The following is a 51,142-nucleotide window of genomic DNA, read 5'->3' as shown; positions in this document are numbered from 1 at the left end:
CTTTGGACTTTTTAATCATTGTCACGATATTTATTTTGGTTGAAAATGATTACTAAATATGCGGGTCGATAAAAAAAGATAAAATGAATATAATTACTTTTTTTACCTTTGTTTTGTTATATTTTTTGCAATTTCCTCCATTTTAAATAATCATTAAAATTCAGCGTTTAAAAAATTAATGCTTTTATTTATATTTTCAAATTAGAAATCTAAATTTAACAGTTGAAATTAAATTTAAAAAAAAAGTCAGCTTAGGTTATCTAACATGTAAAAGGAAAGGGAGAGTACTACATGTACTCCGTAGAAAAAAAACCGATGACAACAAGAGTAAAAGTTATGTGTATACAAAAAACAGTGTGAAAAAATTGAAAAATTGACTGATAATTATATTTTGACCAAATTTTAAGATGACAGTTATAGTTATCATTGTTTAGTAATTGGAATAAGATGAAAAAGTGAAAATTGGGTACCAAACTCTCTTATTCCCTTTATACATTGTTATAGAAATGGTTTGAGAAAGAAAAAATTGAACAAAGTCAATATTTAATAGATTTTTATAATTTGCAAAAATTATTATACCATAATTAGTTGTAGTTGGTTTTATATTAAATAAAAAGATAAACTTAACCATAAGAAACCACTTCAACTAAATTATTGTTGCAGATATTTTTTTTATTTAGATATATTTTTAAAAAATAAAAATAAAATAGTTCATCAGAAATAATATTTTTTTTAAATTAAATTTACACATAATTCCATTTCTCTTCAAATTATTATCATACTATTTTAATCATAGTTATGAAAACCGAATCGGACCGGCCAGTTCAACTGAGTTAACCAGAAACCGATCACTAGAACGGTTCGATTCGTCTCAAAAATTGTATAACAAAAAATCGGTAAAAAAATGGTCGAATCGGTGAACCGATCAATTTTTTTAGGTCTTCCAGTTTGATAAATACCCCAAAATGGTGCCATTTTGATTTTTATAAAAAAATCCCAAACTTATTGGACTACCCGAAAGCTCCCCATCTTTCCCAGGCCCCGACTCACCTCCTCCCCTCTCTGAAAATTAAAAGGACAAACAAAAAACCCTAGCCCCCTATTCCCGTACCGCAGCCACCGTAGCCACTGCAGCCCCCACAGTCCCGCAGCACCGCGTCGTTGTCATCGCCGAGCGCTCTCTCTCTGTGTTCGTCGGCATCGTCTGGACATCGGAAGCAGGGTTGAAGATTCCTCACTGTCGCCGTTGTTGAGCTCTCTCTTCTCCTCACCATCACCGCCAAGCTCTCTCTTCTCCTCGTCGTCGCCATCGAGCTCTCTCTTCTCCTCGCCGTTGCCATCGAGCTCTCTCTTTGTCGCCGTCAAGCTCGCTCTCTGTCTCTCTGTCCCTTCCTCTGGTTAGCTTAAACACTGCTTCTTGAGTTTGTTTTTTCTTGTTTTGTTGATCTGTTGTTAATAATACTGAATTACTGATTGAGTTACTGGGGTAGTTCACTGATATTGAGTTGCTGAGATTTTGTTAATTTCTGATTATTCTGAGTTGCTGAGATTGCCAGAATAATATTGTTGATTGTTTTTCTGATGTCTTTCTGTCTCTTCCTCTGGTTATCATTCAGCATTAAGCACTGTTTGTTGAATTTAATTTTGACTTTTTTCTTGTTTTGTTCTATTGATTTGTTGTTAATAATAATGTTTGAGTTGCTGGGTTAGGTTACGGATTCTGAATGGTTGAGATTTGTTAATTTTGTTAATTTTTATATGCTATTGTGAACATGTTTTTTAGTTGTATATTTTTTTCGGTTAAAAATTTAATTTATCAAGGGGCGTTTATTATGATTTAGACTGAAATTAGAAAAAGTATAAAACGAGGTTTGAAATAGTACATACATGAGATGCAGAAAAACAATGTTACTTACCTGGTTGAAGATCCATATAACTGGCTATTGGTGTGAAAATTAAGGCCTTTAAAAAACTGAAAAACAAAAAAAAATTCATCGTGTGAAATCAAAACAATTTAATTTGAAACAGTTCAAAGTAGCAGATAAATAAGTCTTTAGAGAGAAACACAAAAAGAGGAGAACCAGATAGGTGAGTGATGCTTCAGAAATAATTTGTGCTGAACTTGTGTAAACTGATTTTATTGCTTATCAGTAAAGTTTATTTAATTGAAATGGCACGTTTATATACCTTTGAGAAGCACAGATTTTTATAACTGATTAGTTCAACAAACATTTGAAATTAAACCGATATTCTCTACTTTTTTGTTAACCTAACAGTTTAAGTCCATATAAAATATGAAAGTGGTTCAATTTAATTTTTTAAAGAAGCAATACTTAACCTGTTTAAGTTAATCCCGTAACTTCGTAACAGATTTGGGGCGACAATAAAAGAACAGGGATACATTGCATAATACAAATTTAAGGTGATTTGAAAATACAAAAAAAATATTTGAAATGATTAATGTTAAATCCACAGGTTAAATATTGTTGTGATCTCCTCCTAATTCTAAGCATTTTCTGTTTTTTCCATACGCCCCAACTTTTCTATAACTCTCAAACTCTCACATAAGCTGCACGTCATTCTCATCAGGTGAGAGACTTCTCCCTTTCAAACCCTTACATGAGTTAAACCCTTTCTCTTTGAGAGTTTTTTCCGTTGCATGTTAAATATAAGATTGTCATTATATATGTTCTCAAGCTTCATGCATTTTGGTACACAGTACAACTAAGGAGTCAGAGATCCCTTTCACTGTGCTGCACAAAACATCCACTTCTTAAAACTTGTCCACATCCATCAATAGGAAACTGAGACCAACCAAGTAAATATAGGATTTGAAATTTAATCTCCAAAGTTAAGGTACTTTTTTGTTCTTCTTTTCTTTACGTTATTTTATTTTTCTTTTACATATCATTCAGTAGTAAATAATGTATAGTATCCAAATTACTCTATGAACCTCACGTGTTACATTTCTGAATTGTTAAACTTTTTTTTAAGATAAAAAATTCTCTTTTTTTAATCCTTAACTTGTATTAATCTCATTTACTGCTTTTTGGGTTTATTATGACTTCTATTAATCTCATATTAATTCGACTTTTCATATGCTACGAATGACAAGAGAATTGATTTCTGTTCATGTGTTGATGTCTACGGGTTTTTTTTTAAATAATTTACTTTGTTTAGTTCTTTTATTTGTTTTAATTATGCAAAGGGGACCGTATTCGATAATTTAGTTTACTTGATTTTGCTCTCTCGCAGAACAACTAAGTTCTCGTGACTTTTGTGTGTTCTATTGATCTTTATCTTTGTACAATCTTTATTACAGAATGACTTCATTTTACTTTACTTAGTTACTTGTACAAGCATTTGTTTCTCACCCACTAATAATGCAAAGTCACCCCATCTTTTTTGTTTTTCTATGCATTCATCATTTTTTTTTGCTTTTATATTTTAATGTGATATCAGGAGTGTAACAATGAAAAATAGTCAAAGCACACACCCATATACATATATATAGAGGAAAGAATGTAAAGTCATGTATAGTTAGTTCCAAGAAGATTATAATGCATGAGAGTAGTTAGTGCCAACTAGCATATGCAAGGATCGAGCTGATGAAATAATCTAATTCCACAAAAACATACATGTGTATACATATTATACCCCTTACATTTTATATTCAACATCTCTTTCTCATTTACATTTGTTCTGTTATTTGTTCATAGAAAAAGTGTAAACAGAACGCTTTAAATCAGAGCAAGCAACTTTATACACATACTGAGGGCTCCAAAATATTGGCAAGAAAAAAAGACGAAGTGGTAATAAGTAATTATTTGCATTAAGATTTTGATTAATCTTCTTGAATATGTTGTTGTTGTTTACGTAATTATGTCGATATCAATGATATAGGAGAAAGAGCAAGGAAGGCCCGTTGGTAGAGGAGAGTTGTTTATCATGACTCATAAGAAAAAAAATGGCTCGTATATCCATCCCGATGCGCGTGTTGTTAGTGTAAGTCATGTTTGAAAATTTCAAGCAACTTAGCTTACTGTATATATCGTGCTACTGTTAACTCATGTCTTTCCAATGTGTTGTATATTTGTAGGAAACAATTGCGAATGTTGAGAGCCAGGATGAATCCTCTGAGCACCTTTCACAAAATGATTCGCTAGCACAAGTTCTCGAAAAGGAGCAACCAGGACGAGTTCGTGCCCTAGGTGCTGGACCATGTCCCACCCAACTCTTTGGTAACGCTGCTGGACAACCGTCGGGTTCTGCAGAGCCCAATGAAGAGTATGAGAGGAGGATTGCAGAATTGACGGCTAAGCTAGAAGAAGAGCAGGCAAAGAGGCAGTCGATACATAAGGTCTTGGGATATCTAGTCCAACAGCAAGGAGGCAATTTGCCAGCTGAGGTTGCTGCAGAGCTGACTTTTTTGGGCAGTATACCGGACTCGTTACGTGCAGGGCCATCTTCATCTGGTAATCACGACCTGCAACAAAAATTTTGAATTTCAATCAATGTTCTTAGATACTTTTGCATTTAAGTTGGTTTAGTGCTTTATGCTTATTTTCTTCAAGTTAAGCATTCCTACTTTATTTTGGATGATGTTATGACAATCTAATTATATATGTTATGTTTGCATATATTTAATTTGGTTTGCTATGTTATTTGGCTATTTTACTTGGTTGTAATTTTTTTAAATTAATTGAAAATAAAAAATTAAAGTTTAATAAACAGACGTTTTCAAAAGAAGCAAAATAATTAAAAACCTAAAATTTTAATGGGAACTTTAAATTTAGCGGCGGTTATATTGTCCATTTTTTTATATTAAGCGGCGGTTATCACCCGCCACAAAACGGCATCGTTTTCAAATCACTGGCATTTAGCGGCGGTTGCAAACTGCCACAAAATTAGAAATATCATTTTTCATCCTCATACTGCAGTGGGTAAGAACCGCCACAAAATCAGTTCACATTTCGCGGCGGTTATTCTAGCGGTTGAAAAAAATCGCCGCTAACCGTTTGCCCGCGCCCCATCTTCTGGCGTTTAATTAACCGTCACGAAATATTTTGCGGCGGTTCAAAACCGCCGTAAAACAGCTCCAGAAACCGCCGCAAAGTGCCGGAATTGTTGTAGTATTTTAATTTATTGTTAACCAAGAGAGTTCAGAGTATTTTAGTGTCTTTTGAGCAAGTTAGCACAAACTCCAGAAATGCATGCATATTTAGTTAGTATAAAATAAACACTAAAAGTTTTTTATGTGGATACTATTCATATGGGTATCATATTATTTTATGATATATTATTTAAGTGGGAGTATGTATTTAAATGCTTATATGATTTAAACAAATTTAGAATATTGATATTTCTGCAGAAATGAAATATTTAATTTTGTTTTTATTCTGACTCATAATCTCATAAAGTTTATTAAAATTGGACTAGTTACAAAATAGACATGCATGAGTTTATTTTTTCATGTAATTTTTGAATTTTCCCATCCAAATTTGATCTATGTCATTGAGTATATTAGTATGGTGATCATCGTGGTTTCGTCGTGACACTAATGTGACAAAGTTGTGGTAATTCCATAACTAATATATGAGATGGAGTAAATTGTTAAAGTAATTAGGGAAATAACACTTAGATACGCATATAATGTTTATAAGATGTGATTATCTCAAGAAAATATATATGTATAACTCAAGTGGGAGATTGTTAAGAAATTATTATTTTCTATTCTATTTATGGGCAATACATATATTAATTATAAGGGATAAGTATGATTTTGGTCCCTAACGTAGGGGCAAAAAATTTATTTCGTCCCTCGCCTTTTTTTCACAACAAAAAGGTCCCTTAGGTTCCGGTTTGTTTTAAAATCGTCCTTTGCCCCCAAAAATAAATTTTTAATACAAAAATGCTCTTGATGGTTGGTATTACTTCCCGCGAGATCAATTTTCCTTTCCCAAGCAACGCTTTGTCTGAGAACAGGACTCCTGAGTGAAACGTTTGTGTGAAACAATTGTGCGAAACCCTTGGAAGGCCTTCCTGCGACGTCCGGCGTTGGTAGCTTGAGAGAGGTTGCCGGAAAACTTCCTGGGTTGTTAACTTGGCTTCGTTCCAACAAAAATCCCTTGGCAAGGTAAGCATTATGTGAATGTAATTTATCATTTCGTAATGTGGATTGTGCGAAGGTGTGTGGAAGGGTAGGGTTTGAACTGATTGTAGTTGTTGTTGTTCATAGTTGGTTGCCTAATTCCCTGTGATGATTAATAGGGTTTTTCGGGAAGGAGATGGCGCTCTTCAACATGCGGGTGTACCATGGTGGATTATTTGGATATAAAAATGGTGTGCTCAAGTACTTGAAGGGTCAATCTACAGTTGTGGAGGACATTGACGGCGATCGGTGGAGTGTGTTTGAGGCATACGAGGAACTGAGACAGCTTGGATACCTGAAATCCAACATTTCTGCGTTATGGTACAAAGACCCAACTGAGGATGATTATGAGCGTCACTTGAAGCTGTTGGGAGGTGACACAGAGGCAATTGAAATGTGTACCATAGCAGGGAGGAGAGGCTTTGTTGATCTGTTTGTGGTGCATGAGGTTGAGGATGCCGAGGGATTTTCGGAGGTGGGTTTTCTGGACGTGGGGGAGAAACGGTAGGTGGCCAGAATGAGAAACCCTTAGGTGGTGGTATGGATTTAGTGGTATTCGAAGGCAATATAGATAACAGTGATGGAGCTAGGGTTGCTGGTCAACAAGAATGCCAGAATAAGGATGGTGGAGTGGAATTAGGCCAAGAGGGACATGAGGCGGTTAGTGATGATGTTAGCAGTGGCGAAAACAGTGATGACCCAACATACTTGCCATCTGATAAAGAGGAAAACAGTATGGAAGACATCCACTTCACTGACAGTGATGAGGTGTACGACTATGAAAGTGGATTCGGTGAAGATAATGCTGTGCCGAAGGACTGTAATGTGGAAAAGGGCAAAAAGGTTGTTACAAGTGATTTGGATGATGAGGATGCAGTTGACGGTGATGAATTAGAGCAGGACCATGTAATAGGGATAGATGCTGATGATGGGGAGGATCTTGCTGAGGAGGGGGGGCAGAGGTTTCCTGTGCATAAGACACAAAAGGAGATGGGAAAGTACCAATGGAAGGTGGGCACATTGTATGAATCTCGGCAGGAGTTCAAGGATACGGTGGTGGCCTATGCAGTCAACACAGCTAGGAACATTAAGTTCAAGAAGTGCAACTTGGTGAGGGTTCGAGCTATTTGTCAGAAAGGCTGCCCATTTTGGTTATATGCACACAGGGTCGGTGAGGAGTTCACTTGGCAACTAAGAAGCATGAATCTCCAACATACCTGCATGCAGACACACAGGATTGGGATTATGCACAGCAAATGGTTGGGTAGCCAGTTTAAGAAGAAAGTTGAATCCAATCCAAAGATCAAGGTGAAGGAGCTGGTTGCAAAGGCTCACAAAAAATGGAACCTGACCGTTACCAAGGCAATGGCAGCTAAGACAAAACAGGAGGCTTTTAGTCAGATACAGGGCGCCTTTAGGGAGCAGTACAAGCGAATAAACGACTACTGCCATGAACTCCTAAGAACAAACCCAGGTTCCACAGTGATTCTGAAGGTTATTAGATCACTAGATTTTGCTCAAGAGAGACAGAACGCAGAACTGATGAACTATTGTGTTTTTCAAAGAATGTATGTATGCTTTGATGCTTGCAAGAAAAGTTTTCAACACTGCAGAAGGTTCATTGGGCTGGACGGTTGCTTCTTGAAAACCCCCCAAGGTGGACAACTGTTGACTGCAGTCGGAAGAGACCCAAATGACCAGATTCTTCCAATTGCGTATGCGGTTGTGGAGGTGGAGACTAAGGACTCTTGGGTCTGGTTTCTGCGTCACCTGTCTGATAACTTAGGCCCATACAACCTTGCAAAGTGCACGTTTATGTCTGATCAGCAAAAGGTAACTCACCATATATCAGCAATGCAACTTGTCCTTGTATACATTTATATATGAACTAATAGTTTGAAATCTTACCTTCTGTAAACAGGGCTTATTGTCGGCGTTTGAAGAGGTCATTCCAGGGGTGGATAACAGGTTCTGTGTCAGGCATCTCTACAGCAACTTCAGGAAGAAGTTTCCTGGTTTAGAGCTAAAGAACAAGATGTGGAGGTGTGCTAAAGCAAGTCATTGGCAGAGCTGGGAGAAGGAGATGAAAAATTTGCGAGTTCTGAATGAGGGAGCATTTAGACATCTCAATGGCATTCCACCAAGGTTCTGGTCAAGATCCAGGTTTACCTTCCTATCTAAATGTGACAGTCTTGTTAATAACATGAGTGAGAGTTTCAATGCTGTGTTAGTAGAAGCAAGAGAGAAACTAATTGTGAGCATGTTAGAGGATATTAGGGTTTATATGATGACTAGATGGGCTGCAAATAGGGAAAGGGTTCTTAATTATCCAGAAAACATTATGCCAATGATTACCAAGAAATTAGAGAAACGGGCAAGCTTAGCTAGGGACTGGAGGCCTTACTGGTCATCTGCTAGCAACTACGAGGTTATGTGTGGTCTAGATAAGTATGTTGTGGATCTGGCTGCTGGTGAATGTTCTTGCAGGACTTGGCAAATGAGTGGAATTCCTTGTCCTCATGCCATCAGCTGCATCACCTTCAAGGGCCTTAATTTGGAGTCATATGTGGCTGACTGCTACAAGAAAGAGGCCTACATCAAGTGCTACCAGGAGGTGATACACCCTGTAAACGACCCGGAGCTATAGGAGAGGACTCAATATGATGATGTCATCCCACCTCCATACAGGAGGCTAAGCCACAGACCGGTGAAGAAGAGGAAAAGAGGGGCTGCAGATGAAGATAATAGAAGCCAGACTCATCTGTCACGGAGGGGAGAAGTCCAGAGATGCTTCAACTGTGGTGGAGTTGGACACAAGAAGAACGGCTGCAGCCAGCCTAAGAAGAGGGTAAGAGGGTATGTGATATGCTATTCTAGGGTTCAACTACCATTATGATTGTCAACTATATAATTTTACTGCTATATGATATGTGTGTAACTTTCTATATGATTTTCATAACTATTGTAGGCCCAAAGTTCAACCAAAAAAGCTAAGAAGAATGCACCTAAGCTGGCACCTGGTCAGACAGCTTGGGGAGGGAGAAAGAGGAATACTGCATCATCACCAACCAATCTGCCAGCATCCCATACCAGGAAAACCCCCCCCCACAAGGCCCAAGAAACATGAAGCCCGGCCCACCACAGAAGCACCTCAGCCCAAGAAAGCTTCCACCAAGCCCAAGAAAGCATCCACTCAGCCCAACATCCTGGCCCAGACCAAGAACAAGGCTGCATCTTCTGCAACCTCCACCAGCAACAAACAGCCTCCTAGCCAGCCATCTGTGAGGAAGAGGCCCTTTTCTATCATTCAATGCAGTGCACCTCATCTACCCCTGCAGAAGCTGAGGTTGATGGCCAAGTTACCCCCATCTCAGTGGGAAAATCTTTAGCATTTGAGTGTGAAATCTTTTGTGACTCTTGTGTTAATGTTTTGCAAGTAGTGTTTTTAATTTTGGTATTGGCTATTTACATTAAGAACATTACCTTAGTTACATTGGTTTGAGTACTGTATTTTGGTATTGGCTATTTACATTAAGAACATTACCTTAGTTACATTGGTTTGAGTACTGTATTTTGGTATTAAGTGCCTGAGGACACTTGAAGTGTTGCTTCTCTGTTTTTTGGTACTAGGCATGTGGAGGCAAACATAAAATATTTGTGTATGTTTTAACTAGTCATCAAATGAAATATTCCATTACTAATTACTGAATTTTCAGATCTTCTATTGAATGCTTTTCTGCTTTGCTCATAAACTACTTTTACATTACAAAATAACACAACTCCACCATTAAAGAAGGTGACAATTTGGGCAATATTAAACAACACTTTTCTTCATTAATTCAAACAGTTTCAAAGATGCTACAAACCTATACCACTGTAACATCACAGAATACCCTCAAACTCTACCCACACAACACAGGAAACCTCATAACATTCCCTACCAAATCATCTATAACCTAAATGCATTCCATTAGGGTGCTTCAAGTTGTAATGATTCTGCAGGAATAAGAACAAAAAGCCCACCCACCCAGCAAAACATAGAGCAGCCACAACCCAAAGCTTCGTCTCCAACTCCTTCAATCTTGCCTTTAATTTCGTTATCTTCCTCCTATTTCTTGCAAATTCAACCTCTTGCTGAACACCTCCAGGTTCCGGATCTGCCCATCTGAAGAAATCACACACATCCTGAACCTAATAGGAGCAACAGAAACATATGAAGAAATCCCAAATTCTCAGACCCACATTAGCAAAATAGGAAGAACACTTTACCTCATAGTATACACAACCCCAAAATCTTCGTCCAGGGTTATCCTTCGTCGATGATGTTTGCAAAATCGGCTTCTCACCATGGCCACAGAGCAACTCCTTTGCATCTGAACGAAAACGTGAGGCTCTTGAGCTCTGGGAAGCCATGGACGCCACTGTCTCCTGAACCCTAGCCGTCGACCTTCAGCAGTAGCTCCCGTCGTTATTCCTGCCTCCCCTGCACTTCACATTCATTCAATTTCTTGATTTAATCCTTCTATTATTATTTATTTATATTAATTAACGTTTCCCATATCCGTTAAAACGGTCGTAAATAAACCTAACGACCACAGGGGTAAAATTGTCCGAGGGACGATTTTAAAACAAACCGGAACCTAAGGGACCTTTTTGTTGCAAAAAAAAGGCGAGGGACGAAATAAATTTTTGGCCTCTACGTTAGGGACCAAAATCATACTTAACCCTAATTATAATTACAAATTAAGATATTTTATATTATATGATTTATATATAATGTTGATCTCATTTATTATCATAAATGCTGAATTGAATAAGTAATTATTACTTTTGATTTGAAATTAAATGAGAATAAAATTAGAGATACTATTTTATTTGGGTTTTAGAATTTAATGATTGTCACACTCAAATATAAATAGTAACGTCAGAATTTTGGTTTCTAACATATCAAATCCGCCTCTGTAGCTCTTTTTTCATTAAAGGAGTTGCGATTCAGTTAGGGCTGGCAATGGGTAGGGTAGGGTAGGGTTTGGACTCTACCCTAACCCTACCCGCGGGTTGAAAATTTTATTAAAACTCTACCTTACCCTACCCGCGGGTTAAGAATCTCTCGACCCTAACCCTACCCGCACCCTAAAATTCTAAACCCTACCCTACCCTACCCTACCCTACCCGCAGAAATATCAAATTTTTTCAAAGTAAATATAAAATTCAATTATTTCGAATTTTATACGTATTAATAACATAAAAAATAAAAAATTAATGCTCTAAATTACTAAATTAACTAACTAGTTTAGTGGTTGTTCACTTATTATAAGTTATTACATAAGAGAGGTTGTGGGTTCAATTCTCACTTCCTTCACTATATAGAGAGATTTTTATAAAATATGTGTTATATATGAGGTGCGGGTAGGGTAGGGTAGGGTACACCCTAAACCCGTACCCTACCCTACCCGCAGGCATACCCAGACCGTACCCTACCCTACCCGAACGAGTTGGACCGGGTTGGATACCCGCGGATAGGGTATGAATTGCCAGCCCTAGATTCAGTCTTATTAGAGATATAGATGCGAGCTTTATATTATACAAATGACATTGTGTTTGACTTTTGGATTGCTAAATTCTTCTTTGTTCAGTACCCATATCTATTGTATTGTATGAATTGGTTAATAAGTGTGGTTTTATACTTGTCCAAGTTAATGTTCCTTATATATGAGGATGGAATCCCACTTTATTAACATATTTGTAGTAAAATTGGTATATTTCTTTAAGGGATTCAAACAGCATCTCTATTTTTAAAATCTCCTCATCGAAAATGGTTAAATGAATAGTGACCTAGAAAAGTAATATATACATATATATGTATAGTGCCATCGTGACGATATTTACATATGTTCATACGAATATATTAAATAAGAGTAAAGTATCGTTTTTGTCCTCAATGTTTGGAGTAAGTCTCAAAGTTGTCCCTAACATTTGAATCGTCCTATTAAGTCCCTAACGTTTCAAAATTGACTTAATGTTGTCCTGCCATTAGGAATCTGTTAACGGAATTGATGGCGGGACAAAATTGAGACGATTTTGAGACGTTAGGGGCTTAAATAGGACGAAAACGTTGGGGACAAAAACGATACATAGAAATAAATTTTAACTTTATCCTTCACTAATATTAATCTTTTATGGTACATTGTTATTTAATTATTTTTTAATCACATTGAAGTAAATTATACTTAATTACATTACTTTGATTCTAAATAAATTTTTTTATAATTTTACTCTTAAAAATTTTTACTCATCATGAAATGTTTGTAAAATGACTAGAATCACATTATTTTATTGTATATGTATCATTTTTTTCCCACAAATTTATGTACTAGTCATTCTACAAATATTTTATGATGAGTAAAAATTTTTAAGAGTAAAATTATCAAAAAAATTTATTCAGAATAAAATTAATGTGATTAAGTATAATTTACTTAAATGTGATTGAAAAATAATTGAACAACTATGTACCGTAAAAAATTGATATTATTGAAGGATAAAATTAAAATTTATTTCTATGTATCGTTTTTGTTTCCAACGTGTTCGTCCTATTTAAGTTCCTAATGTTTCAAAATCGTCTTAATTTTGTCCCGCCGTCAATTTCGTTAACAGATTCCTAACGGCAGGATAACATTAAGTCAATTTTGAAACGTTAGGGACTTAAATAGGATGATTCAAATGTTAGAGATAAATTTAATACTTATTCCAAACGTTGAGGACAAAAATAATACTTTACTCTATTAAATAATAACTTATTAATTAGGATGCAAGAACTATTTTTTGTGAGTAAAGTTTAAGATAAAAAACTAATGAAAAGAAGCAGAAGAATACATAAAAAGTTATAAGAGAAAATGCCAACTATTTCAGTCGTGCACTCAGGTTATGTAATAGAGTTGCTTAATAGAGTTGCTTGAACCACTATAAATATTTACATTATATGTATCAATATGGGCAACAAATGAATCAATTTTTTCTAACGATGCATGTTCAAGTCTAACTCAAATATCATGTTGATATCTATGATAGTAAATAAAATTATGCTGAGAATAATATGAAGAAAAGAAAAATTGTAATAAGTTAAAGTTAAAAAAGATTCCAATAAATAATATATTTAAAATATGTACAAATAAATAATATATTAAAAAAATCAAACAATCAAAAAATTAAATAAATTGAAGTGAATAAATTTTCGTGTTCAAATAAGTAATGAAAAATGTCAACTAATAATTAAATGAGATATGACATTTTATTTTTGAATTTTAATTTTTATTTGTATGATTTGTGGATGTGTTCAAAAAAATTTTTGTGTTCGATTGTATTATTTTAGATGTGTTCTAAATTTACGCAATTATTTAATTTTTAAAATCATTTTAAATACCAAACAATCCAAAAATAAAAAAAAATAGAATAAATAAATACTAATGTTTAAATAAATAATGAAAAAATTCAACTAATAATAAAATAAGATATATTAGATGTATTTTTATTGAATAAGATATTCAAAAATTCAATTTTATTTTTAAATTTTAAATTTTAAATTTTATTTGTATGAGTTTGGATGTGTGAAAAAAGTACTGCGTGTAATTAAATAATTTTAGATGTGTTATAATTAAAAGAATAATCAATTCTTATGAAAATGCCATTCACCTCTTACTTGATATTTTGAATTTTTTGGTAGATTCACTCAAATAAATTGGAATATATATCTCTTTATTTGTAGCAACTTTATTATTAGAATTAACTATGACCAACCTATTATTACTATACATGTTGGATTATTATATTCTTTTTCACCCTAAATAAAGTTGCTGATTTTTATGCAAAGTTCTGAAAATTGGTCCGATCATCAAACTATTTTAGTTACTGATTCACTAATTCATTAGTCCAACTGATTTAATCACTACAAGAAAATGAAGTATTTGTAAAAAAAATTTTGTATTAATTTTTAAATTGTTACAAATGGTTGTTTTTTGTAACAAAAATTAGTTATAGTTACAAAATAAGAATGTTTTGTAACAATATGATTTCTTTTGTTACAAAATGTGTTAGTTTTTGTAACGAAATTGTATTTTGTTGCAAAAATTTATAATGTTTTATAACAAAAAATAAAGTTATTGTAAAAGTTCAAAATATTTTATAACAAAAAATTAATTTGTCACAAAATTTAATATTAAATTTTTTTTTGTAACTAAAATAAAAATTATTTCAAGATGTCAAAATTTTTAGGGTTGGAAAAAAAATATTTATATAATTTTTTGTATGGTAATTTTTTTTCAAAACTTTAGTTTTTCTAAAATATTTGTTTTGATAATTAAGTATTTTTTTATAAATATTAAAAATTAAATTATTAATTTTAAAAATTATAAAAATTATTTTTTAATCTTTTAAAAAATTAATATATCTAATATATATTAGGAATCAACTCTGAATTTTCATTAGAAATTAATTTTTCAAATAAAAAAATATTTAATAGTAAAATATTGAAAAGTTAAAAATTAAAAAATACTATAACTTGCCTTATTGCATGCTTTATAAATCTCCTGCCTTTTAAAAATTTAATTATAAAAAATTAATTTTATAAATCTAAGGATTATTATTCTCTAAAATCAATTGCAATAAAAAATTAAAATTTTATTTATGTCAAATTTGTAAATTCCGAGTAATTAGTAAATAACTAATCAATAAATTAATTATTAATCAAAGTAATTAGAAAATGGGATTTGATAGTTTAATGTAATAGAGCTAATTAAAACATGAATTTTGACACCAATTTCAAAGAGTTTGGCCAAGATTAGGCCGAACGGACCGAATCAGGCCCAAAAATAGGCCCAAACCCAACCCAACAGCCCAAGTAACTTAAGAAGAAGTATTCTTCTTCCTTCCATTTAGCAAGGAAATGCTGGAAACATGCTCAAGGTGAGGGGAAGGAGACATAACCCTAACACCACAAACAATCCACCATAACTTCTCGCTCCGAGCTCTGATCGCCGCACTGTTTGCGACTACGCGCCCAGCGCATCGAGCTTTACAAAGCCCATAACTTTATTCCAGAGGTAAGCCACCTTTTTCTTTTCAATTTTCTCTTCCCCCATTTCGAATTCAATGTGTAATCATGTTGGATTTTGCTTGAATTCGATGTTTAGGTTCGAATTAACTCGCGGGTATTGCCGAGTTTTGACCCAATTCTTCGTTGGTAAGGTGAGGATAACTCTAACCCTTGTGAGATCTGAATTCAAGTGAGAATTATGTTGATTTAGTAATGTTCATTGGAATTAGATTGAGTTGTGATGTTAATTGAGGCTTGTTGATGGAATTGGTGGTATCGGAAAGCTGGATGTTGGGCTGAGGTAGCTGAGTTTTCTGTTTGGGGTGTAATTTTGGATCCTTGGAATTTGTGGAACGGTGCTAGTTGAGGCATTCCATACATCACGAGTAATCGGTCAAGGTATGATTTAGGTTTCTCATATTTAATATATAATGTTTTGTGAAAACTTAGGCTAGATGACCATAGGATAGGATGAATGCATGTGTATATTAAATTGTTTGGTGCCTTGAGAATGATTGTGAACTAAGTTGGGAGTTAGTTGTTGTTTGACGTTGGGGATGAAAGATAGAATGCTATATAATGCTTTAATGATAGATTGAATAATTGTGATATGAATGTTAATCAATTGATAAATTTTGGGTCGGAGGCCATAAAACTGGGCCGGAGGCCATAAAATTGGGCCGGAGGCCGAAAAAAGGTAAGAAAGGTGAATAATGATCATATAAGCGATGATAATGGTGATATTGACTTTATAATAATGATGTTTGTATGAATGATGATTTATGTATGGCTTGAGTTGAAGAGGGTTAAGAGAGTTGATAATGAGAATTGATTAGGTAAGTTTTGGGATATGAATTGGATAGTGAAATGTGAATTGGTATGATTAGATATTGTCAACAAGGCTTGGAGTTTTAGTATTCAAATATGAGTTATGATTTTGGTGAAATAGAGGTTTGAGTATTTTTGTAAAAAAATTGATTTTTAGGCCGAAATTCGGAGAGCCATAACTTGGCTTCCAAACCCTCAAATGATTTCAAATTTGTTTCATATGAAAATTGGGACTGTGAAGTTTATCTCGTTTGAAGAACAGATAAAAATATATTAAAATTAAAAGGTTATGCGTGTCGAAAGTTTAGTACTAAAAAGGTGAAATTTTGCAATTTAAGCATTTTTCTGATTCTACATAACTCGCGTACGCGAGCCACCACACATGACGCGACCAATCCCTACGGGTTGGGCATCTCGCATACGCGAGGTAGAACATGCGTACGCGAGCAAGGAACTTTAGAAGGTTGCATACATGACCCCTTGCACACGACGCGACCAATCTCTACGGGTTGGGCATCTCGCGTATGCAAGCAAAGTGCTTGTGTACGTGAACCCTCTAGTTTTGGCAATTAAATTTTTGTGATTTAAAGCTACATTTCGAACCTCTAAACCTCTATTTTTGCCCTTTTAGCCTTAGAACATAGAGATAGACTTGGTAATAAGTTAGAGCTAGGAAATAGAGGTAACTTGGAGATGAAGTAAAGGTTGAAAATGATGAGATTAAACTATGAAAAGGAAGGTTACTTGGAAGTAAAAGAAGGTCTAGAGTAACTGAACTGAGATGTTAATGATGAGATTGGGGATGACTATGTGTGGCCGGATTGGTCGAGATGTGTGTGTGTGTGGCCGGAATGGTCGAGATGTGTGTGGGGCTGGAACGGTCGAGATGTGTGTGTGGTCGGAATGGTTGAGAGGGCAAGTTTTGGATGCGATCCTGCTTGCTCGTTAACTTGAAAAATATATTCGGATGGCAAGTCGATGACGGAAGTTTCCTCTCTTGTCGTGATGTGGATGTGGGGAATGTGAAAAGGCACTCTCCTTCATATTGTTTCTCCCACATTCTTCTCTGGTTGCAAGATAGAAAGGCACACTCCTTCGATGTGGAAAGGCACTCTCCTTCGTTTATGATCTTCCTGGAGATGCGCAATCTAGAGACAAATGTCTGGGTTAGCTACCAGATGTGTCGGGTTCTGGCAAAGTAACTGACACGTGAGCTCACGGCCAGTATGATAGACATTCATCATATGCATATGTGTGTTTTGTTTGCTATGCATTAATTGGGAAAGCCTAATTGATTATATTTTGCTAATTGTTGTAATTGTTACTTGAACTACTTGTTTTCTACTTGTGCTTGCCTTATCTGTTTGTTTGTTTATGCGAATTATCGGAGATGGAGGTATGGAGGAAAGGAGGAAAGAATTAGAGTTACGGTTAAGTTAAGTTAGACTTAGATATCCTAGAAGACCACCTTTTATAGCTTTCGTCTTTAAATATTTTAAGTTTTATAATCTGAGTGTCGGCATTCTAGGATTTCCTCTGACATTCTCAGGACCTTATATATTATGTGCGTGGCACCTTTACCATGTTGAGAACCTCTGGTTCTCACCCCATACTGTATTATTGTTTTTCAGATGCAGGTCATGTGGCCCCTCGTTAGGCGTCTGGACTTCTGAAGCGGAGTGATTTCTGGGTTTCATTTTGTCATATAGTTTATGTTTATATGTACTTAATTTTCTCTCCGAATAACGTGTTTATTTTGTTCCTCCCAGAGGTTAAAGGAGAGCTAGGGTTTTACCTATGTATTTGGGATTTTTGGGATATGTGTATATGTATGTAAATATTCTCCGGCCAGCCTTGGCTTCGCAGGCTGAGTTAGTAGCTAGTTATTTTGTATCCTTGACTCTCTATTCTCACTTTCTGTCTATTTATACTTATTATCTTTAGATTTCTTAGCACGCAAGTTATCTCATTTTCTGAGTGTTACGCTTTTAGTTTGCGTTTTTATTTTACCCTTTTTTTTTCAAGGCTCTTAGTTAAATATCTCTTGCACTATATAGATATATATATTAATTTTAGAGGTCGTAATACCTTACTATCTCAGTCTTATGACTTAAGCATAAGATTAAGTGTGGTAGGTGTTACAAAATTGAATTTAATTAATGATGGTTCATAAGTAATTCTTTTAATAATAATAATAAAGTATTGTGTATAATTTAAAATTTAAAATTTAAATAATTAGAGGATAGAATTAAATTTAAATTTAAGTGTCTTAATTTTTAGTAAAATTTTAAAATTATTCTTATTTATTTGATTAAAATTTTATATTTCAAAAATTATTTTACTAAGACAATTAAATCAAATTTTGATAATTTAAATTTAAATAAATTAAAAGCCTTCTATAATTTTCAAAATAATTAAACATTTTAAATATTTAAATTTTTACACTACTTTTATCTATTTTTTAATTCTAATCTTAATCCTAATTCTTAAATTTCTTAACACAAATTTTTGTGAGAGTCTTAATAACTCCTAACTCACCCACACATATTGAGAAGTGAAAAAAAGAAAAGAAAAAAAAAGAGGACAAGAGTGATAGATGATAGAGAAGCGGAAAAGTGAGGGAAAGAAGAAGGGGACCTTAGATGTAAGACTTCGAATTTTTGAAAATTAAATAGTAAGTTATTTACAATTTATAATATTTGTTTATAATTTTATTTTTTAAAAAATATATTTCTTAAAAGTAATTAAGTTAAATTTTATGATACCCTGAATTTAAAATTCATTAGGATTTATAAAATTTTGTAAATAATTGAGTATTTTCATATTAGGGGTTTAAAGTTTTAGTAATTGAAAATAATGAGAGTTTTATATAATTTAAATTGAATAATTGAAAGTTTTGATTAATTTTATGAATTAAAAGAAAATTTATTTATTTATTTTTAATTTTAAATAAAAGTACTTAATTAAAAATAATTTATAAGTTTAAAAAATAAATAATATTCTTAAAATTAATTATATTTAATTAAATTTGGTTTTTAATTAATACTCTACAAAACCTTAATTCCCAAATCAAAACCCTAATTTTACCTAACCCTAACCCTAACCCTCACATCTCTTCTCCCCACAGCCGCACACACACGGAAATATGAAAGAAAGAAAGGGAAGAGAGAAAGGGGAAGAGAGTGTGAGCTGCGATGGAAGGAAGTAGAGAAGAGGATAAGGAGTTGTCCCGCGCCGACGTTGCGCCTTACCGTCTGTGAAGCCACGCGTCTTCGTCTCACCGCCGCCGAACGCCTACTGTCGTCCCAGCGTGGCCGTCGAGGAGAAAGAGAGGGCAAGCACAAGGAGGAGGGAGCTACCGTCGCGTCCCATTTCGTGGTCGTTGTGGAGGTCCGCGTCGCCATCGTCATTGCGAGCTGCAACTGCATGTGCCGTCACCGCCGCTGAAGGTCCATCGCCGTCGTCGTTCATTCCAGCCACTATCGCTGTCGTTTATGCCTCCGTTTCGCGCCGTTGTGACTCCCGTCACCGTCAGATCTGTCACTGTCATCAGTTGGTCAGCTTCCTTCACCGTCAGTTGGTCCCTGGAGGTGAGCTTCCTTCAGCCATATTCTTTTTTTTTTCAATTTTATTACTGTAAATCATCACTATACCTTTAATTTTTGATGAAAGTGAATTTGTTGCTGAAATTATAACTGAGCTAATTTTTTTTTGTTGCTGTAAATCATATTTGGAGGTAAATTTTTGTGTTGTTGAAAAATATCACTGAGCCTCGCCTCTCCCCTGTTTGCTGGTTACTGATTTTTCTTATTCTGAGTTATTGATGGTGCTATGGTGTTTCACTGCATTGTTAAGTTTTGTTAATTTTATTGATCCTGATTTCTGAGTTGTTGGTTGCTGCTTTTTCTGATTCTGAGTTATTGATGGTGCTATGGTGCTGATTTTTTTTTATTCTAAACTTGGGCAGAAAAATTGTTTTATAATTAAATAATAAATAAATTATAAATATATACCCTAAAATATAATTATAGTATAATATAAACTTTAAAATGTCTTTCAAATTTAATGTATTACATCAACTAGAATCTAATATAATATTTGATCTCATCAATCATTAACAATTTATCATTCATTAGTCATTATATCACTATTGAACTCATTAAGATAATCACAAAAAAATTTATTGAATATTTGAATTAGCCAAACCAATAATCTAGTCATCTAGTTAATTGAGTTAATTAAATTCATCTATTCCTCCGTTGAATTAAAAACAATGAGTACAAAATGTACAATGTAGTGAAATTCATAATATTAACAGTGAGCAGAGAAAAATGAGCACAACAGTAACCAGAGCTAATCAATAATAATTTAAAGTGATTTATAAACAAAAAATTCATCTAGCAAATTTTATCTAGTATCAATAAAGTCTTTGATAAAATATAGTAGTGAACCCACATCACATGTTCAAAATGAAGTTCCCTTCTATATCAACTTAACTTCTATTAGAAAAATAGCTAAGTCTACAACTGAAAATCACAACCCCACAGTACCATAGTTTCCTTCATACTTTAGATCAGCCATAACAATCTAAGTCAATTAAATTACAAAACAAAATAGTAAAACACAACACACAAATTAAACTTAGTAAAAAACCAATATTCAGTAAAGAACCAAAGCTAATCACAAGATATTCACTAATCAATAAAATCACAATACACAAAACTAGAGCTAATCACAGAAATAGAGCATAAAAAACAAAAAAAATGAAGAACAACTGAACAAGTGGAGAACAAGCGAGCATTGAGCCACTGACCTTCGAAGATGACACTGGCAGACCGTTGATTGACGGACGACATCGACCAGATGACGGCGACACCAAGAAGATGAAGACGAGAGATGGGCCGAGCTTGTGAAAGAAGAGAGCAGGGGTTGAAGAGGATGGACGGACGGCAGCAGTGGCTTGACGGAAGGACGATGGCAATGGCTTGATGAACGGGCAGCGACCGTGGCTCAAAAAGAGGCTATGGTTGGAGAAGGGGGAGTGATTGTGATTCAGAATTTTGCACTTCTGCTCAAGACTGAGAGGAATGAGAGTGAGAGTGAGAGGCATGGTTCAATAAGCCAAATTTAGCAAGAAGGACGACATTTCTTTCAAATCGGCCAATTTTTGGTCTGGTTCAACTGGCCAGTTCACGGCCGATTTAACAATTCTCCACCAATTTTTTGAGCAGCAATTTCAAGAGGTTAATTGGATCGTAATTGCTATAGGTTCACGGTTAGACCGGTCAGACTAGCCAGTCTGATTCCATTTTCAGAACCATGTTTCTATGTTTCTTAAATAATAAAGAAAAAGAAAAAAGACAAAAACAAGTAGTCACGCACATTGCTCCAAAGAATAACAATAATAAAAGAAGTTGAGTCACGTTACTTAATAATGAAGGAATATATTGTCGCCTTTTTACTTATAATTTATGTAAAGACGGTAAGTCAAAGTGACTAATTTGAGAAAGTGAATGCACTGATGGTGACGATGACGGGTTGACGATTAGTACGATGAGTGAAAGAAAATAAAAGATAAAATAAAAATACTACTTTATTTTTTGAGAGAAAGTTAGAGAGATTTTAGTTAATAAAATTTAAATTAAATCTAATTAATAATGTGTTTATTATCTGAAAAATAGAAAAGTCACTCAATTAAATAACCAATTGAATTTGAACCAAGAGATTTTCGTATCCTATAAACATAGTTTGCATGATTTGACGGCTAATGAATTACTACATGCATAAAGTAGGATTTGAACTCGTGACACTTGTTTAAACGAACGAGTGAGTTGACTACTTGACCAACCTAAGTTGGTTACAACATACATAATTATAACAAATAATAACGATTATGATTGCAACAAAAAAAAAAAAGAAGGTAATTGCCATGATCTTTAAAAAAAAAAATGTAACTTACATTTGATGATTTCATTCAACCAAGTGTTGTTTACAAATGAACAATAATGTCAAATTACCTAACAGCAAATCACACAATAAAAATTTTAGAAGGCGAGAGCTTCTAAATTAAAGAGAGAATGATGAGTACTCTATACATATTCATTGTTCATTATTTTTCTGAGATTTTTTGCGGAGTTGTTTCGCCCATTTGAAGCTTATCATAGCCTTACCAAATTTGGCCATACTATTATTATTACTAGACCCATCTTTGCCTTTCTTCTTGTCTTTCTCTGATGATGGAGGAGGGTCTTGGTGTGTATCCCATTGATCAGCCCATGAATCTCCATTATCCATGTTGCTTTTGCAATTTGGGGCACCTTGGATTAGAGACAATTTTCAATGAGCAAACTCTCTTCAAATGTATCTTTACTTCCTATATATATAACTCTTGAAGGATGTTCATCTTTTCCTTTCTTTCAAATCAATGAATATTTCTTGTGACAAGTTTAGTTAAGCTAGGTGGCTTCATTTGTGATGACAAATGTATCTAAATTCTAAATTAAACCTAATGCCTTTACAAATAACCTTTATCTTAATTATGGATATCTCTGAAAACTGTAATTGTGGTAGAATTTATAACCTTTGTTTTTTTAACAAGGTGATTTTAATAATGTACGACATTTTTTTTTCTATCTTAAGTCTTATGACTAATAATACCCTATTGACTAAGTCTTCATGCAACGTATAGGCTAAACAAATAGATCAATGTTGTGGCTAATTTTTTTTTATATTGGATCAGTATGGGTGATTTACTGATTTACGTTAATATTATTATGTTTACTTGTTTAGTATATTATGTTAATATATATGAGAGTAATTAGTCTCAGAAGAAATCCTAAGTAACGATTTCGAATTGGACAAAAACACTAAAAAAAATGTCCAAAAATCGTATGATTTCAAATACAACAAAATACTAAAAAAGTTGTCAAGAAATCGTATGTTACTATTTGTAATAAGAAATCGTAATTATCAATTTCTTTAGAAGAGAATGATAATATTTTAAGAATTTTTTTCTAATAATAATAATAATAATAATAATTTGACGGTAACCTTATTTCCAAAAGGCAACGCTGTTAATAATAATAATAATAATAATAATAATAATAATAATAATAATAATAATTCATACAAAAGTTATCTAAAAAATTATTAAAAGTAATTAAAATAAATTAAAATGAGTGAGTGAAGAGCATTGAAAACCAAAAGAGAAAGAGAGTTGAGAATTTGAGATTATTGAGTGAAAATGAGATAAATAAGTGAGCGGAGGTGAGAGAGAACGGAAAATAATTAGGCACAATAGTTTCTGTTTTATTATCAAACAGAATATTATTAAACAGAATATAAGAACACAAAAATTAAAATCTTTTTTTTTTTTCATCTTTTTTTCTTCTCCTTCCTCTGTTCTCTCATCATCACTTGTACCTTTACTTTGTGTGTTTTTAGTTTGGTTTTTATTTTCTGAATTTTTATCTTCAATAAATTTTTGTATTATGGTGTATTTTTTTTTTGTAATGTCTTATTTTTCACTTTTATAGGTGGTTCGAGTACAGTGATATATATCTATCAAATTAGAAGAAAGATATATTGATTAGGATTGTCTTTTGTTCATATAAATATTTTAATTAAGAAAAGAGCTCAAATTTATTTGGATAAAAAAATAGATGAAAAGTTCTGCATTCATGTATTTTTTACATGGTTGTTAATCAAGTAATTTCTTCCACATGTGCGTCCCCCACCCTTCATTTGTTTGTCATACACGTGCTACATATAACATGCTGCAACCTAAAGTTTTGCTCAATATAAACCTTCTGCTGTAACGTAAACCTCCTCCTCCTTCTTCTTCTTCTTCTTCTCTGCTCGCGTTCTTTCTTATTGATCTGCATTGCCTTCGTCATTCTCCTCTAGTCGCGTTCATCTTCGCGTTTTTTATTTCGATTTGGTTACATTTATCTTCTTCCTATTTTTCTTTGTTTTCTTCTTTGATCTGCACTTCTGAATCGAAACAATAAATGACTCAACTTCAAATCAGGAGAGCGATTTGGATTACTCTTCTGAAACGAATCAAACTGACAAAATTTGGATTATTCAATTTTGAATCGAATTGAATGGAATGCAATTGCTAATTTGAATTGAATTAAATGGATGGAGGTGTATTGAATTGAATTGATAATATGTAAATTGTAGGCAGAGTTATTTGAATTTGATTTTATATAATGGATTATGTTTCGTCTACTCAGTACTATACAATTGTTTCACCATGAGTACTGTATTCAGTTCACCATGAGTATTGTGTTCGGTTCATTCTGCAGAAAGCTGCTTGAATTTGATTTTATATAATGGATTATGTTTTGTTCATTCAATACTATACAATTGTATTGTGTTCGGTTCACCATGAGTACTATGTTCGATTTGCCTTGAGTACTGTGTTCGGTTCACCATGAATACTGTGTTTGGTTCATTCTGCACTATTCAAAACTCTTCTTCTTCACCTTCTACTGCTTCTTCACCAGAGAGAGAAGGAGGAAAAGACAAAAAAATACAGCAGCAACAACAACAAAAGAATGACGATAGGGTTTCAGGGTTTAGGATTTTAGGATTTAGGGTTTATGGGTTCAGGGTTCAGTGTGTTTCAAACTTTCGGTTCGCCCCGTGTATTAATTTTGGTTCACCGTGTTCATGGTTGAGGGTTTAGGGTTTAGGGTTAAAGGTTTTAGGGGGTTTATGGTTTACGGTAGGGTTCATGGTTTAGGGTTTAGGATTTAGGGTTTAGGGTTAAGGGTTTAGCATTCAGGGTTCAGAGTTCAGTGTGCAGGGTTCATGTTCAGGGTTTAGGGTTTATGGTTTAGCGTGCAGGGTTCAGAGTTCAGAGTTCAGGGTTCGGGTTCAGGGTTTAGGGTTTAGGTTTTAGGGTGTAGGGTTTAGGGTTTAGGTTTTAAGGTTTTAGGGATTTAGGGTTTATGGGTTCAGGGTTCAGTGTTTAGGGTTCTGGTTTTAGTATTTAGGGTTTAGGATTTAGAGTTCAGTGTTTATGGGTTCATAATTTTTTGGTAAAAAGGAGAGCGATTTGGATTACTCTTCTAAAATGAATCAAACTGACAAAGTTTGGATTATTCAATTTGAATCGAATTGAATTGAATGCAATTGCTAATTTGAATTGAACTAAATGGACGGAGGTGATTGAATTGAATTGAATTGATAATATATAAATTGTAGGCAGAGTTATTTGAATTTAATTTTATATAATGGATTATGTTTCGTTCACTCAGTACTATACAATTGTTTCATCATAAGTACTGTGTTCGGTCCATTCTGCAGAAAGCTGTTTGAATTTGATTTTATATAATGGATTATATTTCGTTCACTTAATACTATACAATTGTATTGTGTTCGGTTCACCATGAGTATTGTGTTCGGTTCATTCTGCACTATTCAAAACTCTTCTTCTTCACCTTCTACTGCTTCTTCACCAGAGAGAGAAGGAGGAAAAGATAAAAGAATACAGCAGCAATAACAACAAAAGAATGACGATAAGGAGAAAACACGTGAAGAAGAAGGAACGCGAAAAAGGAGGAGAAGGAGGAACGCGAAGAAGAAGAAGACGCTCCGTACATAAACGAGCGTGAAAAGAAGAAGAAGAAGAAGAAGAAGAAGCGCGAGAGAAGAAGAAGAAGCGTGGGGGAGAAGAAGCGTTGGGTAAGAGCGATTTTGTGTGTGTTGGACGTGTGTATTTCACGTTTCATTTAATGGTATTGGATTTTTTTTTTGTTGGGCCAACTTGGTTACATAGTTACATGAATGTGTAGCATCATGAAAAATATATCTCACAATGTTATAGTAACTTTTTTATAAATCTAAAAATGATAGAGATTTAATTTATTGTTATTTTTATTTGTTATGATTTTTTAAAATAAATATTAGATTCATTCTTAATTTTTAGTTCAATATAAAAAATGTCTATTTTTTTAGATTTAAATATAATTTTTCTTTTTATTTGTAAATGGCGTAAGGCTATTTTAAGAATAAATTGATTTTTCCTGAAAAAAAATTCAAGCTGAGTTGCTAAAGTAATGGGAGAAAAAATTAATTTCCCGTCTTTCGGGTTGACAAACAACTGTATTGGTGAAGTGGGCTCAAAATCTAATTATTGCTTAGCAGCTCATCCCGTACTGCAAAATAACTCTATACTTGAATACCAAAAAGGAAAACAAAAACTATATACTTTACCTTTAAGATGAAATTACCACTTCTATCCTCGATTCAGTCAACTGGTGTTGCTAATACCCAACACATAAAGAGTAATTACACAGTCATTACAATTACAATTTCAAGCCTTCCAAGAGGCCCGAGAGACTCTTATCCTATCCTCTTTCTTTTTCTTCTTCATCTTCTAACTTCGTTTCACTCGTCACACTCTTCACCCTCAATTTTCCAATTTCAGAAACCCTTCAATTTCAATAACACAATGGCAACTACAATTTCAACTCTCACCCTTCGTTTCCCTTCATCCTCTTCCCCCTCTTATCCTACACCCTCCTCTTATCCTGCGCTCACGAAACCTTCCGTCCACTTCCGTTTCCACAACAACCACCGCTCGCTCTCCCACCGCACCACTCACCTCCGCCCCCTAGCCGCCGTCGCCGTACCTGAGAACATCGAGGAGCTTGGCACCAAGATCTCCGGCCTCACCCTGGAAGAGGCCAAGGTCCTCGTCGACTACCTCCAGGACAAGCTCGGCGTCTCCGCCGCGTCCTTCGCCCCCGCTGCTGTCGTTGCCGCACCTGGAGCAGCCGGCGCCGCCGAGGCACCCGCAGCGGTGGAGGAGAAGACGGAGTTCGACGTTGTGATCGAAGAGGTTCCGAGCAACGCGAGAATCGCTGTTATTAAGGCTGTGAGAGGATTGACAACCCTTGCGCTGAAGGAAGCGAAGGAATTGATCGAAGGTTTGCCGAAGAAGTTCAAGGAAGGGGTTTCGAAGGATGAAGCTGATGAAGCAAAGAAGCAGCTTGAAGAAGCTGGTGCCAAAGTTTCCATTGCTTAGGGTTTGTTGTTGCTGTTATATTCTGATTTATTTTTGTGGAATTTTCAGAGAAAACTGTTAATTTTTGTGTAATAGATAATGTTTCTTAGTAAAAAAAAAATGTGTAATTTGATTTTATTGCTTGTCTCTATGGGTTTGGAATCGAATTGAAATTGTAATGAGTTTAAAATGAGGAGCTTTACTTAATTCACTTTTGTTTACGTTGCATTTGAGGTGTTTGTTGAAATGTCTACTTGGGTTTGCACTTGATAGCCGTTTATGGAATTTGGATTGCACTAATTTGATTTATGTTTATTAATTATAGAGAGTAATTTTACTCATGGAACGCTATGGAGTGAATATTAACTCTTAAAGTATATAATAATTTAATAGATGATTCAAGTCGAAGGCATTTGTGTTGTGTATGAAACTATGAATTATTATGAAATGTACCCCCTTAGGATGAGTTGAATATCCTGCATAGACTTTCTCCAACAGTTTCATTTGATAGTGAGTGGAGTGATATGGTTTATCTTATCCTCTGCAGCTCTGCTATATGTGTATCCTATCGTCCAAAGTTGGTTTCTCTATTTATTAAAATGATGTTTTGAAACATCTTAAAAGATCAAGTAATTGTTGTGTAATAGATATGCTTAGTAAATGTTATATTGATTTTTTCCGATAAATTTTGACAATCCAAATAATATTTTACTCTAAATCAGTCATGTTTAATATTTTCAAACATCAATATGAGATGGCAATTTTATTTTTTATTTTTAATAAATAAGAAAGATGTTTTAATTCCAAGCCATGCTCTTGCATAATGACCATTGTTGCATGAATGATACGGCGCAAGAAAAATATGTTTTTGCATGAGTTGGAATTAAAAGATTTATTTATTCATTAAAATATCCATGAGATTATAAAACTCCGCATATAATCAGTTAAAAAGAGAATTAATACTCAGATTAGTCCATAAAATTATACTTGAGTTTCAATTTGATTCCCAAAGTTCAATTTACTCAATTTGATTCTCAAATTTAACATTTGTGACTCAAGCTGATCCTTGATCTTGTTTTTGTCATAAAACTGACGACTAAAGACTTCTTAATGGTTATTTGATGTGTCGCTTGAAACTTTTTGAAACCTTTAAAGCCGTTAGTGATACAAGTGTGATTACCGTCATTCTATCTCAGCAGGCCATTAGTAGTTTTGTGATAAAAATAGAATAAAGAACTAATGTGAGTCACGAATGTTAAATTGGGAATACCAATAAATTAAAACTTAAAAACTAAATTGAAACCCCAATGTAACTTCAGAAATATATCATACTATTAACTCATAAAAAAGATTCACACATCTAAACCATTAAAGTTACATATTTAAAGTCTTTCAAATTACAAGTTTATTTTGTTTTTTGCCTCCTAAAATTTATAATTTTTTGGGTCTTGAGCTAGATCTAGAGTTAATTCACCATCTAATAAATCTGCAGAAGAACTTTGTTATTTTGATCTTTTTGTTTCCACGCGGCATCACGGGAAAGTCTTAACCCAAAACATTGAAATATATGCCTTCGTTTAGCCGTTAGAATTAACCCAATAAGTTATTCACCATCTAATTGAGTTTTTCTTTTTCTCGTCTTTTCTCATCCAACGTCTTGCAGTGTTTTGCTTACTATTTATGAGTGCACTATTTCATAAAACTGCAATAATAATCAAACTACAAATTCTGAAATAAGTAATGCAAATTTGTCTACCCACTCCACTTTAGTGCCACTGTGCCAGTTATTTCTGCTACAACATACAGAAGGGAGTTTTAATACAGAAGTGATTATGTTGACATCCACGTTAGTACCAACATACATCTAAACAATGTGAATAGAAAATTCACAACCACACAGAATCTGAGAAAAAAAAGAAAAACAAGGCACAAAAAGGGGTTCTCTACTCATCCCATTCATCGTTCTTGTAAGATACAAGTGTATCAACCTTGTGAATCTGGATAGACAAAACCAACAAAGTTATCAATAGCCAATAAAGCAAGATCGGGTGCCATGTGTAAATGTAAAATCACCGAATTGCGAATGTCATATTCACCTTGGTGTCAAAGGAATGCAACTTCACCATTTGTGGATTCGCAATAAGTTTTGGATCACTCTCAATCCAAGTGAATGGGACTGCAAGATCCTTGTCAGTGTATGCTAACACATCAAAAACACCTGAAAGATAAAAGATAGTGCAACCATATTGGTCAGTAGAAGAGGAATGTAAAAACATTGGATATTCATAGAGAACTTCAAAATTGCAGAATGTGATTCTTACAAGGTTCATCCAGGCAAGGCAAATAGGTGATGCTTGAAGCAATCTGCCTCATAATTGCTTGTATCTCTCTCATGATTTCTTTGTCACTCTTTTCCCTTGATACACTGAAAGATTAAAAATATAAATCAATTAGGAAGAAGTTTAAGTGCAGGAAAATAGAAAAGGAAATTAAAGGTAGAATAGGATTTTGTTATGCCGGTATTACCCACCCCTTCTCCACAACCTCGCTATCGGTCTCAATGCTGAAGTTCCACCTTTCAAGGACTTCACCGGTGGCCTTGCTCATTATAACAAGGACAATCCTCTGCAACTTTCCAGCTTCAAGCCATTCTTTTCAACATTCATAATTCAGACACAAGCTCAATCATCAGCAATGGGGCAACAATTATATCACAACAGAAACTACTTCACTCTAAAATTAAGTAGGTAACTACTTGTTGAAAGCATTTTACACGATGACCATCAACTTTAAGGCTGAATCAAGTTTAATCAAACCTCATTTCAGTAAAACTTCAAATCAAAATGAATATCGACCTTAAGATTGAATTAAGTTTTATCAAACCCCAGTTCACTACATCAAATCAAAATGAGCATCGACCTTAAGATTGAATTAAGTTTAAGCAATTTCTCATCATCATATGACATCTACCTTAAGATTGAATCAAGTTTAATCAACCCCGATATCGGACGAAGCCAAACCAAAAACGAACATGTAGATCCCCATTCCTTTAAAACCTCACATAGCATGATTAATTCTTTTCCTAAATGACAAGCATAGTTGGCTTAAAAATGATTATAATGATATATGTTTGAACATAAAAAAAAAAAATTAATCCAACAACACGCATAGTTCCAACCACACAACGATTCAATTACTTTTAGGTCACAAATTACCAGAAAGCTGAGCAGTTAAATTGGCTATAAAAGATTTAACACCCTCATCTTCAGTAAGCAACATTGGGAGACCGTATTTCTTCACCTTCACAAAGCTTTCTTCTGGATACACTCCTCGGTTGTAAAGGATGCTGAACAATATTCCCACTCATTAATCTCAAATTATAAAATTCGAAATTTATTCATTTATTTCTAAAGAACACATCCCAAAAACTAGAAATAAAAATTAGTGCCGGCACAGAGGACCAAACCTGTTAGCAGCATATCCTGATACAAAAAAAAAAAAAAAAAGAACACAAAAGTTAAAAAAAAAAAAAAGAAATGGGAGAAAAAGGAACAAATGGAGGGTGCTTATGAATACCGAAGAACTCGCTAACAATTGCTGCAGAACCACGTAGGGTGATTATGTCTTTGGTAACCGTTCTTGCGGCCATGGCGGAAGTTGAGTCCAATTTGTTTTGAAATGAAGAGCGATAGTTCTGATCGACGATTTGTGTGGAATTGATTTTGGTGAGGAAGAGGAATGGGCGCTTGAAGAAACAGTGATGAGTGTGCAGTTTGAAGTGATTTTGAAAAGCGGAAGGGAAAAAGGGGCCAATAAATTAGGGATTTGAAAGGATTAGAAACTTGTATGGGAAGCGCAGCGTAACGGCTAGTTTATCTTTTTTTTTTGTTGAGTATCATCGTGGGCCTTTGGTGGGCCGTGATATTTTACAACAGCGTTTTGCTTTTTTATGTTAATAACGGTCGATAGGAGAAGTTTGGGAAATATTTTTCTTTGGGCAAACTCTTTGGTCATTATGAGTTTGGTATCAAATTTGTCACTTACTTATTAGAAAAAAAATTTTAAATGTCCTGACAATTATTTCGAAAGAGAATGAGACTCTCAACATAAAAAATATTCTTTTGGCCTATGATTTTTACTTTATGAGACTGATTAGCCCCTCTATCAATATTTTCTTCTTTCTATATTAATGGAATAAGCTTACATGACATGTTAAACTGTTGATTTATATATTAAAAATCAACTAGGATTAACAAATCAGAAATCTCGTTATCCTTTAATCAGAAAGGCAGTGCAAAAGAATGTGCCTCATATTGTAGAAGTCAGAGAGATAGAAGCATCCAAGGCATTACTGACATTTGATACTGTCAAGAATGCAGATGACGCTTTTACTTTTAATTTGAATAGCCTGCTTCAATTTTTTCAGAGCGTTGGGAGATGGGAGGAGTCTGTACGATGTGAATCTAGAAGGGTATGGTTGGAGTGTTATGGGATGCCCATACATGTTTGGTCGTCGGAAACGTTCAAAACATTAGGTGGACTATGGGGCGAGGTGATTCAGTGTGATATAAGATCAGAGGGGGCGAGGTCGTTTAGAGCTGGGCGCATTCAGGTTGATACATGCAACTTCGACGTCATTAGGGAGTGGGTTCACATTTCTGTCGGCGATAGTGGCTTCGATGTCTTCGTGAAAGAGGTGGGGGTGGAGGATCATGGTACAGAGAATTCTGTGGAGGGCCACCACGAATGCATTGAGATCGGTATCTCTGGGACTCCTGGTGGTATTATGCCGAGGGGGGAGACGTTGTGGGATCCGGCGGCGACTCTGATGCCTGCTGCCACGAAGAAGGGGGATTTTGAGGAGGATAGAATAGTAAATTTGGATGTAATTTTGAATGATTCTCGAACGGATTATTTGAATTTGAATGGTGCTAATAAGATAACCGATTATGATTATTGCGCCGAGTTTAATGGAATTGTGGGTTGTAAGGGATATGTGTTGAATGAGGAGACGGAATCGGAAAGGACAATCTCACAAGATCTTGGCACGAGTATAGGTGAGGGGTTTCATAGGGGTACAAGGATATGTGGGTTTAAGAAGAAGTGCTTGGCTTTTGGTTTAACAAAGTCTTATTCTAAGTCCGATGGGCATGAGTTGGGCTTGCAAAAAAATGGCCCAAAACTCAAACAATTAGAGAACGGGCAAAGGAGTGTTTTGGAGGTGGATTGGGCTGCACAGACCCGGATGGTCACCACGCAGATTACCGGGTTACACTATGTGGATGATGGGGTGGTGGGGAGTGCTGCTGAGGAACTTGCGGAGGGCACGCAGGGCACCAATGCGTCCGGTTTGGACGACGGTGGAAGGCAGGTGGTCCCAAGGAACTGCGCTGATGGGGAAGATGGGGTTGTGGGGGAGCGTTGCCGATGAACGGGCGGAGGACACGAGGGGCACCAACGACCCCGATTCGGTCGATGGTGGCAGACCGGTGGTCTTGGCGCGGGGTGTGCGACGGGGTCCAAGGCACTGCGATGATGGGGCTGCCACTAGTACGGGCGACCGAAGGGCTGACCAGGGACCATGTGAAGCTGAGAACCTCAGATCCTGGGAGGCTATTAATGGGTACGAACCTGTGAATAATGATGGCAGCAACAAAGCGAACCTGGTGGAGGAGCGAAATTTGACGAATGGTGACCTTGAGACGGCAAATTTGAGGCCGGCTAATTTGGCGAAGGACGGAAATGGTAACGCTCAAGTTCCTGGTGGGAAGTTGGCAGGGACCGGTGTTAATGAGGCCAGAAGGAAGGAGACAGCGCCCAGGGCAGACACAACGACGGATGGACAACTGCAAGGTGGTGTCAGCAGAAGTAGGACTGCGGTGGCTGATGCTGAGTCTGAAACTGAGGCAGAGCGCTGGAACGAGGTTGATGAGACCATATTCACCAAGCAACAACAAGAAAAGGAAAATGCGGAGGCCTGGACTTTAGCGGTGGAGTCGGGGGCTGTGTTATTAGATGAAGAAGCAGATATAATGGCGATCTTGCAAGCTCAGAACGAAAAAATAGCAGCGAAAAGAAAGCTAGCGAAACAGAAAGAAAAAGCCAGAAGGAGTCGGCCTAAGAATCACAATAAGGTGTGTAAAAATATTTTCAAATGATTTATAGCTGCTGGAATATTAGGGGTTTGAGGGGGGATGGAAAGCTGAGCATGGTTAAAACTTTGAAGAAAAACTATAAATTAAATATGTTAGGTCTGCTTGAAACTAAGAGGGAGGTGATTACTAAATTTGATGTTACTCAAATTTGGGGGTGCAGTAATGTAAGATGGGAGTATGTAGAATCTACTGGGGCCTCTGGAGGTTTGCTATTAATGTGGGATGATGAGTTGTTTAAAGCCAGTAATTGTTATAAAGGGAAAAGATGGTTGTGTATTGAAGGAGTGGTAATGAAAAGCAGGTTTAGGTGTGCTGTTTGCTTGGTGTATGGAGCGCTTATGAGAGAGGAGAAGCGTGAGGTATGGGAGGAGTTGAGTTATATTGTGGGGTTGTGTCAAGTCCCATTATGTTTCTTGGGAGATTTTAATGAGATAGTCCATGTTGAGGAACGCAAAGGGGCGACTAGTCTACCGGTGACCGCGGAAGAGTTTCGGAGCTGGATGCAGGATATGCAGCTAGTAGACTTACCTATTGTTGACAGGAAGTTCACATGGTTCAGGGGTCAATCTTGTAGTCGGATTGACAGGGCGTTGGTCAGCATAGAGTGGGTAGAAGAATATCCAGATATTCGGTTAAAAGGTGGACCAAGAGGGCTGTCTGATCACTGTCCATTGATCTTGGAGGATATAAGGGTTAGGGGAGGTCCAAGACCTTTCAGAAGCCTGGATGCTTGGTTTACACATGAGAGATTTCTGAGATTGGTTAAAAATGAATGGAGGAATTTAGGAGAGGCTCAGTTCACGTGCAAGCTGAAAGCATTAACGGTACCCTTGCGGAAATGGCACAAGGATAACTTTGGGGACATGGATAAGCGGCTGATGATGTTTGAGGAGGAGATTAAGAAGATAGACAATCTGGTTAGTGGAGGTACATATGATGGTACTATGGAGGCTAGGAGGAAGGCATTGGTCAGCGTTTGTGAAAAGTGGTATGTTAGGAAGGAGATCCACTGGAAGCAGATGTCTCGATCGAAACATGCGCGGAACATGGACAAAAATACTAGGTACTTCCACAACATTGCCTCTGCCAGAAGAAGGAATAATAGGATTGATGCTCTGATGATTCATGGATGGCTAGTGAGGAATCAGACTAGAATAAAGGTAGCGATTATAGGGTTTTATAAAGAGCTCTATTGACAGGAGTATGGCCCAAATATTGGTTTTCGGGATGGGTTGGTAAAGCAAATCGATGGAGATACAGCTAGAGGTCTGGAGGTAATGCCGTCTGTGGAGGAAATTAGAGGGGCAGTGTGGGACTGTGAATCTTCTAAGGCCCCGGGTAATGATGGGATATGAACTTCATCAAACAGTGCTGAGAGGAGATTGGAAATGAATTCACTGCAGCTGTAATTGGTTTCTTCCAAAATGCGAAACTACCGACTAATGCGAACGTCACTTGGGTGACGCTAGCTCCGATGTATGTGGGTGCTAAGGAGATTAAGGATTTTCGACCGATCAGTATGGTTGGGTGTGTTTATAAGGTGATATCGAAGATATTGGTGAGCAGAATAAGATCAGTAATGCCGGGTTTGGTGGGGGAGACACAGAGTGCTTTTGTGAAGGGTAGGAAAATTCATGATGGGGCCCTTATCGCATGTGAGACGGTCCACTGGCTTAAGGAACGGAGGAAGAAAGCAGCAATTATTAAGCTAGATTTTCAGAAAGCTTGTGATAGGGTCAGGTGGAGCTTTGTGGCTTTTGTGTTGCAGAAGATGGGATTTGGGCAAAGATGGAGAGATTGGATGAAGGAATGTATAAGCTCAGCCACTATGTCATTGTTGGTTAATGGGTCCCCATCCAAGCCATTCAAAATGGAGAGGGGCCTCAGACAAGGTGACCCACTATCCCCTCTCCTCTTTGTTCTGGTGGTTGACGTGCTGCATCGGATGCTAGGAGAAGCAGTAAGGAACGGGCGAATTGCTCCTTTATTGGTTGGGCGTGATCTTATTTAGTTATCGCATCTTCAATTTGCAGATGATACTATCTTGTTCTGCCCTCCAGATACAGAGACGATAGTGAACTATAAGCGACTGCTACGCTGTTTTGAGCTTATGTCCGGTTTGAGTATCAATTTCGATAAATCTAATCTGATCCCGGTTAACTGTGAGAAGGAGTGGGTGACACATGCTTGTGGTGTTTTGGGATGCAAGGAAGCAGTACTACCTGTTAGATACCTCGGGATATCTCTAGGAGCTAATCCGTGCTTGGTGAAAACTTGGAAACCGATCATAGATAAGGTGGAAGGAAAACTTAGCTTATGGAAAGCAAAGGTTCTGAATAAAGCAGGCAAGCTGGTCTTCATCAAGTCGGTGTTGAATAGTCTTCCGATATATTATCTCAGTCTGTATAAGATGCCAAAAGCAGTTGCAGACAAGCTGATTGCATTACAGAAGAGATTTTTGTGGAGTAATGATGACGGAAACTACGGTATTCCGCTAGTCAAGTGGGAAGTGGTTCACGCACCCAAAAGGGCTAGAGGATTAGGGGTAGGAGATGCCGTACTAAGGAACACAGCGCTTCTGTTTAAGTGGTGGTAGAGATTCTCAAAAGAGGACTGTCCGCTGTGGAAGAAGGTGGTTTGCTCATGTAATAATTTGAGGCCTCATGCAATGCTATCTTCTCAGACATTACATGTCAAGGGGGGCCCGTGGAAAGACATATGTCAATTGAATATTAAAGAACAACAGGTGAAGGAAAAAATGGTAAGTGGGCTGGCGATGGAAGTAGAAAACGGGAGAAGAACACTTTTTTGGGAGGATAATTGGATACAAGGGGGTCCTTTGCAAGTGAGCTTTCCAATACTCTTCTCTGTTTCAAACCAACAGGGATCCGTGATAGAGGACTGTGGGTTTTGGGATGGGCTAGAGTGGATCTGAAAATTCCAGTGGAGGCGAGAGTTGTTCCAATGGGAGTTGAAACTTGTTCACCAACTTCATGAGAGATTATGGCCAGTTAAGTTGTCAACTGGAAAAGAGGATAATGTTGTATGGAAATGTGATAATGCAGGTGTGTTTTCTACTAACTCGTTTTTGCAGGTGTTGCATTCAGAGACTCTTCCTGCGGATATTACGAGCTATAGCTTCACAAGCTCGCTTTGGAGAGGACTAGTTCCTCCGAGAATTGAGCTTTTTACTTGGTTTGTGCTAGTCGGTAGAGTTAATACTAAAGAACGATTAAGCAGATTAGGAGTTATTCCATAGAGTGATATTGTGTGTGTTTTATGTAAAAAAGAGGTGGAATTTGTACAACACCTATTTCTTTCATGTGAGTTTACGTGGCAGGTGTGGTGCGCTTGGCTGAGGTGTTTTGATAGAGAGTGGGTTGTCCCAGGAACCATTAAAGAACTGTTTGAGAGTTGGTCTGGCTGGCCTAACAGAAAACAGGAGAGGAAGATGTGGCTGACTGGGTTCTTTGCAGTGATTTGGAATATTTGGCTGGAACGTAACAACAGGATTTTCAACAATAAAGAAACAGGTGTTGATATCGTCCAAAGAAAGACGTTTTTGAGCTACAAGGAGTGGACTGGTACTGATCCTCTTGGTTGTTGATGGTAATGCCGGAGATGACAGGGGTTCATTTTTGTGTTCTACTTTGTTTGGTATGACTGTTTTAGTTGCTCCACTTTAATGTGTTGAGCTTTCTTTATTTCAAAAAAAAAATTTATTATTATTTTTTATTATTTTTTTAAATATATTAGCTAAATTTATTGTGCAAAACTAAAAAATATTAGTAATTTTTAAATTATTTTTACTTATAAAAATTAAATGGAGGATATATTAGTGATTAACGTGTCACATAAATATATTTTAAAGAGAGATCATTGACAGATGGACTAATCAATATCATGAAGTTAAATATCAATGGTTGAAAATGGTATTTTTTTTGTTCGGGAGCTTTGTAGTCTTTCAAAAAAATTATCAGAGATTGGGTTGGGTATCTATTCTACTTTTTATGCTAAGTTTTTAATATTTAAAAATTATTTATCTTTATATTTTTAAATTAAATATTAATTTTTTATCTCTTTTTAGTAAATTAGATAACTATATATAGGCACCATAGCAAATATCTTCTCTTTTTTTTTTTTGAAGCACATCAAGCTCAACACATTTAAGTGGAGCAAACATACAAACATAAAAACAAAAAAACAAAAAAACAGATAAACTAATCTCCTGGCATCTCTTGTATTACCCTCAACCACCAATAGGATCCTCACCATTCCACTCAGTGTAGGTGGACAACGTCCTTGTTTGAATGATGTCAATGTTTACTCCTTGATGATTAAAAATTCTGGCATTACGTTCCAACCAGACGTTCCAAATCACTGCAAAGAACGCCGTCATCCACATCTTCTGCCCTTGTCGTCTGTTGGGCATGGCACCCCAACTCTCAAACAGCTCTTTAAGGGTTCCAGGAATCACCCACTCCCTACCAAAGGACCGCAACCAAAAGCACCACAGCTGCCATGTTACCTCACACAGAAGGAATAAGTGCTCAACAGATTCTACCCCCTTGTTACACAAGACACAAATATTATCACCGTTAGTAACAACTCCTAGTCTAGTTAACCTTTCCTTAGTCTTAACTCTACCAACTAGCACAAACCATCCAAAAAGCTCAATTCTTGGGGGTACCCAGCCTCTCCAGAGTGCACTTGTGAAACTATAGCTCGTGATCTCATTTGGCAGCGTCTCTGATTGTATGACCTGCATAAAGGACTTCGTAGAAAAGATACCTTTATTATCAAACTTCCACACAACGTTATCCTCGCTCTCAGATGACAGCTTCACTGGCCCTAACCGCTCATGTAGCTGATGGACAAGTTCTAATTCCCATTGGAATAACTCCCTCCTCCATTGGAAGTTCCAGATCCACTCCATCCCATCCCAGAACCCACAGTCCCCAATGACAGCCCCTTGTTGTCCTGATATAGAGAAGAGTCTTGGAAATCTCTCTTTCAGAGGACCATCCTGAACCCAGTTATCTTCCCAAAACCGAGTTTTCCTACCACTACCTACCTCCATCGCCAGTCCACTAACCAATTTTTCTCGGACCCTTTGCTCTTTGACATTCAGCTGACATATGTCTTTCCAAGGCCCCCCTTTTACCGGTAAAGACTGAGTTGCTAACATGACAGAAGGATTCAACTTGTTGCAAGAGCAAACAATCTTCTTCCACAGCGGACAATCCTCCTTTAAAAAACGCCACCACCACTTAAACAGAAGTGCGGTGTTCCGAAGAACAGCATCCCCAACCCCCAAGCCCCCAACCTTCTTTGGAGCCTGGACCAGCTCCCATTTAACCATCGGCATACCATTGGTTTTGTCCTCCTTGCACCATAGAAAGTTCCTTTGCAATGCAATCAGCTTGTCCGCCACTGCCTGCGGCATCTTATACAAACTCAGGTAATACATGGGTAGGCTATTCAGTACTGATTTGATGAGGACAAGCTTCCCTGCTTTATTCAACACCTTTGCTTTCCATAAACTGAGCTTCTTTTCTACCTTATCTATAATTGGTTTCCACGTCTTCACCAGGCGCGGATTTGCCCCTAAGAAAATCCCAAGGTATCTAACCGGTAGATCAGCTTGCTGGCACCCCAGTAGGCCACACGCCTAGTCAATCCACTCTTGCTCGCAGTTCAGTGAGATCAAACTCGACTTATCAAAATTAATGCTCAGCCCAAACATCAGCTCAAAACTCCGCAGCAGCCTCTTGTAATTTACGATTGTTTCCATCTCTGGCGGGCAGAACAAGATCGTGTCATCTGCAAATTGAAGATGTGACAGTTCAATATGATCTCCTCCAACCAACAGTGGAGCAATCCGCCCGTTCCTGATGGCTACCCCCAACATCCTATGCAGAACATCCACCACAAGTACAAACAGCAGTGGCGAAAGTGGGTCTTCTTGTCTTAGTCCCCTTTCCATCTTGAACGGCTTTGAAGGTATCCCATTTACCAGGATGGACATAGCAGCTGTAGTAACACACTCCTTCACCCAATTCCTCCACCGTAGGCCGAATCCCATCTTCTGTTGCACAATATCTACAAAACTCCATCTCACTCTATCATAAGCCTTCTGAAAATCCAGCTTGATGATAGCCGCTTTCTTTTTCCGTGCCTTCAGCCAATGAACTGTCTCACAGGCTATGAGTGCGCCATCATGAATCTTCCTACCTTTTACAAATGCTGTCTGAGTCTCACCCACCAACCTTGGCATAACAGACCTCATCCTCCTCACCAACACCTTGGAGATCACTTTATACATACACCCCACCATACTAATTGGCCGGAAGTCCTTCACCTCCTTTGCACCCTCCAACTTCGGTGCTAGTGTCACCCAAGTTACATTCAAATCCATTGGTAACTTAGCACTTTGGAAGAATCCTAGTACTGCCGCAATGAATTCCGGGCCAATGTCCTCCCAGCATTTCTTTATGAAGTTCAAGTTATACCCATCACTCCCTGGCGCCTTTGATGAACCGCAATCCCACACTGCCTCCTTGATTTCATCCTCCGATGGCAATACCTCTAATGCTTCAGCCTCATCTCTACTAATCTGGTTAACCAACCCATCCCTGACACCAATCCTTGGAGAATATTCCTGCCGATATAGATCTTTGTAAAATCCCCTAATTGCACCTTTAATCCTGGCCTGATTCCGCACAAGTCTTCCATTGATCATCAGAGCATCAATCCTGTTATTCCTTCTTCTGGCCGAGGCAATGTGATGGAAGTACCTGGTATTCTTATCCATGTTGGCCGCATGCTGGGACCGAGACATCTGTTTCCAGTGGATTTCCTTCCTGATGTACTATTTTTCACAAAAACTCACCAGCGCCTTCCTTCTCGCCTCTGTTGTACCATCATAGATCCCATTGCTAACTAAATTGTCCAGTCTTGTGATCTCCTCTTCAAACCTCATCAGTCTCTTATCCGTGTCTCTGAATGTATCCTTATGCCATTGCCGCAGAGGACCTGTTAAAGCCTTCAGTTTACACATGAACTGAGCATCACCCAAGCTTCTCCATTCAGTTTTCACCATACTCAGAAAACCCTAAACCAGGAATTCAGGCTTCTGAATGGTCTAGGGCCCCCTTCAAACCTTGTCCCTTCCACAATTAACGAGCAGTGATCAGACAACCCCCGCGGACCACCTTTTAGCCGGATATTCGGGAATTTCTCCATCCATTCTACAGTGACCAAAACCCTATCAATCCGACTACAGGACCGACCTCGAAACCATGTGTATTTTCTATCAGTAAGAGGTAAATTCAACAGCTGCATGTCCGCCACCCAGCTCTTAAACTCTTCTGATGTTGTCGGCACGTTATTTACCCCTTTGCGCTCCTCAGCTTGTAAAATTTCATTAAAGTCCCCAAAAAACAAAACAGTACCTGACACAAACCCGCCACATAAATGAGCTCTTCCCATACCCTCCCGCTTCTCCTCCCTCCCATGGGCTCCGTACACTAAACAAAAAGCACAATGGAAATTGGTCTTTGTTAATGTGCTGTCAATGCACAACCACTGCTCACCTTTATGACAATCCTGTACTTTAAACATTCCCTCATCCCACATCAATAATAGACCCCCAGCCGTCCCTACAGACTCCACAAACTCCCACCCAACAGAACTATGACCCCACAGTCGGGCAGCATCATACTTAGTAAGCACTTCTCTTTTTGTTTCTAGCAATCCTAACATGTTCAAATTATATTTCTTCTTCAACGATTTCACCATACTTAACTTTCCGTCTCCCCTCAACCCCCTAATATTCCAACAGCTGACAATCATTTAATCCATATTTTACTCACCTTAGGTTTACTCTTCAGCCGACTCCTTCTTACTTTTTCCTTTTGCTTCGCCAACCTTTTCTTTGCCGCTATTTTCTCGTTTTGTTCTTGCAGAATCCTCATAATATCATCCTCCTCATCATACAAAATAGCTCCCGATTCTACTGCCAGAGCCCAGGTTGCTTCAATATCTTCTCATAATATCTTCTCTTTTTTTTTCTTCTAAAATGTTATTTGTCAGGAATAGGAATGGATCCTCTCAAATTTCTTTTCAATTAAGGGAGTAAAATATGATCTCTAATCCTTCAATACTTTTTCTCTCATATTTTTTTTATGTTTTTTTTATCCCACTTATAAAATTAATGGTAAAAGATTATATTTTACCTCTTTAAAAAATAAAAAAATAAAAAATCCATTTCATCGGAAATAATTTCTCGATATATATACTCTTTAAGTTGGAATAAAAAAAATATGCGAAAAATATATTATCTAATAAAATATTATATTTAACAACATAAATTAAAAAAAATACAAAAAATATATTCTCACAATTTAAATTAAAAACTACTAACTTCCCCATTTTCTTCTACCAATTTTTAAGTATTAAGTTTAAAAATTATATTTTTTATATAATATAGCAATACACAATTAGATATTTAAAAAGTACATAAAAAAATTAGGAAAAAAATTCAATCTTGACTCTTTTCTATTTATTCTTTTTAATTTATAGTCATTCGTGTATAAGTAAATTTTTAAAAAATAAAAATTCATAATTGTAAAATCAACAAATTTTAAGTTGGAAATGTATCATGCTTGAAAATTTTGCATTGAAAATTAATTTTATGAATATCTTCTATTTTTTTTTGTCAAACTCACACTATCTTTAGTGAGACCCTGGGAATTAAGTTGTTTCTATTTTTAAAAATTAATTTTGTGAGTGTTTGAATATGTTCGGTGTTTCGGGTACCGGACAGTTCGGGTAGGTATCCTGATTAGTGAGGGGGGAGGTCTCGTTTGGTCGTAGGCCACCGGGCTGGTGTAGGCGGGGTCCCGAGCACTTCACGTGGAAAGGGGGGTGTCACCTGCAAAGACACTCCGACGCTCGAGTCAGTGAGGGTGCAGGCGAAAAAGGGATAGAATGATGTGTGTCGTACCTTGGGGGAAGGGTAGGTCCTTTCCCATTTATACTGTATCAGAGGTGGGCCCTGCAAGGACAGGCCCACCTTCTTCGAGACCTCCCTTGCACAGCTGTAGCGAAGCTGTCAGGGACGCATGTCCGGGTCGGCGATCGGGCACCTTGCTCTTAACCGTTCGGGTCGGGTGGTGTCCGGGTCGGACCGGCCCACATTCAGTTTGGGCCAGGCCGTAACAGTGCCCCCGACGCGCCAGCAACGATCGTGGGGATCGTTGGTGGCGTGTCATCTCTCCTTTCGTGCGTTGTCCCCAGGTTGACCGTCCGTGGGGGGACGTGCCTCTTGCGCGGGTGTCCGTTTGTTGCTGAAACGACCGCTTGTCGTCTCGTTTTTCGTGTGGAGCATTAAATGCTCATAATGGACTGGGAAATCCTGTACGCAAAGACTATTTTGCCCCCAGGTCTTTCGCGCTTCCTGGGTGGCAGTTTTAAACAGTTTTTGCTTTGATCTTTCCCTTTACACTCTTGCTCCTACTATCTCCTTCTTCTCCTTCTTCTCCACCCAGAAAATCTCAGAGCTTTGTTCCAGCATCCTCATGTATCTTTCCTTCTTTCTTCTCAGTTTTCGCAACCGATTCGTGTAATCTTTGATCCTTTCTATTTTCTGCTTCATTGTCGTACGTTTGCTGCTTGCATTTGCTCCATGTTCTTGCTGTTTTTGTTTGATCTTTTGTTGCTAGATGGCTTTCTAGTGCCAGGTAGACGCATTAGGGGGGGTACCATTCCAAGGTAGTTTTTTAGGTAGCTTGCTTGATAGATGACTTTAGCCATGCTTAATCTTAACTGTTGAATAGGATGGACATAGTTTCTAGGTTTTTCCTGGACTCCCGACCTCATAGACTAACGGAGTGGTATCCCCACTGTAGGTATGCCTCGCGTCGTTTCTCGGGCTTCTCCTTCCGCCGCGAACTATGACCCCTACGCTTGGGTGACCTCCGATGTGAAGGACTCGCCAAATCAGATGGACCTGGAGGAGTTGACGGAATTTCGACAAGCCGAGTATCTGTGCGGGGGGACGGATGAGGAGGCCAATTATGACGTCTTCGTTCCTGCCCCCATGAGCGGCTGTATGAGATTAATTTTCACTCCCCCGAGTTGCCGACTGGATTTGGTTTTACAAAGCCATGTTCACCCAGGTGGGCGTTCGTATACCGTTTTTCGACTTCCAGATGTCGCTTCTTAATCGGATATCCGTGTCGCCGTCGCAGCTTCATCCGAACAGCTGGGCTTCTATCCGCTGTTTCGAGATGGTTTGTAAATATCTCGAGCAGCCGGTGTCGGTGGATGTCTTTCTCTTCTTCTTCAACCTTACTAACCCTTCCAAACAAGGGAAAGCGAGGAAAGGGTTCCTGTCTTTCCGATCTGCCCAAGGTTGGAGGATATTTGGCTTGTTCGAGGACTCCTATCATGGGTTCAAGGACAAATATTTCAAAGTTCGTCCCGTCAAAGGTCGCCATCCCTTTTAGTTGTCGCTAGAGGGAGAACGCCTCATCCCGACGTATTGGAGCTTCGGGGCAGGGTCTAATACCTTCATTAAGGTGACCTACAAGGGGATGTCCCCTATAAATAAGAGGATTGCCGACGTGTTGTTTGCGATTTTTGGAAAGAACCCTGTGAACCCCCACCTCCTTATGGGTGAACGGGAGGCCACCAGGAGTTATATTTGTGAGCTGTTTTGTCTTGTACTTTTGTATCGTTTATCATTTAATTTTCTCTTGCCGACTTCACAACTGACGTATTTGTTTCTCTGTTGTAGTGGAGATGTCTGCTTTGGTAACCGGGCTCGAAGGTTTAGTCAAGACCTTCATGGAGGATAGCGATGAGGAGAAGGCTGACGGGAAGGTTGTCGGGGAGTCGGGGGACCCTACCGAGGAGAGGGAGGATCACGCCGTACCTTCGCCTCGGGACGCCAAGATATCAGACAAGAATTCTGTCGGGATGAAGGCTTCTCTTATTCCCGAGGAGACGGCTGGTATTGGTCAGTCGTCCTCTACCCATCGGGAGTTTGATGATCTGAAGCTTGTCCCTACTCCCAAGAGGCAGAGGGCATCCTCCAGCCCAGAAGGGACTCTAACTGTGATGGAACAGAATTTCGATGCTAGGGCCTTTATTGACAGCCAGCTGATTCCCGGTACGGAGGATCACTTTCTTGGTACCGAGCTCATGGGGCAAGCGAGGTGGATGTAGCGCACACTTCTCCGTGGAGCGGTAATAGCTCGGAAGGCCGAGTTTGAGTTGTCAGGCATGCAGGCGTTGCGAAGGAAGCTCGATACTGCTGCCCAGACCAACAACGAGTTCAAGGTGCAGGTTGAAAAGCTCCAGGAATGACTGTCTGCGGCGGAGAAGGGGCGCAAGGATGCCGAATAGAAGGCTGCGTCCTTTGAGGAAAAAATGAAGGTCTCTGATGCCACCGTCTCCCGTTTAACCGAGCGGGAGATGACTTTGGAGAGCCAGCTTAGCACCGCGCAAGGTTGGGTGGTTGCTATGGAGGAGGAGCGCGACCAGGCCGCTTCGTTGGCTAAGGCTGCCCAGGCCGAAGTCGAAGAGCTTAAGAGAAAGCATAAGGCGACCAAAGAACAAGGGAAGAACGCGATCTTCATGACTGAGGAGGCTCTCAAGGCTCAGGTGAAGATTGTGGCTCCCGACTTCGACACATCGGCGATTGGGGTTTTCAAGACGATTAAGGATGGCAAGATCGTCGATTTGCCGAAGAAATGAGTTCTTGCGCCTTCTGTTTTTGCCTGAATTTTGTGATTTTGTTGTGAACACTTGTTAAAACTTTTTATATCTTAAGGGTTGCCTGGTCGACTGGCATTTATCACCTTTATCTTGCTTCGTTTAGTCGCATTTTGTTTTGTTACCGTTTTTATGGTGTGGACTTATTGCTTGTGTCCATTTTGCCATTTACGTTGGTAACGGTTGAGACCGTCTTGGTCTTATTGTCGCAGCCATTTGTTATGGCTATGACTCGATTGACTCCCGGGGTGATCAGTCCCGGATTGCCGTTTGACGAACGCGATAGTGTGGGGTACCCATTGGGGAATAGTAGATGGGAGAATTCAGATAAGTAAACATTAATCGTCAGTTAAACAAGTTCATGAACATGGTAGGCATTTGATAAAAGTAAATCATTGGAAATTAACATTTGATGAAAGTAAACATTTATCTAGTTCGTCAGGTCGCTTGGACGGTGTGCCCAAGCTATGAATAGAACCTCCTCAGGTTACCTGCATTCCATGTTCTCGGGATTTCTTTGCCATCGAGTCTTTCCAACTTGTAGGCGCCTTTGTCAAGCACTTCTTTGATTCTGTATGGGCCTTCCCAGTTTGCTGCCAGCTTTCCTTCTCCTGGGGTCGGTAGCCCGACATAGTTGCGCCGCATGACGAGGTCTCTTTCCTCGAATTCCCTTTTGAGGACCTTGGTATTGTATCGTAGGGCTATTCTTTGTTTCAGTGCTACCTCTGCCAAGTGGGCCATCTCTTTGACCTCGTCTACCAGGTCTTTGTCCACCGCTTTTTCTACCCCCGGGAGAAGTAGCCGCGGGCTCGGCTCGCCGATCTCCACGGGTATCACCGCCTCGACCTCGTACGTTAGGCGAATGGGGGTTTCCCCTGTGGAGCTTTGTTCGGTTGTTCGGTAGGACCAGAGAACCGAGGCGAGCTCATCGGCCCATGCGCCTTTTTTGCTATCTAAACGCTTCTTGAGACCTAGTAAGATGATCTTATTTGCGGACTCCACTTGTCCGTTTGTCTGGGGATGTTCAACCGAGGAGAACTTCTGTTTTATCCCCAAGCCGGTGAGAAACTCTATGAATTTCTTGTCAGTGAATTGCGTCCCGTTATTCGAGATGACGATCTCCGGGATGCTGAAATGGGTTATCACCTGCCTCCACATGAACTTCCTATAATTGGATGAGGATATGCTGGCCAGCGGCTCAGTCTCTATCCATTTGGTGTAGTAGTCGATGGCAACTATGAGGTACTTGACCTGCCCCGGGCCAACTGGGAAGGGTCCCAAAAGGTCGACTCCCCACTGTGCGAAAGGTCGAGTAGACGTTAGTAGGCTCAGCTCGGAAGCTGGCGCTCTGTGGAAGTTTGCATTTTGTTGACACTTCGCGCATTTTTTCACAAACTCCTTGGAGTCCTTCATCATTGTTGGCCAGTAGTATCCAGCTCGGATGAGCTTCCTTGCTAAGGCTTTGCCCTCGATATGATGGCCGCAGCACCCCTCGTCTTGTCGGGGTGTAGGCACTTCAGCAAAGGTTGGCTGAGTCCCTTTTTGAATAGTTGGTCCTGTATGACCGTGTATTTGGTGGCCTCCCTTGTTACCGTTTTGGCTTCCTTTTCGTCCTCAGGGAGTTTGCCGTTTTCCAAGAAGTCAGTGATGGGGTCCATCCAAGAAGGGCTTATTTTGGTCAGTGTAGGGCAACTGCCGGCTCTTTCGTGATGCCTTGAATGAGGGAGCGGTTGCCGGTTCCAGGTTTTGTGCTTGCCAGCTTGGATAAGAGGTCTGCCCGTGTGTTCCTTTCCCTTAGGACGTGTTGGACCGCGACCTCCTCAAATTGTTTGCTCAGTTCCTTGACCCTTTCTAAGTATTTCTGCAACAGCGAGTCTCTGGCTTGGTAGCTTCCATTTACCTGCGCGGTGACGACTTGCGAGTCGCTGCACACTTCCAGCCTCGTTGCCCCGACTTCCCGAGCTAGAACCAAGCCCCCCAGGAGGGCTTCGTATTCTGCTTGGTTGTTTGATACGGGGAACTCGAACTTAACTGATTGTTCGTAGATGACTCCGGCCGGGCTTTCTAGGATGATCCCGGCGCCCCCAGACATCTGGTTGGAGGCTCCGTCTACATGGAACTTCCACCGTGTGTCCGCGACTTCGGTTGGGTTCCCGGTTACTTCCACCAGGAAGTCTGCCATTTCTTGCACCTTGATCGCATGTCGGGGTTCATAGCTTAAGTCGTATTGGGACAATTCGATGGCCCAGGTCATCATCCTTCCCGCTAGATAAGGTTTTTGGAGCACCTGACGAATCCCCTGATCCGTTCTCACGACCACCTGGTGACTCTAGAAGTATTGTCATAGTCGGCGGGAGGAGACCAGGAGTGCCAGTGCCAGCTTCTCCAGCTTGCTGTATCTAAGTTCTGCCCCTTACAATGCTCTACTCACAAAGTAGATTGGTTGCTGGGCCTTCCATTCTTCCCGCACCAACACCGCTGCAAGCGCCCCCTCTGTTATGGCTAGGTACATATAGAGCGGTTCTCCGGCTTTCGGCTTCCCGAGCACCGGGAGTGCAGCTAGGATCTCTTTGAAGTGGTTGAAAGCTTCTTCGCATGCAGGGGTCCACTCAAATGCTATTCCCTTCTTCATCAAACCAAAAAAGGGTAGGATCTTTGCTGCCGATGCACCGAGGAAACGGTACAATGCGGTGAGCCTTCTCGTCAGCCGCTGGACGTCTTTGATGCAGCCCGGGCTCCTCATCTGGAGTATTGCTTGGCACTTTTCAGGGTTGGCCTCCACTCCCCTCTGGTTTATCATGAATCCCAGGAACTTTCTGGCCTCCATGGCAAAGGCGCACTTAAGCGGGATGAGCCTCATGCCGTGTTGTCGGAGGGATACGAACACGTTCTCTAGGTCGCTTATGAGATTGTCCGGCCGGGTGGTCTTTGCGAGGATATCATCCACATAGACTTCCACCGTCTTGCCGATGAGGTCGCTGAATATTTTGTTCATCAACCTCTGGTACGTTGCCCCCGCGTTCTTCAGGCCAAACGGCATCACCCTGTAGCAGTAGGTCCCTCCTGGCATTATGAACGCCATTTTATCCTCGTCTGGCCGGTGCATCGGTATCTGATTATAGCCGGAGTAGGCATCCATAAAACTCAGATACCGGTATCCCGCAGCCACGTCGAGGAGTGCTTCAATGTTGGGGAGGGGGTAGCAATCCTTAGGGCATGCTTTATTGAGATCGGAATAGTACACACACATCCTCCATTTTCCATTGTGCTTTTTTACCAGGACCACGTTCGATAGCCAGGTCGAATAGTCCAGCTCCCGGATAAAACCCGCTTCGAGGAGGCTGGCCGTCTGTCTGGCCACTTCTTCTGCCCTTTTCTGAGACCTTTTTCTCCTCCTTTGAGCCACTGGTTTGGCTTCCGGTCTGATGGCTAGGTGGTGTGACATGAGACCGGAGTCTATACCCGGCATGTCGGCAGGTGTCCAGGCAAACAAATCGCCATTGGCTCTGATCATCTCCATCAAAGGTTCTTTCAACTCATGGGGGACGTTCCTATTCACGAACGTGAATTTTTCCTCCGAGTTCCCGACCCTAAACTTTTTCAGGTTCCCTTCGGGTTCGGGTCTGGGTTTGTCGTCAACTCTGGCATCCAGGTCGGCGAGAAATACTCCCGATGCCTCTTTAGACTTTTTTCTTAACGAGAGACTGGCGTTGTCGCAAGCGACTGCCTTTTCTAGGTCTCTCCTCACAGACCCTACTGACCCTTCTTCAGTTATGAATTTCATTACCAACATCCTTGTGCTGATGACTCCTCCTAGGTCGTTGATTGTCTTTCTCCCCGGGATGATGTTGTAAGCGGTGGAGTCTCGTAGGATCACGAACTCGGCCATTATCGTTCTTCTCCCTTGGCCTTGTCCCAAGCGAGGTGGATGTACCGCACACTTCTCCGTGGAGCGGTAATAGCTCGGAAGGCCTAGTTCGAGTTGTCAGGCATGCAGGCGTTTCGAAGGAAGCTCGATACTGCGGCCCAGGCCAAGAACGAGTTCAAGGTGCAGGTTGAAGAGCTCCAGGAACGACTGTCCGCGGCGGAGAAGGGGCGCAAGGATGCCGAAGAGAAGGCTGCGTCCTTTGAGGAAAAAATGAAGGTCTCCGATGCCACTGTCTCCCGTTTAACCGAGCGGGAGATGACTCTGGAGAGCCAGCTTAGCACCGCGCAAGGTCGGGTGGTTGCTATAAAGGAGGAGCGCGACCAGGCCGCTTCGTTGGCTAAGGCTGCCCAGGCCGAAGTCGAAGAGCTTAAGAGAAAGCATAAGGCGACCAAAGAACAAGGGAAGAACGCGATCTTCATGACTGAGGAGGCTCTCAAGGCTCAGGTGAAGATTGTAGCTCTCGACTTCGACACATCGGTGATTGGAGTTTTCAAGACGATTAAGGATGGCAAGATCGTCGATTTGACGAAGAAATAAGTTCTTGCGCCTTCTATTTTTGCCTGGATTTTGTGATTTTGTTGTGAACACTTGTTAAAACTTTTTATATCTTAAGGGTTGCCTGGTCGACTGGCATTTATCGCCTTTATCTTGCTTCGTTTAGTCGCATTTTGTTTTGTTACCGTTTTTCTGGTGTGGACTTATTGCTTGTGTCCGTTTTGCCGTTTACGTTGGTAACAGTTGAGACCGTCTTGGTCTTATTGTCGCGGCTGTTTGTTATGGCTATGACTCGATTGGCTCCCGAGGTGATCAGTCCCGGATTGCCGTTTGAAGAACGCGATAGTGTGGGGTACCCATTGGGGAATAGTAGATGGGAGAATTCAGATAAGTAAACATTAATCGTCAGTTAAACAAGTTCATGAACACGGTAGGAATTTGATAAAAGTAAATCATTAGAAATTAACATTTGATGAAAGTAAACATTTATCTAGTTCGTCAGGTAACTTGGACGGTGTGCCCAAGCTATGAATAGAACCTCCTCAGGTTACCTGAATTCCATGTTCTCGGGATTTCTTTGCCATCGAGTCTTTCTAACTTGTAGGTGCCTTTGTCAAGCACTTCTTTGATTCTGTATGGGCCTTCCCAGTTTGCTGCCAGCTTTCCTTCTCCTGGGGTCGGTAGCCCGACATAGTTGCGCGGCATGACGAGGTCTCTTTCCTCGAATTCCCTTTTGAGGACCTTGGTATTGTATCGTAGGGCTATTCTTTGTTTCAATGCTACCTCTGCCAAGTGGGCCATCTCTCTGACTTCGTCTACCAGGTCTTTGTCCACCGCTTCTTCTACCCCTGGGAGAAGTAGCCACGGGCTCGGCTCGCCGATCTCCACGGGTATCACCGCCTCGACCTCGTACGTTAGGCGAAAGGGGGTTTCCCCTATGGAGCTTTGTTCGGTTGTTCGGTAGGACCAGAGAACCGAGGCGAGCTCATCGGCCCATGCGCCTTTTTTGCTATCTAAACGCTTCTTGAGACCTAGTAAGATGATCTTATTTGCGGACTCTACTTGTCCGTTTGTCTGGGGATGTTCAACCGAGGAGAACTTCTGTTTTATCCCCAAGCCGGTGAGAAACTCTGCGAATTTCTTGTCAGTGAATTGCGTCCCGTTATTCGAGATGACGATCTCCGGGATGCCGAAACGGGTTATCACCTGCCTCCACATGAACTTCCTATAATTGGATGAGGATATGCTGGCCAGCGGCTCAGTCTCTATCCATTTGGTGTAGTAGTCGATGGCAACTATGAGGTACTTGACCTGTCCCGGGCCAACTGGGAAGGGTCCCAAAAGGTCGACTCCCCACTGTGCGAAAGGTCGAGTAGACGTCAGTAGGCTCAGCTCGGAAGCTGGCGCTCTGTGGAAGTTGGCGTTTTGTTGACACTTCGCGCATTTTTTCACGAACTCCTTAGAGTCCTTCATCATTGTTGGCCAGTAGTATCCAGCTCGGATGAGCTTCCTTGCTAAGGCTTTGCCTCCGATATGATGGCCGCAGCACCCCTCGTGGACTTCTCTGAGTACGTAGTTCATCTTGTCGGGGTGTAGGCACTTCAGCAAAGGTTGGCTGAGTCCCTTTTTGAATAGCTGGTCCTGTATGACCGTGTATTTGGTGGCCTCCCTTGTTACCGTTTTGGCTTCCTTTTCGTCC

The 51,142-nt window shown here is 38.9% G+C and overlaps 3 protein-coding genes across 3 annotated transcripts; 1 reads left to right on the top strand and 2 right to left on the bottom strand.

Moving 5' to 3' along the window:
* Positions 1-22,002: 22,002 nt before the first annotated feature.
* Positions 22,003-22,400, bottom strand: LOC148579223 (uncharacterized). The gene has a single exon (XM_088506471.1). The coding sequence runs from the start codon at positions 22,359-22,361 to the stop codon at positions 22,167-22,169; it is 195 nt and encodes a 64-aa protein (XP_088362597.1). The 5' UTR covers positions 22,362-22,400; the 3' UTR covers positions 22,003-22,166.
* A 3,883-nt stretch (positions 22,401-26,283) lies between these two features.
* LOC107623927 (large ribosomal subunit protein bL12c) lies at positions 26,284-27,312 on the top strand. Its single transcript, XM_016326330.3, has one exon. It carries the CDS (start codon positions 26,299-26,301, stop codon positions 27,103-27,105), a length of 807 nt encoding a protein of 268 aa, XP_016181816.2. The 5' UTR covers positions 26,284-26,298; the 3' UTR covers positions 27,106-27,312.
* A 1,443-nt stretch (positions 27,313-28,755) lies between these two features.
* On the bottom strand, positions 28,756-30,897 carry MAD2 (DNA-binding HORMA family protein). The gene is made up of 7 exons (XM_016326956.3): positions 30,661-30,897; positions 30,551-30,566; positions 30,300-30,430; positions 29,615-29,735; positions 29,406-29,509; positions 29,181-29,302; positions 28,756-29,081 (listed from the first exon to the last, which is right to left on the bottom strand). The coding sequence occupies exons 1-7, from the start codon at positions 30,731-30,733 to the stop codon at positions 29,028-29,030; spliced, it is 621 nt and encodes a 206-aa protein (XP_016182442.1). The 5' UTR covers positions 30,734-30,897; the 3' UTR covers positions 28,756-29,027.
* Positions 30,898-51,142: the final 20,245 nt, after the last annotated feature.

Source organism: Arachis ipaensis, chromosome B10 (genome assembly GCF_059453495.1).
Source record: "Arachis ipaensis isolate K30076 ecotype BB chromosome B10, ASM5945349v1, whole genome shotgun sequence".
Lineage (NCBI taxonomy): Eukaryota > Viridiplantae > Streptophyta > Magnoliopsida > Fabales > Fabaceae > Arachis > Arachis ipaensis.
This window is presented reverse-complemented; position numbering and strand designations above follow the sequence as displayed.

What these genes read in the sequence shown, in the direction of transcription:
- LOC148579223 (XM_088506471.1), bottom strand. Translation starts at nt 22,361, where the DNA reads ATGGATAATGGAGATTCATGGGCTGATCAATGGGATACACACCAAGAC.
- LOC107623927 (XM_016326330.3), top strand. Translation starts at nt 26,299, where the DNA reads ATGAAATTACCACTTCTATCCTCGATTCAGTCAACTGGTGTTGCTAAT.
- MAD2 (XM_016326956.3), bottom strand. Translation starts at nt 30,733, where the DNA reads ATGGCCGCAAGAACGGTTACCAAAGACATAATCACCCTACGTGGTTCT. An exon ending in TTTAACTGCTCAGCTTTCTG is followed by an intron (nt 29,736 to 30,299) that starts GTAATTTGTGAC and finishes AATGTTGAAAAG; the next exon opens with AATGGCTTGAAGCTGGAAAG. An exon ending in GCCTTGCCTGGATGAACCTT is followed by an intron (nt 29,303 to 29,405) that starts GTAAGAATCACA and finishes TTTATCTTTCAG; the next exon opens with GTGTTTTTGATGTGTTAGCA.